At 34.9% G+C, this 72089-nt stretch overlaps 1 protein-coding gene and 2 pseudogenes across 1 annotated transcript in view; all 3 read left to right on the forward strand.

Annotated features, from left to right (window-relative positions):
• LOC110661436 (F-box/kelch-repeat protein At3g23880-like) overlaps positions 1 to 931 on the forward strand; it is a 1466-nt gene extending 535 nt beyond the window's left edge. Inside the window, exon 1 of the mRNA XM_058147562.1 lies at positions 1 to 931. This exon is cut by the window's left edge and continues 535 nt beyond it. Within this exon, the coding sequence (XP_058003545.1) occupies positions 1 to 736 (736 nt within the window). The 3' untranslated portion in view covers positions 737 to 931.
• A 13102-nt stretch (positions 932 to 14033) lies between these two features.
• LOC110646725 (cytochrome b-c1 complex subunit Rieske-4, mitochondrial-like) lies at positions 14034 to 48012 on the forward strand (annotated as a pseudogene).
• Positions 48013 to 51737: 3725 nt separating this feature from the next.
• Positions 51738 to 58982, forward strand: LOC110646724 (F-box/kelch-repeat protein At3g06240-like; annotated as a pseudogene).
• The last annotated feature ends 13107 nt before the right edge of the window (positions 58983 to 72089 follow it).

Here is a 72089-nt window from a genome sequence, read left to right on the forward strand (position 1 = left end):
TCCGCTTCCTCCTGACAGTTTTATTTCATTGGAAATAGTTGATTTTGGATTTGACGCAAGAACTAGTGATTGCAAAGTACTCAGGATTTTTGAATATGTATCTCTTGATTCCCAGTGGGGTTACCTGGTTGAGATATATAGCCTGAGGGATGATACATGGAGAAAAGTTGATGTCAATTTGAATTCTTGGCAATTGCCTTCCTATAAATATGATGATATTTATTATTATGGTAGAGGTCATACGGGTGCAAATGGTACATTTCATTGGTGGGCAAGAGAAGATAATTGGAAATATGTAATTGTGTCTTTTGAATTGAGCAAGGATGCTATCAAGACAACAGCTCTACCAGATACTATCAATCCTCGCAATTCTTGGCAGACAACTTTTTGCTTGAATGGCTATATTGCTCTGCCCTTCTGTGATAATAATCATGTTGAGTTGTGGGTATTGCTTGAATATGGTGTTAAAGAGTCTTGGACTAAATTATTCACCATAGCATGCCCTGAAAATGTGAGCCAGCCATTGGGATTTTCAAGTAATGGTAAGCTATTTCTTGCAACCTGGGAAGGACAGCTGCTTGTATGGAATCCTACTACAGAAGCAATTGTCCATATTCGAGTAAATGGAGTACCGGAAACCTTGCAAACCGTCACTTACATGGAGTCCTATATTCCATTGAAGATTGGAAACAAATTCAAAGATGAGCAAAATTCCAGAGAAGCAAATCAAAGTTGAAGGTCCTTTCATTAGAACTCTAGTGCTTGCTTTGATATCCCTTGTGCACCCTTTCTATTATGTACTTGATATGTCTCTAAATGAGTGCCTTTTATCCAAGTAGTAATCATATTTTCAATCCTCAACTATTTTCTTTTGTATTGGCTTTATAATACAGTCTTAATAGTTTGTTGCAATTAATTTTCTCTTCTTCCATCTTCTTCCATTAATTATCGTTGATAAGTTAATAAAAAGTTTTCTATAGTACTTTTAATTAATTTGAACTTCCTCAAGTTATTACCTCTCTCATTTATTTTTATTTTTTTTATTGGACATGACTAGACTGTGTATATGCACATAACAGTGTTACCTTGTTACCGTCAAAATCAGGTCCTTCGCAATTCTGAGGACTTCGGCCATGCTTGTTGACTGGCCATAGGCCATGCACCGTGAAATTATCATCTTTAATGGGCTTGGTATGTGAAGCAGATTTGCAACCAGATGGTGGTTACACCATGACCAGATAAAATGAATCGTAGTTATTCACACTTGCAGCAAACATAAAATCATGCACAGTAGGTAAGATGAAAACAATAGCCGGCACCATCTTCTTCACCTATATGGTTTTGAAGAATGAGCAGCGGTATATATAGGGAACAGAGGAGTGCAAAGAGTGAAATAAAAGTCTGTTCATGATCCTCAAGAGAAACCAAATCATAAATGAAAATGTGCATTTATAGATAGTTCTTGCTATAATGGTTTAATTTGTCTCCATGAAGTATATAAATATATATGACTTTGAGAGTTAGCATGGTTAGATGATGTTTATATTGTTGTATGAAATCCCACAACCACTAGGTTGTTGTATGATGATGTTTGTCACACCTTACCCCTCCGTAAGGCGTAACATGATCCCATAGTATACCTATTAGATTACCGAACTTCACCTATCGATAACTCATTAATACACTACAAGGGATTTTAAACCATTTCAATTCATTTCATATTAGAAAGTAATGTTAAAAAACTATTAAAAATCCATTAATTAGAGCTTATATCATGGTTAATTATTTGGTTGATTTGATTTTTTCGTAAATTCTATAAAAATTTCGGCAAAGTGCCGGCTATATTTTGAGAAAACAATTCTTCAAAAACCTAAAAAGAAAGCATTTTCAATATATTTTCCTCAACCACAACTTCATCAAGTCTCAACTCAACAAAATTTTTAACACAGTTTCAAATTAATCTCAATGTTCACCAATTCTCAATTCAACACATTTTCAAATAATATAAATTTCATTTCATTCAAAAATATATACATACAAAAGTCATAATTTTACAGAAAAGAAAACGAAATCAATAATATTACAACTTGACTGTACAACTGCTCAATCAATTCAAAAGATACATATGAATAAAAATATTTACATCAAACTAAATTACAAGGGTATAAATAATATACCTGTACAAAATCTCCAAGTATGCTCCCCTATCACTGTAGCAACTCACTCTGCTATTTTATTTTTTCCCTTATCTACGACAGCAAATAAAAGCTATCGCTGATTAACTTTTACTCAGTGGTACACAACTAATATTCATTGGAAATCATTATGAAATAAAATAAAACAATTCATAGCATATCAATATTTTCATACAAATGAAGCATATCCAATTTATCAAATCACTAAAATCCTTATTTCAACATAGTTCACAAATTTCAAAGAAAAAGTGTTGCCAAGTACACACAGTCCAGACCATGACACAAAATTTCACGATCAATGCCTTGTTATACACCGCGACAAAGTAAATCACCTCACTAACCATTACTAATGAGGGAAGGGCTAGCTAGCTAATGAATACTCATATAATCTTACCCCACTAACAGTTATTAATGGGAGACATAAGTAATTTTTAATTGCCAAATCCCAAATAGCCGTTACTACCGGGGATTTCTGAGCGGGACTGTCATGCTAACTGTGGTTTAAAAACTAGTTCATAAAATTCCATTCAAATAATTGCATTTCAATTCGCTTAACACAAATCATTTAAGAATTTACCCTTATAGGGTTGGCAATACACAATTCATAAAGTTCAAAGAGAAAATCACAATTGCCACCAAAACATTCAAACTCACAATTCATTCAAAATAATTTTCAATATTAAAATTAATTAAATAAATTTAGTTGTGTACAAACCTCTAGTGAGTCGGCTCTTTGCCTTAACTCACATTTTTCTTTCCCTCCTTTCCAGTCTCTTTTTCTATTAAAACACACAATTTACAGTATTTCAACACCATGTTCCCTAATTAATCCAATAAGTAAATTCATGCATGCTTGATTATATTTTTTAAATTCTCTTAAAATGGAGTTCTTTGTATTTGGCATATTGGGGTACTATTTATTTCATTATTCATGTCAAAATATTGACTTTTTCATACTTACTAGCTATGTTAATTCTAATTATCCTCACATACCACATTTTTAGTCACATTTTTTATGGTATTGATTGCCAAACTCAATTCAAGGTTTCCTAGGAGAATTGGCAAATTTTCAGTTTTGGGTCACTTACTTCTATTATTCCATTGGACCCTCTACAGTGGGAATTTGGCTGACTTCCCTTCATCAAAGTTGTTCCTTAGTGTCCTACATTTAATTCCATTTTTAAATCACTCCATTTGGAGTTTTGTGGCTCAAGTTATGGCTATTTAACAATAACTGGCCGGATTGACCAAAGTCCAAATTTCTGGGCAAGTTTTATATTCTGGCAGATTTGGTGACCCAACTTTGGGTGGTAAATTGACTAGGTTATGGTCAGAATTTGGGATTTTGTTCTTCATGAAAGTTGTTGTACTATGTCATAGCTTTCCAATGGTCTAAAAATCAGGTCATTTGGACCTTTCTACACCAAGTTATGACTATTTAAATAAGTACTGTTCATATGGTCAATTATGTATAGTGGCAGTGTGTGAAATCCGGATTTAACCTAATTTTACACCCACTTATGGTCAGTTTTAGGGCAAGATTTCTGCATGAAAATTGTAGTTTTGGGTCTTCATTTTCATCTCCAATTAACCTCACATCAATTGGAGCAACATAATTGCAATTATGGCCATTTGAGTGGACCATGGTCAAGCTGTCCAGATTGGGGCAACATCACATTCACATCTCAATTCATGTCTTGCATTCACTCACACTCCTACACACTCCAATTGACCAATTCAAATATCAATTAGGTCAAATGAGCATCAATTACTCAATTTCCCTAATTTTTCCCAAAACTCTAGGGTTCAAGAACCCTAATTCCACAATTGACTCAATTCATATCCAATTCACTACACTAATCACTTCTACATACTTAGTTAAGCCTAATTACACACTTAATTCCATTTAATTCACTTCAATCACACTTCCCCCATGGTTGGCAGAAATTCATGGAACTCCATACATGTGTGATTTCTTGATTTTCTATGTAAATTCCTACTTATTCAATTCCAGTTCTATACATATTACTCAATTTAAATGGGAAAGAAAGACTTACCTTATGGAGCTTTTCAAATCTTCTAAATTTCCACTTTTTTCTTGATTTTCTTTCTCTAATCCTTCTTACCAAGGTCTAGTTAAGGGCTTTTAGTGGAGAATTTATGAAATTTAAGGTTAAGTTTGGGAGTTTAGAAGCTTGATCTAGCTTGGCCATGGAGGAATTTTAAGAGAAATTCAAGAGAGAGAGGGACGACATAGATGTATGATGAAGAAGACAATATTTTTCTCATTTTAATTGTCATTATCTCTACTTGTTTTTATCTCCAATGCTATAATTAATTAATAATTCTTTTATTGCATCATGCTTACCTAAGGTGATGTCATAATCCTTTTAAATTTTTGAATTTTCCATTTCATTTCTCCTTTCCTTTTCTTCACCTCTTCTCTTTAAATTAAATTTTCAATATTTTAATTTCTTACATTTTATTGGACAATTATGTCAAATGTCACCTCTAAGGGTGAATTGACCAAATTACCCCTTATCGGTCTGATCAGTTTCTCCAATAGCATTTAATTGCTTCCGGAACTCTGGTTCAATTTTTTGAATTGGTTTTTTATTCATAATACTCTTAGCTTCGCAATAATTCTTAGGCTTGTAGTGTCACAATGTCTCATACGAAATTAGAGTTTTGACTGACCTCGCAGTCACTTCTCGGTATGGTCACCCATCGCTGTGGCCTTGTCTTATTTAACCTTTTATGTTTGTTTTACTTATTTGTATTTTACTTTCAGGTAATTACTATTAATTTTTATTCTGGACTTTTCTAGGTGGTACAAACATAGTTCTAGATATCTTAACTGTCCGGACAGATACTAATCACCGGAATAATAGAATGTATAGAACTATGGATGTAGGGGTATTACAATGTTTATTATAATTTCTAATTTAAAAATTTTATATTTTTAATAGAATTGGCAAAAATATCTATTATTGAATTTGACAATAATAAATTGTGCTCTATTTTAATTGGCTAAAAAAATAATATAAGCATTTATTATTATTTAAAAAATTGTTAATCTAATGGATTAGTTTGGTTTTTTTATTTAATTTCAAGTTTTATTCTATAAAATAAAATTTTAGTAATGTTATAAATATTATTTCAAAACTAAAATTATATATTAGACATTCAATTGCAACTTCATATTTCATTCACAGCATTTACTTTTTGATGAAGTAATTAATCCTATTTGATTTGGGATAAATTTTAACAACTGTCCCTGAACTTATCTAGTTGTAATATTACAGTCCCTCAATTTAAAAATGTAACATAAAACCTCATTAACTTTTAAATTTTATACAGTAAAATCCCTCTAACCTCTAATTACTGGTTTTTCAGTTAGATACTGACTTAGACAGTTCCAGTATGTAGCTTAGTCAGTATTTCTTTTTTCTTTTTCAAACCATGTGTAAATTGAATCTTTCTTTTCTATGTAGATAGAATAATTTTTCACCTGTAGAGAGAATAATTTTACACTTTGCATAAGAGAGGAGAGAGAAATATTGACAAAGCGGCATACGGGAGCTATTCACATCAATTTCTAATTGAAAAATTAGTAATTGAAAGTTAGAGGGCTTTTATTGTATAAAATTTGAAAGTTTAGGGGGTTTTATATTACACTTTAAAGTTGAAGGACTATAGTGTTACAACTATATAAGTTCAAGGATAATTGTTAAAATTTATCTATTTGACTTGTCATATAAAAAGACTTTAATTAATTAAACTGAATTATAATTGGTTAAATTCCCTTTTTATAGTCATTAGAAACCTGGTATAAGAGTTTCTATAACCAAGTTTAGTGCATATGATGTGAACCACTCCATAAAGAGTTTTTTTTTTTTTTTTTTTTTTTTTTTTTACATAAGTCTTTTTGTTTCACCTAGGATTGTTTATACATTAGTCTTTTTGCTTCATGATTGTTTATAATAATTTTCTTAATATATTAAAGAATATTAAAATTTTATTTGTATTATAATAGAATTATTGAAAATTAAAGGTTATGTTAATTTTTTTTTCTTATATGTTATAACATGGAATGGAAGTTGACTTATATAAGGAAATAGAGATCCATATACAAAATTAAAATATTTAATTTTTATTTAATTTATTATAAAATTATCATTAATTAAAATTATTAAAATATATTGACTTTTAATAACCAATTAAATTCAATCATTTACTATCATTACATAAAATAATCATATTATTTTTTATTCATCTCATTATTTATCTCAAAAATCTTATTTAAAGATTTTATCTAGCCATCATATCATGTGTTAATCAGCCAAAATCTACTATAATGTGTTTGCATTTATATACTTTTAAAATAAAATTATCTATTAGTGTAAAAATAATAAATTATATATATATTGAATTTTATTCATTTGATAACACTCTGCATTTTGTTGTGTTTTAATAACAATCTATGCATTTTATTCTTTTCTAGCTAAAAATTAATTATATTTTATAAAATTTTATTTTCAATTATAATAAAAACTTAATTAAACAGAATTTAAGTATAAACAGTATTAAAAATTTTAAATTTATATAAATTTAAAATTAATTTTGAATAATAAAAATTTAATAACCAATTAAATTTAATCCTTTATTTTTATAATACTAAATCATCATAAGTATTTTTAACAATCCCAATGTTGCCTCTATTTCCCACTTTTAAAGATAAACAAATATTTATACCAAATGTAATTGTAATATTATATTTAATTAACTATTTTTTTTTACAATTATGTTAACAATCATTGGCAATGAATCCAAACATTATAATGATTACATTTTAATATGATATAGATCATTAAAAAAAAATTGATAAAAATTTTTTGCGAGAGTTTCCTACGAATTTTTTTAATTAACTCTATTTTTTATAAAGTCTTATTTTAAATTAAAATAAGTTAAATAAAAGTATATTAAACTTATAATAAGTCTAAAATCAATTTAAATATAATTATAATTTTCAAAACAATAAATAGATTAATTAAAATAATATTTTTCATTAACGTAAGAATAACTATTAAAATTGATATAAAAATAAAAAGATTGGCTAATATTAATAATATAATAATTGAATTACTTTTGTCAATTAAGTAATCCAATTAGGTTAATTGCTTAAATTGAAACTAATATTAAAGTTTGAGATTAAATTGATAAAATTAAAAGGTTTGGCTAAATTTGAAAAAATTTATAAAGGTTTTGATTTTTTAATCATATAGCCATTAAATAATAATATAAAATTTATACGAATAGATAAATATTTGAAATGAATAAGCACTTAAAATTGATATTATGACTTTTATTATATTGTAATATAAAATTAAATTTTATTTTTATTTTAAATAATTACTTACCTAAATAAAGTCTAGATAATTTTTATGAATATTATTTTTTAATAAAAAAAATTATAAGCACTTTTATAATTTTATTTAAAATTTTAGTTGATTTTATTAAAATTGTAATTATTGTTAGTTTTTTTCTATTTGCCTAAATTGGTCAAAATTGAAATGCAATTATAATAATTTCATTAAAGTTTTTATTATATTGAATAATAATTTGAGAATATAAAATTGTTTTTATTCTTAATAAAAATGAAATAAATAAAATTTGTTTATATATAAAATTTATTTACATATAAAATCTTATTTAAAGATTTTATCAAGCCATCATATCATGTGTTAATGAGCCAAAATCTACTATAATCAGAGTTGTAGTGTGTTTGTATTATATACTTTTTAAATAAAATAAAATCATCTATTATTATAAAAAATAATAAATTATATATTACAAATCATAATTCTAATACAATAATGAATATAAATAATGTTCAATGCACATTCAAAGAAAAAATTAGTATAAATAAATGTATAAAGAGGGTAACATTGGCTTTGTTAAAAATGTTTTCATGATTTATATTATTTATGAAATTAAGTTTTATATATAAAGTAAAATTTTAATTCAAATAGATGTTTATAATAAAATTTAAAATGATTAGAAAATAAATTTTTTAATAACAGAAGTTAAATATAAAATTGTATTCAAATAGATTATACTTTTACAGTTAGCATTATATCATTGACAAATTTTAAATTTTTATTTATAAAATTTAATATTAAAATATAAAAATTATAATGTCAAACAAATCGTAACTTAAATGAAAGATTTTTAAAATAAATTAAGATTCTCAATGAAAAAATATTTTGCAAGAGATTCTTATTTTTATAAATTCTATAAAAAAAATTAACTTAATAAGTTAAATTAATTAAAATAATATAATAATTATTTAATAATAATAAATATGGATTTTTTAAACTATTTCATTTCAGAGGTATATGTTTTATTAAACTCTTACAATTTAAAATTATAACGAAATCTTGATTATTTTTAAATTTTTTTTCATAAATTTTCATATTAAAATTATAATGCCAAATTAATCGTAATTAGAATAATTTTTTAAAATGTACGAATATATATATATATATACATGCGCCGCGCACACCAATAAAAACGTATTAACTGTGATAATTATATATATTTGTCATTAATAATATAAATTAATGACAAGAATTCATCGCTAATTGCCTTTAGCGATAATGCATTCGACACTAATACTTTCAACAATGAGCAAATATTCTATACAAAGTTGTTGTAACTAATTTTTAACAATGACTCGTCCGTTACTAATACTTTTAGTTGTGCAAAACTATTCTACATAAATTCATCTCTAATAATTTTAAGTGACAAGTTATTCATTACTTATACTTTTATAATGAAAAACTATTTAGTACAAATTCGTTGATAATAATTTATGTCACGACCCAAATTATGGGCCGAACCGGTACTAGGATTTGGATTAACATATGTAACGCTCTCACTTTAGGTAGTCCATACATTCTACAGTTCCGGTGATTAACGTCTGTTCAGACAGTCAGAATGTCTGGAACCAGACTTAAACTAAAGTGAAGACCCATAAATAACCTAAATAATGACTAAGAAAAATTAAGGGGAAATTAAAGAAATGAAATGTAAAGAGGTTAAAGGAGCACAATGTCCCGGCGATGGGTAACTATAACGAGAAACAGCTGTAGGTTCAGTTACCAGCCCCAAACGCATGAGGAACCCTGTGAGATAATTATTTGAAACTTAATTGAAGGATTAATGAGGTTTAATGACAATTAAGGTGTCATGGGAATGCTAAAAAAATTATGCCAATCGGTAAAGTTAATTAGGATGTAATGAGCACTAAGAATGGCATTATGGTCATTTCACCATCAGAGATGAATTTTGACCTAAAAATCAATTAAAATGAGTGAGAATTTAAATATTTAAAATGAATAAAAATCAAGAATTTATGCAATAGAAATGGGAAAAGAAAGAAAAGAAAATAAAAGTCTAATTATGACATAAGCATGACTAAGGGGTGATGTCATTAAAAATTTAATTTAATAAAATGCAATGGGAAGAGACAAAATTGACTAAAAGCCATCTTCTTCCTCCCCTTTTTGCTTTGGCCGAACCACCCCAACTCTTTCTTCCTCCATTTTTATGCTCTTCAAGCTCATAAAATCTTAGTTTCTCACCATAATTTTCATAACTCCCAACACAAAACTTTGATCTTTAACCTTGCTTAGCAATTTGAGGATAAAAAGAAGAAGGGAAATTGAAGAATTGGGAAGTTTGGAATCTTGCTTCAAGAGGTTAGTGCCTAAACCTTGCCTTCTCTTTCTCTAAATCTTACAATTAGGTGGAAATAAGCTAAAATTGCATGAAAAATGAAGAAAATGTGCATGTTTGAATAAAAGGGAAATCTAGCCAACTTTTGTAGGAGTAGGATTGGAAGTGTTAATTGCAAATAGACTTGAAAATTTTTTTGAGTATGATGATAAGTATGATTAGTATGCTTAATTGGTATGGGTTATATGAATATTGAATTGGGAGCTAGGGTTTTGAGGAGAAAAATTGGGGATTTGTTAGGATGTTGTTGAATTGATGTTGTTAAAGTCAATTAATGACCATTTGATGTGGTTTGACCTTGAACTGGAGTTGGTTTTGGAGTTGAAATGTTAAAATGAGAAGTGCTCCTTTGTGTAGGAATTTTGGACTCTGAGTCCAGTAGGTTTAGGCTATCATAAGTAGAGTTATATAGCTCCAATTGGTATAACGCCAATTGGAGGTGAAACTTAGGACATAATGCTACATTTTTCATGAAGAGACCCTACCTAGAAACCAAATGCAAAATGACTTAAAATTGGCTTGAATTCGGGTTACTATATGCTGGTCCTGGAAAAATAACTATATGAACAGTAAATGTTCAAATAGGCATAACTAACTGTAGGAAGCTCCAATTGAGCTGATTCTTAAACCCATGAAAAGTTTAGACATAGTAGAACATTTTTTATGAAGATCAGGAACCATAATTCTGACCTTAAACAAATCAAATTACTAAACAAATTTAGCCCAATAAAACTATCAGAACCAAACTGACCAGAAAATTCTGGACATTGACCAATCTGACCAGTTGTGGAAAAAATACCATAACTTGAGCTACAAAACTCCAAACTGAGTGATTCAAAAAGAGAATTAAAGTTAATACATTAAGGAATAACTTTAATGAAGAAAGGTTTATCAAAATTTCACTATAGATTAGCCTAATGTAACAGTGAACTTAAACTCTAAATTTTGAAAATTTTGAAATGCTCTTAGGAAGACTTGAATTATGGGTGGCAATTAATGCCAACAACTTAGTAAACTAAAATGCAGGATGAACATGAATTTGGGACTTGTGTTCCCATTACATATGGCATAACTAAGATTTAGCATGAATAGTAACCATAATGACAAAATGTAAAGAACTAATACCTAAGATGTTAATGTGCCCATGCATACCTAGTTTTATGATTAGTTTGGATAGGTTGGCATGTCAATAGGGTTCTGACTTGCAGTACTGCTTATGGCTCTATGTCATTCTATGATTTATGGCTTTTATTGCCATTTTGTAACTTATGGCTTCTAGCCATTCCGTTACTCTTTGATACACATGGCTTTTATGCCTAATTTATGTTATGGCTCTTTAGCCATTTTGTTGCACGCCTGGTAGACCCTGTGTGACTGATGGTGTAATAGCCCAACTTGATACTTAGTGCTAGATTACTCATTTATCCAGTCCAGTCAATCTGTATAGGTTACTTGGGCATTAAATTAAGTTCTAAAAGTATACTAATAAATAATGAATAGAAAAACTAATAAATTAAATATATTACAAATGGTTATTAAAAATACATCTTGGGTGGTATATTGGTATAATTTCTTTATTTCTAATTATTTCGTTTATTTTTACATTATTATTTCACCACTAAGTGTTATGCTTAGCTCGTTGCTTTTTGCTATGCGTAGGTACGGGAGATAAGGAGAAAACCCAGTAGACAATCGACTGGGAGTATTGAGATCGGATCTGCACTTGTGTGTCATTGTGTCACCTCCTTATCCAGCAGTGCATTTGGTAGGATTCACCTAGCTGATGTATTTTGTTTCTTTTGGACCATTGTAATTAAATATTAAACATGTAATGTATATTAAAAGTTGTATTTGTTTGCACATTATTGTAAATTAATGAAGTTGTAATTTTATATATGAATTATATATGAATGGAAATGTGATGGAATTTCATATGGATTCATATGAGTGAAATTAATTGATGTTTTGAATGCGAAAATGAGATTGAAAATATACATGTATAATTGTTTTCACACAGGTGGTCATTCGTCAAAAAGTTAATAATTTAGGGGAGATTCTGTCAGTTTCTCCGTTTGAGTAATTGAATTCAAATTAACAAAATGGAATATAATTATCAAGAAATAAAGTAAGGTCAGATAAGGTGCTCCAGCACAGAGTGTGGCACGTCTTGCTCGGCTACACTGTAAACCGGGTAAGGGGTGTTACAGCATAAGGCTCTCAAAGCCCATAATAAGCATCACTATTCAAGCTTAATCTATAAGCCCAATTTCAAAATCCATTTCAAGAAAATAACCGGACAGAGTCCGGCCATATCTAGGACCATCCAACAGGGAGTTTTCAACTCACCCGACCTGTAATCACAATATATAATCATTTGGGAAGCTCAGCTCATCCACAATATCCTCAATCAACACAAAATGATCACTGGGAGCCCAGCTTCCTCATCCATACAAGCAAATAAAACCATAAGTCCACACATACATGTTTAATATGTTAACAAATTCAATAATTAATCTTTTACAGACCCAGGTAAATAAAATGTCCCTAGCACATGCGGAGTTCTAGAATTCAGATCAACAAAATAAATGTAAACAAGCACCAATGGACTTGCGAAGGAGGAGATAGGTCAATTATAAGAAAAAGCTCTTCTGAACCTGGGAAAAATGGGTGAACAGGAGTAAGCGTTTGACTCATAAAGTAAAATATTGATTTTAAAATAATTTCTATAACTATCTAATTTTAATGCATCCCTAAGGATATAATGCAACATCGATCAGCAAATTTTACCAAATTCATACAATACTCGCACAAAAAATAATTTGGAGCACTCACACGCTCATATATCACATCAAATAAAATACATATGGAAGTTGATCCCCTATACAGCTCTCTTAATCTAAGGCCTGCCAGCGAGATCAACTTGAGCCAAACTTTTGCTTAATAATCCAAATACGGGGGTCAACGAGATCAACTCAAAGCCATACTCACCCTGACTTTCTCAAAAAGGACCAGGCCCCAAGTGAGACTAGCTCAAGCCGATTTGCCCATCCTACCCATATCCATTACACCACACCACACATACACCGACATATGCATACAACTCTAAATTACCTTAAGGGGACACAGAGCGTGTCTAATATTTAACTACATACATATATTTATATGTGATGCATGAGCATGCCTTTAATATGTAATAATATTGAAATTACAAATAAAATCAATATCTACTCACAAATTAACCGTTGATTACTGTGGCAGCTGGGTGGAGGAGGAAGGCTGACCCGGCTCACCTAAACATTATATCAAAAATTTTATTAATATTTATTCAAACAACACTTCAAAGAGTCAAAGGACAAATCCTAAGTTTTACTGAAAATCCGGCAGAGTTTCCTCTATACCTAGCACCTACCCAACCTGCAAAATGATCCAAATAACACTTCTAATATACAAATTCTACAACCACATCTCATCATCATCATATGGACCCTCCAAAACAGTCAATATTCACAATTTTGAAAAATTATATTTTAGTCCCTATAACTATTATTTTATAAAATTTTATTCTAAACCCGGCTCCATGAAATTGAAGAAACTCGGAGTTCGGGTTCACCTACACCAATTTTGACACTGGAACGCATCCGAAGCATCTGGAAATGGTGGAGTGGATTATTACTTTGAACCCAATTGAGAGTTGCTCAGGCAATCTGTCTATCCGGCCAAAAAATGCAGACTCGAGCAATAGTCGAATCTCTCGAAAAAAAAGTATCTACACAAAACCCATAACACTAGGGGTTAGAATAAAATTGTTAGAAAATTAAATAAGCTCATTTAGAGCTCGAAAAAATACTGCAAAGTTTGTGGGACCTACCAAATTTTCGATGTTGAAAAATTTTGAAATTTATATGGTTGGGTGGCTCTCTTCAAGTAGAGTACGCAGGTACTCTCAAAATTTTTGTAGGGTTCTCGATTTGGGAGAAATTTAGCTAAAAAGTCAAAATAGGCTAAAACTTTCCAGAAAAAAATTAGACAACCCGCTCAATGAAATTGGATATTCTTGGTGTCTATAGAAAAATCTTGAGGAATAGAAGAGGTTTGGGAGAAGACTCGATCCGATTGGTGGCCGAATCGGTCGAATTTTGGCCGAGAAGTTTAAGTGACGCGCCTGCGAAGGAGTGGAATTTGGCTCATTTTTCCGGTGCCCTGGGGCGGCGGCTGGCGATGAGGAGGGATGGGGGAGGTGCGCCAGCGACTGAAGAAGGGAGGGGAGGTGGTCGACCGGCCAGAGGTGGAGGGAGGGGAGGTGGTCGACCGGCCAGAGGTGGAGGGAGGAGAGAGAATCGAGGGAGAGAAGTGAGGGTGTCGGGAGAGGGAGGAGAGAGGAAGAAAAAGGAAAGAAGGCCGATCTGATTTGATCGATTCAATCAGATCCATTTCGATTCAGCCGATCCGATTCAGAATACTTGAAATTGAATTTTTACTCTGCCCTGGGACAAAAAAGGAGACCCAAAAATTTCAAAAAAATTTCAGAAAACTCAAAAAATATTTTAAAGTCCAAATATATTTTTGGTTTTACCACATGGTCTTTAAATTAATTTATAAAAGTCAATGATATTTATAGTCTTAAGAAAATCAAACCCCATTTTGAAAATTCAGAAAATTTTCAAATAAATTTTCATAATATTTAATATAATAAAATAATAATATTAGCATATAAAATATTTATTTAAAAATTAGGTGTGTTACAATTTCTAAAGGTGACTTATCTATCACAAAATCTATAAATAATTTCAAATTTTAACATTACTATTATTAATATAAATTAAGATTTTAATATTATTTAAATAGTAATTATACTTATTCTAAAAACCTTGATATAATTCTATATTATTAATTTTCTAAGTATTATTAATTCATTAAAAATTATTTAATTTATTACAATTAAATTAATTAACAATATTAAACACCGAATTTCACTTATATTAATTTAGTGAATTATTCTAAATATTTACAAACTTATAATATTAAATTATAATATTAATATTAAAAAATAATTATTTAATTAACATAATTATAAAATTATTATTAAAAATTAACTTTTTAATTAAATAAAAAATTTACATTTATATCAATAAAAATAAAATTCTAATCCTATTAAATGACAAACATTTTATTTATGATAAGTTTATATCTATTTTTCTAAATATTAGTGACGGATAAATTTTACATTTACACACTCTATTTTCCTGCAATAAGATTTAAGCATAATTAATTTTGATCTTTAATTTTTTTGAGTTTTTCTATGTTACAGGTATTATTCTTATGAGAACAGTTGTATGTGAATGTGATTACTAGGATTTTATTATTATTGCTAATATCAAACAAAACTAATATTATTGCAAATTACATGATAGTTATATAGGCTAAGACAGGTTAATTTTCCTTTTTTTATATATATTTAATATTGATGCATCTTATAACATTTGGGATAATTAATATCATTTTTATATATAAAAAGTGCATTTTACATGTGATTGTATGAAACTTTGATTTTCTTAGGTCTATTTGGCTTAAATAGAGATTAATTATAATTTATTAATATCTTTATATATATGAATATATTTTTTATTTTTAATTTATTAGTCAATCTTAATTGTGTTATTGATTTTGACTATAAAGTTTAAAAAAATCTAATTATATTTTTTGTACATATTTATATGAAAAGTTATGCTCTTTCAATATTGATTTTAAATTATTATGTTTTAGATTTTTAAAATAATAAAAATGAAAGGAAAATACGAAAAGGAAATTAGAAGAAAAATTTTTTTTGACTAATTGATAGTATTAATTATATAATTAATATGAATTATTTTAAAAATGCATGATTAAATTTATATTTATATTTATATTTTAATCTATAAGGCTTTCATAACATATCTAATATAATCTATAATTTAAAAAAAAAACTTATTCAATATGTTAAATAGGTTTCAAATTAATTTACATTAAACAATATGAAAATATTAAATTTGAAAATCAAAATTTTATAACGGCGGTACACTAAATTACAAAACATATTTTTAAAATTATATTTTTAATTTTATAAATAATTTAACTATGCAACTTCTTATACAAATTAATATTATTTTAAATTATTAAAAAATATAATATAGGCAAATCAAACTTATTTTTTTAATAAAAAGTAAAATTAACAAAGTTTTAATAAATTTAATTAAATGAACTAACTTGTATTTATTAATTTATTTTAATTTTTAAATTTTTTCACCTGCTTATAATTTTAAAACTTAATATTATATTTTTTGTTATGTTAAACTTAAGTTTATAATTATGTTATTATTATATATAACACATAACTTTCATAAAATTATGGTTGAATTAAAAGATATATAATTTTATTTATATAATTAATTAAAATAACATAAAAATTAATTTAAATAATTAAATATAATTTTACTATAACAATATTATATCATATATAAAAAAATTTAACAGAAAATTATATATAAAAAAAAATTAAATCACGAGTATTTATGATGAGAATAATAACGTGCAACACATATTGTAGAAAAAATAATTTATATTATCTATATTATACATAAATGTATAAAGGAGAGGGAACATTAGTGTCGACACCATATTTTGGCCGATCCACAGAATCAATAAATTTCGAAACTGATCCTAAGTCTCCTTTTGCCAGCCAATTACATTTCCGATCTCTCTTTACCGAACAATCACATTTCCGACCTCTCCACAAAAGGAATCAAACCAATACTAAGTCTCCATGTCACTTAAAGCCTTGCCGATCTCTCAAACCAATTGTCAAATCTCCTGAATAGTCAATTACATTCACGATCTCTCTCGTCGATTTAAATCGAACCAAAGACTAGATCTTCATTTTAAAAGTTTAGGAATAATCAAGTTAAGGTTCCAATCCGGTTTAATGGCGATCCCGATCTTAAGTACTCAAGCCAAATTTCCAATTTTAAATTAAGTCCTGTTTAGCGTTGGTTCCCTGCCGATCTCATGCTTATGGTGTTTTCCGACCTCATACACTTAGATTAATAATCAACTTTAGTTGTTTAATATGCTCAGACAATCAAGTGCTTAAGTGATTTAGAGATTTTCCGATCACATCCATTCACTGAACAAAAAGCGAGTTTCATTTCATATTAAAGGTTGTACAAGTCATTCGGCTGGAGGATCACCCCCAGCCTGATCTACATTTTGCTCATTTTCTCTCTCGCCCTCAGCCTCCTCCTCGCTATCCTCACCCTCGTCCCGGGGAGCCAGATCTACCATCTAAGAGAAGTCCTCTTCAGGGTACCGATTTTTGAGCTCGGCCAGGAGATCCCTGTGAGCATTCACATAAGCGCCGGCTTCCCTTGTCACCGCCTCTTCCTCTTTCGCTTTGAGCTCCTCAGTGAGTTGAGCAACTTCACCAGCCCGGAGTGCCTGAATCTCTTCAAGAACACGATCTCGCTCGGCTAGAACACGAGCTTGCTCGGCCAGCTTGTCCTCGTAGAACTTCATCCGCCCCTCAATTTTAGATATGTAGTTCTGAGCGGATGAGAGTTGGGATCGGAGGGAAGCCACTTCATGACCCATCTTCTCGACCTCCTTACCCAGGCGGTGAGCCTTCTCCCGGACGATGTGCTGATTCACCAAGCACTCCACGTTTAGGCTCCTGGATCGGGTCAGGATATCATCAAGGTTGTCCTATTGTTCGGAAGCCCTCAAAGCTGTTCGGAATTTTGCTCCTCAGGATAAAGAAGCGGTTCTTCCAATTCTTCAGGGAGGAAGGCAGGTCAATAAAAAGTCCACAATGAGGTTTTGCCTGGAAGAACCAATACTCGTCATCCTTTCGACGAGTTAATCTATATAGTTCAGCGAATACCTTAGCTGTGGGTCGGAGTCCCTTAGCTCGGCATAGGCCTCGGAAGGCTACTAAGATCCGCCACGAGTTTGGGTGAACTTGAGCGATGCACACTTGGTAATATTTTAAAACTTCCTTGAAGAAGTCATCCAAAGGGAACCGTAGACCGGCTTTTAATAGCTCTTCGTATACTATAATCATGTCGTTCCCTTCGAATAAGTGATCGGCTCGGATATCTCCGTGACACCGGATGAGTTCGAATGAATCAGGATGAATGTTGTATTCTTGGCTGAACAATTGTAGGTCGGTTTCTTGAAGAACTGATGGTAGCTCGTCCATGGGAAGATTTTCCCTCCCTAAAGAAGGTACAGGCCTTGATGGTGCTGCTTGCCCTCGAGCTGGAACAGGGACCCTAGAAGGTTCAGGTCGCACGCTTGGTCCGACCACCTCCACTTCATCAGATGACCACGAGATCTGAACGGAAGGGGGGCTTGCTGCTCTCTGACCCTCGGCACCGCTCATTTTCAAAGGAAACAAGAAATTTAAACTAAAAGAAGGATCAAAACCCTTACCGGAGTCTGATCGGTGTTGGAAGAACTTGAGGAAACGAGAGAATTTTGAAGTTGTTCGCGAGAGACTGAAAATGACATAAGGGAGTAACTGGCTAACCCCCACCCCTATTTATACCGATGTTCCAGGCAGTGCATCGGTTAGTGGGACTCGCCAGCTGTTCTGACACGTCTCATGAATATTCCAAAATTCCATAAGGAAAGACCGGCTAGTTAGAGATCGGCTAATTAAGGCAAATGTTTGGAAGTGCGGATCGGATAAGGGCTGTTCAGTTGGAAACCAGATCGGATAAACACACCGGAGATCGGAGAATAATCAATAATAATAAAGTGATAATTGGCAAAATAAATTTTATTTCCAAAAGGTCAAATTACATCAGTTGGGCGATCTCTGGAGATCGGATTACATTAAAGGTCTAATTACATCATTTGGGCGATCTCTAAAGATCGGATTACATTAAAGGTCTGATTACATCATAAAGGCGATCTTTAGAGATCGGTGGAACATCCTATCTAAAAGGCCTATGTCAAAGCCTAGTCTCGTGGCTGAGTCAAAAGATGTGTTTGACTAGGAGACCGGCTAGGGGGACTATGACTCTCATGAGAATGAGAGAGGTCGTCATCAAAGTTACCGCTCAAAACCGAGTCGCTGTCGGAACACCCAGTGTGGAGAGGAGCCAGATGAACGCCAAAGAGCAGTCACCGGTGTTGAGGGGAATATTAGCAGTCTTCTCGCTCGAAATCAGTTCGCCGATTATATCGGGCGAACGATTCGAGATCGGCACGATCGAGGTCCTCGATCCAGATCGATTAATTAGTCCAGTTCTCTCACTGTCATCAGATAAGGTCATCATGATTTTTCGATCATCGGGATCGTAAATTTTCAGGCAAGGAACAAAGAGGGCAACCAGAAAAAGATTAAAAGCGGTCATCTTGTCCGGGATTGTTGCCGGAAGCAGCTAGAACAGGAAAAATGAGGAGAATAGGGGAGAAAGTCAAATGAGGTAGGGCTTCCCGGTTGAAGGTATATATAGGAAAATTTGAGCATTTACTGCAAGCAGAAAATGAAGCGGACGCCTCGAGAATTGAGGGAAATAAATACTTTGACTGGACCAAACCCGATAAAAGGAAGACCGGTGTGGTAAAGATCAGTAGAAGGGAGACCGGCATGAAAGATCGGAAAAGAGCGTGTTAGGAAGATCGGAAAAGAAAGGAGGTCGGATAGCAAAAAGAATAAGACAGCTTCTGCTGATTATCGTCATAATCAGGGCCGAGGTAGTTAAAGCGTCGCAAACGAAATCTCCACCGCACACCCTAGAATCGCCCGCATTACTGACATGTGCCAGAATACGTCAGGACAGCGCTGTACATCCTAATCTCCACCGTTGATCTTACTTGTAAGGACGAGCTCGGAGCCCTCGGATCGAAGAAGAAAATGACAAGATCAGCGCCTTTCACTCCTAGCCCTCGGATCGCTCTTGACGAGAAATTTTGGGCCGTCAGATTAGAAGAGAGAAAAGGACAAATACTCCGGAAGGGATCTCAGTCGTCCGTTCTGGTTCTCTCTAATTCTCGAGCCCTTAGATCATGTCCTTCAAAATCTTAACCCTCCATCTCCCTCAAAACAGATCCTGACCCTCCATGGGGAGCACCCGGTTCCTATAAATACCTGCATGAAAAACTGTTCAAGGGAGGACAAATAGTGAATATAGCGGAAGGACTCTCAAACTTAATTCAGCTAGTTACTCTGCTATTTTTGAAGCTTTCATAAGAAAAACTTTTGAAACCAGTTTTCTGGAGTAGTTTCTTGAAAAGGATTTCTGAATACTGAAACTCTCCATTTTCAGTTCGTTCATTATCCTATGACACTCTCACTTTCTGTCTTTGTTATCTTTATTCCCACTTCCGTTGTCCAAGTTCAACTTCATTCATACTTGGTTATAATATTGATTGGACTGCATTTTAACAAGGTATTCTTCATTTCAAGGCAAACCTTAGTCTTCAGGTTACCAGCCTGCGGCCCCCATTACGTTCTGTGATCCCATTGTTAGTTCAATAGATCCGACTCCCCACAGGTGAGTGCTCATATTGCTTTTTTTATTAAGTGCTCGTTCTTATTTTACGTATTTCCTTTATTCTTTATATATATATAATTTTCTCCAAGTTTATATTGCGCTAAAGAACACGAAGAAGGTCATTCTCGAGTTTGCTTTCGTGTTGACCAGTCCATTCTTTTTATTAATCTTTGTTATTCCTGAACGTAAGTCTTCTAGTCCCGAGTAGCATATAAGTGGTCGGATAAAATGTAGGTAACTGTATCTTAAGGGTCTCTTTAAAATAATGAAAGGTCTAAACAATAAGTCGGGAAAATAGTAAGGCCGAATCACTAGAATAATGCAAAAGACAATTGAGTAAGACGACACAAGGCAGAGTAAAACCGAACCTTAAGATAGATAAATGGGATAGATCGAGTATCAAAAGGTACTGGTAAGGCGACCACATAGGAAGGTCGGAAAATTCGGTTTGGTATCTCCTGACTAGTTACAAGATACCAATGAGTTAAAAGAAGCCTTATTCCGAGCCCCTGCATCTTTAAATGCCAAAACCCTTAGTTCTAGGATTTCGTGACGGGTAGCTGTAATCAAGTTTCGAGAGATCAGAAAAGTCCTTATCCGATCCCTATTAAAATAAAAGAGATCGGAGGAGAGTTCTTATCCGATTCTCAATCTAAAATTTTAACAAGTATTTAAAATTGATCGGAGGAGAGTTCTTATCCGATTCTCACTTAAAATTTTAATAAATATTTAAAAAGGAGATCGGAGGAGAGTTCTTATCCGATTCTCAATCTAAAATTTTAACAAATATTTAAAGGAGATCGGAGGAGAGTTCTTATCCGGTTCTCACTTAAAAAATTTTAATAAATATTTAAAAGGAGATCGGAGGAGAGTTCTTATCCGGTTCTCACTTAAAAATTTTAATAAATATTTAAAAAGAGATCGGAGGAGAGTTCTTATCCGATTCTCAATCTAAAATTTTAACAAATATTTAAAGGAGATCGGAGGAGAGTTCTTATCCAGTTCTCACTTAAAAATTTTAATAAACATTTAAGAGGAGATCGGAGGAGAGTTCTTATTCGGTTCTCACTTAAAAATTTTATCAAATATTTAAAAAGAGATCGGAAGAGAGTTCTTATCCGATTCTCAAGCTTAAAAATTTTAATAAATATTTAAAGGAGATCGGAGGAGAGTTCTTATCCGATTCCCAAATTAAATTTTAACAAATACGTAAGATGATTCCCCCTGAAGTAAAATTAATACGCAACAGCAACTCACTAAGGTTGTCTCATTTACTTATGTATCTGGGTAATCCGGATTAGTGAAAAATCAAACATTCCTTTCGGTCAAAAGGATTAACATTTCCATTCAAACCCTCCTAACTACGAAGAACGTGAAGTTAAATCTGCTTACCCTCGTTGAGGGACGAGGTGGGGTGCCTAACACCTTCCCCACCCGTTTACGGACCCCGAACCTAGAATCTCTGTTTTTGAAGTTGTTTTATTTTAACTTACTTTCACAAAAGGTTTTCTTTAATTTCCCTCAAAATTAAAGTGGCGACTCCTCACTTTTCCCACTTCGGTGAGTGTTCGTCCAGGCGACCGCAAAACACCTTGCGACAGCTTGGCGACTCCACTGGGGAGCTTGAAAACTTAACCCCGGTCTAGAGGTCCAAAAGTAGATTTAATTTTGCGATCAAATCATAGTTAGGTGGGCTCACTCTGCAAAATTCTGTACGTTAATTATTGTTATTCCTGCTAACCATTTTGCTTATCTTGCTTGTTTTACTTTCCACAGCGCTCTTCATTTAAAAGAAAAAAGGGAAAAATGAAAATCCCCCTGAATTGGGAAGAGGTAAAGGTGTACCTTCACACACTGAACACTCACACGACGTCCTCACACACTTCAGCCCTATACCCGGGCTTTCTTACCCTTTTAGGAAAGTAGGAGGGAGTCATGTAGCGGTACCTGTGGGTTTTACCCTGTTAGTATCCGTGAAGGCTTCTGCTCAAATTGAAACTCGTCCTATTCACTGTGATACCCGTGGAATTTTCCCGACAGTATCATGGGGAATAGAATGGGGCTCTACTGTTTACAGTAGGGGCAATTTTGGAACCTGTGGCTTTTAGAAAATTAGACTTTGAGCTAAACTATCACGATAGCTGGAAGTCGTAGCAAGCTACCTTGTAAGATAGAACTGTCCGATTAGGTAGCACCCAGCCGGTATTAGGACTTTCCTTTACTTTAGGATAAAAGGGGCATACTTACTCTTACCCTATTTTGTTTATTTTATTTTGTTCTTATTTTTAAGTGTAATCTTGAATCATACTGTTAAGAAAACCTACACATTTTCCTACTTTGATAAATGTGCAGGTGTCACTCTGCCAATAGTATAATTCAAGATTACCTAAATTTATCCTGCTAACAAGTTTTTCCCACAGGCATCACCGAAATAAGGTCTGTAAAAGGATAAGCATCATTTGTGACATGGCATCCTCGAGTCAGTCGGCAGAAGAAGTTCTTAAATCAGAACAAAATGCTAAACCATGGCCCGAATCGTCTCATAGCTCAGTGCCCCTACAAAGGGATACTAGCTCATTACCCCCATTGGACCTGAGCAAGATTGAAGTCAGGATGAACAGTCTCGAGGGTCTGGCCAATGGTTGGAAGTCGTTTCCCGATCAGGTCAAAGCACAATTTGAGAAGAAATACGGGAGGATTGCAACCTTAATGCGAGTTAGGGTCCAGGTCCCGGCACTAAAGGCCATGTTGCCAGTTTGGAACCCTAAGTTTGGAGTGTTCTCTTTCAACGACATCGATACTACTCCCACTATGGAAGAATATCAAGCATTGCTAGAAATCCCTTATGCGGCGCAGAATCGGATTTACCTATACCTCAAACATAGGCAGACCTGGAAACGGCTCGCACATATGCTGGGGATCCCACCAGAAGAAGCAAAGGCGAGAGAAACCGTCAAAGGAAACACGCATGGATGGTATTGGACTTACCTCAAGAAAGGGTTGGATCAATGCATCCAAGATCAACAGTGGAATCAAGCTTCATTGATGTTCGCTTTAGCAATTTACGGATTGATCTTGTTCCCTGGACCTTCCGAAATCATAACCTGCGATGTTGTGGAAATGTTTTGGGCAGTAGAGAAACAGAAAGTCAATCCAGTACCGGCAATACTTACCTACACTTTCTTAACCCTCACTTACTACAAATAGCAAGGCAAGGGGTCCATTTAGTATTGTTCTCAGTTGTTGCACCTCTGGATCATTAGTCATATGTGTCCTGTGGAGATGAAGGGATTAACTTGGTATCTTAACCAGCCTCTCATCGAGAAAATGACCCGATTGGTAATTAGCCCAAAGGATGAGCCGCAGTGGCAAGAACTGATTTTGAGCTTCAATAGCCATAACTATTGTTGGAAGAAATTGTGGACGTCAAGTCAATCCATTCTGATCAGCACGGGGAATAATCAATCAGTATCCCTAATCGGAGTGACTGGATACACAAGTTACACTCCGGCCTTAGTAGTAAGACAATTCGGCTCAACAAAGTTCAGAATCAATACGGAAGAATACCACCAAGGTTATTTCTACCATGAGCTCAAGGAAGAGGAGGGGTTGAAAATAGCTCGCAAATCTTGGGAAAACATCACTCTGATGGACAGGTCGCCTAAAGGTCCGAGTGCCACGGGCGATTATCTTAAATGGAGGGCTGATAGGGACCAAGAACACTTAACTACAGAATTCGAAGGCAGAAACCCTCGCCAAAACATCCTATCAGAATAAGCTAATAATCATTTGACTGACTCACTACAGAAGGCAAACACCGAAAACTCGCAACTGCAAGAACAAATAAAGCAGTTAGAAGACCAACAGCAGAACCTTAAAAGAAAAGTGAGAAGACTCAGGGAAGAGGCAAGGGCCGAAAAGATGGGCTTCGAAGAGCAAGAGGCACGGTGGGAAGAGGAAAAAGGCTCTCTTCAAGCTCTGGTAAAAGAAGTAGAAGTGCAGAATAGTAAGCTTCAGGAAAAAATGAAATACCAAGAGATACTCATAGAAGAGTATAAACAACAGAACAAAAAGAAGAAGCTCGAATTGAAGGAACAGACATTACTCATCAACGATATTCTGAAAAAATGTGCTAAGGAAAGGAAGGAGAAAGAAAGACAAGTTGCTCTCTATCAAGAGCTGAAAGAGAATGTTGACCAGCTGGAGAGAACGATAGCACAGGGAAAACAAGAACTCCTTCCTGAATCCAAGTATGCTCTGAAAGCATTTGACCCTGCCAAACAAGAAGAAAGGTTATACGAGTATCTCAGAAAATGTCATCTCATTATAAAGAGCCTCCCTGAGCCTAGGCCGATGTAAAGAATGCTGTGTATAAATATTCAGTTAATGGAAAACTTTTTGGGCCATTGTTTAGCAAAATTGTGAATGAATAGTATAACTCCCGTAGGAACCCCCTCGCTAGGGTTATGCGAAAAATTGGATATGCCATATGAACAGGTATCATAAACGATCATTCAATCCAGTCATTCACAGTCAGACTATCGAATGATGCCATGATAAAATTGATGCAACTATCCTTCTGCAGATTTCATTTTGGCTCCCAAATGCCACTGTATCATTTGTCCGAACCAGAACCTTTAGTTTTTTTTACGAAATTCAAAATTCACTAAAAGTTTTTATTTATCTCCCCACAGAAAATCAACAATGCTTCAAACAAGGCAAGTCTGACTAGACACATGGTTCAACCCAAGCGAGTGTACTTAACGAGATCCCGAACAAAGAAGATAATGGAAGATCAGGAACAAGTACAGAACTTACAAGGGCAAGTATCCGAGCTGAAAGACCAGGTCTCAGAACTCATGAGGCTAATGAGGGAGATGTCCCAAAATAAATCGGCTTCAGAACCTAACCTACCACTACCTCCCCCACCACCCACAACAAATGATCCGCATCAAGCTTCAACTTCTTTCACCTTTCAGTCACCTATCCCGGATCCGATAATCACTGTCAATCCGGCTACTATAAATAATGACCCACCTTTCTCCCATTACCTGGCTATCTCAAATGCCGACCCATACCCTTCAATACTGATCCCTCCGGTTCACTCCACCTCTCATTTCCCAGCTGGGGGAGTATCTTTTGCAGTAGGAGGAGAAAATAAGACCAGGGAAAATGAAAAATTGTCTGCTCTAGAGGAAAGACTGAGAGCAATAGAGGGACTGAACATGTATGGTTCAGTCGATGTGGCGTCACTTAGATTGGTGCCAGACGTGGTGGTGCCACCCAAATTCAAAGTCCCGGACTTCGACAAGTACACTGGGAACTCAGACCCCCGCATTCACCTGGCAACCTACATCACCAAAATGTCTACCTTGACAGAAAATAACAGACTTCTCGTCCACTTCTTTCATGAGAGCCTCTCTGGAGCAGCCCTGAGATGGTGCATACAATTGGATAGGAGCAAACTACACTCCTGGAAGAATTTAGCTGATGCATTCTTGAAACATTACAAATTTAACTGTGATGTGGCCCCTACAAGGAGGGACCTTCAAAACCTGGTGCAGAGAGACAGGGAAAGCTTCAAGGAATATGCCCAAAGATGGAGGGAGAAGGCTTCAGAAGTATATCCTCCAGTAACTGATAACGAACTATGTTCCCTGTTCATCGAAACATTGAAGGCTCCCTACTTCAATTTGATGATTGGAAACACTTCCAACAGCTTCTCTGACATCATCCAAGCCGGTGAGAGGATAGAAGCTAATTTAAGGATGGGACGCAGCAGAGTTGACCGAGAGAATCTGCGAAGAAAATCGCGATTTGGCAAAAAGAAGGAGGGTGATGTGCATTCCGTCACCCGGCAAAATAATTACTCCCCACTTCCTCAAAATAACTACCGGCCATATCCTCCCCCTCATGGCCAAAAAGTTGCAAACATTCCACCTCCTTTCCCAAATTATCCACACACACGCCCACAATACCCACCACTTACAAATTACCAGCCTAGACCTCCTCCTCCACCTACCCAACCCAAACCATCTCAAAATAACCCCAGACCACCAAGAAATCCTGATCCACCCCTTCCCCTCCCACTCAGTGAAATATACCGATATCTCGTCGGTATAAACCAGATAGTATCAGTTCCCCTAGACCCAATTTAGCCACCATACCCCAGGTGGTATGATGCCACTGCCCGTTGTGAATATCATGGAGGGGCACAAGGGCATTCGACTGACAACTGCGGAGCACTCAGAGGGAGAGTGCACGCTTTAATCCGGAATGGGTGGTTGAAGATTGAGGGAAACGGTCCCCTCCCCAATGTTATCTCAAACCCGCTGCCTAATCATAATACAGGCAATGGTGTAAACATGATAGAATCAGACGGGGAGAGGTTGACACCAAAGGTAGACGAGCTGATTCCCCACTTTGAGGAAATTTTTGCCATGGCGATGAGGGAAGGTTACCTTTGCCCTCAGGTATCAGGATCAGAAAAGGGTACGGGATGTCCTTACCATGGAGGGGCAGCTGATCATGAGCTGCGAGACTGTGAGGGATTCCGGCAAGAGGTTTAGAACTTGCTGTCCCTCAAAATTTTAAGATGTCGAAGGAGATCGAAAGTGGAGGGCGAAGTAAATACCGCCAAGTTTGGCCAGAATACCTCTACCCCCAATCGTAGATTAACCTTCTTTGCCCCTAATGCCCCAATGCCCTCACCACCAGTAACTATTATCCGAGCCCCGCCCCAGCTTCCTATCACCAATACTCATGCCATACCTTGGAATTATAACTTCCAAGTTTTCACCCAAGGAGCATCAAGCAGTACGTCGGCTCCTAATATTGCTTCACCTCTTACATCTCCAAAACCGTGCTTCACTCCCCATGAACACTTCAGAATGACTTACGCCAAACCTACCAGCAATACTACTCCCCAACCTAATCCTCAGCCCGTCGCTGCCATAAAATCCTCCCCACCTGAGCAAGAAGACGAGTTTATAACTCGAAGTGGGAGATGTTACGGGAAATGGGAGAATTACAGAAAAGTACAGAATAGGAGATTGAGAAAATGGGGGAAGTAGAGCCCGCCGAGCCTAAAGAAGAGGAGGAGTTGTTGCTCCAAATAATGAAGCAGAGTGAGTATGATGTGGTGGAACAGTTGAGAAAGACACCTGCCCGAATTTCACTGTTATCGCTGATTTTGGGCTCTGAGGTGCACCGTCATGCCTTGCAGAAAATCCTGGATCAGGCCTTTGTGAACCCCGACATCACACCGGGGCAGTTTGAGAAGATAGTAGGATAAATCCAGGCATCCAGTTTTGTTACCTTTTCTGAAGAAGAGATAGATCCTGCAGGCTTGGCACACACTAAAGCCCTCCATGTGACAGTGAAATGCAAAGGTTGTATAGTGGCCAAGGTCCTTATTGATAATGGATCAGCACTCAACGTACTGCCTAGTGCTACCTTGGCTAGACTACCAGTTGACCAATCAAATATACGTCAGAGTGCTATGGTGGTAAGAGCCTTTGACGATACAAGAAGAGAAGTGTTGGGAGACATCGACTTGCCACTCCAAATTGGCGCATGCACCTTCAACGTCACATTCCAAGTGATGAACATTGAACCGGCCTACACTATGTTGCTAGGGAGGCCGTGGATCCATTCAGCGAATGCCGTTCCTTCAACTTTACATCAGAAGATAAAGTACATCATGGACGGCAAAATCATCACGGTGAGAGGGGAAGAAGCCATATTGGTCACTAAGCCACAATCACTTCCTTATGTGGAAGCTACTGAGGAGTTATTGGAAAGCTCTTTCCAGGCCCTCGAATTACAAGAAATCAGAAATGAAGGGGCTATGGCTATGGTAGCCAAGATAATGTCAAGGAATGGATATAAAGAAGGCAAAGGCCTAGGCGCCACATTACAAGGAATTGTTGAACCTATACCGGCTATCCAGAAGATGGGCCATTGCGGTTTGGGATATGAGGAAGATGCCCTCATAGATGGACGATTCTGGATGAGGAATAGACTTCGGGATCAGAGATTTGACCAGAAAATCGGGAGAATGAAAGTAGTCCCGAGAATCACAGAGGTCTTCACTAAACCGGTCATCGAAAATCCGGCAGAGGTTGAAGAATCACTCGATGAACCATCTATTGATGTCATCCACTTGGATTCCTTGTATGAGGCTCTGGTCTCGCCAATAGCTGAGGGGCAAGAGTTGGACAACTAGACAGCAGAGGACATCCCTGTACTTAATTTAGAGACTATTCATCAATTAACACCTAATAATTCAATAGACTCATAAATTCCTCTGGTTAATTTTGAAATCCCCATAACTGCCATTACTTCAAGTGATTCTGAGGTAGAGCTCACAGAAGAAAGGGATGAAAGGGATGAACCTTCCCTAGTGCCTTGTGGAGACAAAACGCGCACCATAAACTTAGGCACGGAAGAAGTGAAAAGGGAACTTAAGGTTGTGGATAGTGAAGAATTGGGAGATATGATTAGTTTGCTCAAAGAATTCCTGGACGTGTTTTCCTGGAGCTATGACGACATGATTGGTTTGGACCCCCAGATAGTGACACACAAAATTCCTCTAATTCCGGGGACAATCCCGGTAAAGCAGAAGCTAAGAAGAATGAACCCTAACACACTGCTCAAAGTTAGAGATGAGGTCAAGAAACAGTATGATGCTGGGTTCCTAGAAGTATTCAAATATCCCCAATGGATAGCTAACGTTGTCCCGGTAATGAAGAAGGACGGGAGAGTTAGGGTGTGCGTTGACTACAGGGATCTTAATAAGGCGAACTTAAAAGATGATTTCCCTCTCCCTCACATTGATGTGTTAGTAGACAATGCTGCGGGATTGGGCAGGTGTTCGTGTATAGATGGGGCATCAGGGTATAATCAAATCCCAATGGATGACGGAGACAAGGAAAAAACTGCTTTTATCACTCAATGGGGGGTATTTTGCTATCGGGTCATGCCTTTCGGGTTAAAGAATGCTGGAGCCACCTACCAACGCGCCATGGTCACATTATTCCACGATATGATACATAAGGAAGTGGAGGTGTACGTGGATGATATGATCATCAAATCCCGGGGAGAGGAGAGCCATGTGCAGGTGATGAGGAAAGTATTCGAGAGACTCAGGAAATATCAGCTGAAACTGAACCCTGCCAAGTGCATATTTGGAGCTAGATCTGGGAAATTGTTGGGATTCATAGTGAGCGAGAAGGGAATAGAAGTTGATCCGGACAAAGTCCGAGCCATTCAAGAGATGCCATCCCCAAAAACAGAAAGGGAGGTGCGCAGTTTCTTGGGAAAATTGAACTACATATCAAGGTTTATTTCCAATCTCACCGCTAAGGCTGAGCCTATTTTTAGACTACTCCGAAAGAACAACACCACTCAATGGGATTCAGTTTGCCAAGAGGCTTTCGAGAAAATCAAGCATTACCTGTCAAACCGGCCAGTGTTGGTTCCACCAGTGGCCGGAAGGCCTCTGATTCTGTATATGGCAGTCCAACAAAGCTCAATGGGATGTGTTTTGGGGCAACATGATGATACCGGCCGGAAGGAAAGAGCTATTTATTACCTAAGCAAAAAGTTCAATGATTGTGAGTCAAGGTATTCTTTCCTAGAGAAAACTTGCTGCGCGCTAGCTTGGACAGCGAATCGTTGAATCACAAGACATGGCTCATTTCCAGAATGGATCCTATCAAGTATGTATTTGAAAGCCCATTCGTGCCGGGAAGGATAGCCAAATGGTAGGTCATACTATCTCAATATGACATTGTCTATATGACTCGAAAAGCGGTAAAGGGTAGCGTGATCGCTGATCTCTTAGCAGAAAACCCTATCCAGGATTATGAAGCTCTGGATTTTGAGTTCCCTGATGAGCATATTAATGAAGTAGATTGCGAAGAAGAAGAGCCAGCTGATGTTTGGGAAACGTATTTCGACGGAGCTGTTAATTTGTCCGGTAATGGAATGGGAGCTGTACTGATATCTCCGGATGGGAGACACTTTCCGATAGCTATCAAGTTGAGATTTGACTGCACCAACAACATCGCAGAATATGAAGCTTGTGTAATGGGTCTACAAGCTGCTATCAAAATGAAGGTCAGAAAGTTGGAGATGTATAGAGACTCAGCTCTGATCATTTATCAAGTCAAGGGAGAATGGAAAACTAAGGATTCGAAGCTAATCCCATATCAGAAGTACTTACTGGAGCTGATTAAGAAATTCGAAGAAATCTCTTTCACTCACCTTAGTCAAGACAAAAATCAATTTGCAGATGCCTTAGCCACCCTGGCTGTTATGGCTCAAATGGAAGAAGGGCAAATGACTCAGGTATTGAAGATTAAAGCAAGAAGTGAGTCGGCTTACTGCTTCATGATCGAAGAAGAACCTGATAGTAAACCTTGGTACCATGACATCTTGCTCTACATCAGAACCAGAGAATTCCCTCCAGGGGCGAGCAAAAACGAAAAGAGGATAATTCGGATACTAGCATTGGGATACTTCCCCAGTGGAGAAACCTTATACAAAAGGAGCTCTAACGGCGAATTGCTGAGATGTGTGGATACAAAAGAGGCAAAGAGAATCCTTTTCGAGAGTCATGAGGGAAACTGTGCAACCCATGCCAATGGACACATGATGGCTAAACAAATCATGAGACGAGGATATTTTTGGACTACCATGGAAAAGGATTGCGTCGAGTATTTCTGAAAGTGCCATAAGTGTCAAATATACGCGGATCCGATAAATGTTCCTCCTCACCAATTGTTCAGCCTCGTTTCACCATGGCCTTTCGCAATGTGGGGCATTGATGTGATTGGTCCCATCAACCCTAAGGCATCCAATGGGCACAGGTTTATCTTAGTAGCAATCGACTATTTTTCTAAATGGGTCGAAGTGACATCATATGCTCACATTACACAGAACACATTTCTCAAATTCCTCAGAAATAATATCATCTGCCGGCACGGCCTCCCCAATGAAATCATCACTGACAACGCCAAGAACTTGAATGGCCCAAAGATCCAGAAGTTATGTGATCAATACAAGATTCGACATCTCAATTCCTCCCCATACCGTCCCCAGATGAATGGAGCGGTGAAAGCCGCAAACAAAAATCTCAAAAGAATAATTCGGAAAATGACGATCACGTATAGAGATTGGCATGATATGCTCCCTTACGCTCTTCATGCATACCGGACCTTCGTAAGAACATCAACTGGGGCAACTCCGTACTCACTGGTCTACGGGATGGAAGCTGTATTGCCTATCGAAGTTAAAATTCCTTCCTTAAGGATTCTGAAGGAATCAGGGATTGATGAGTCAGAATGGATCCAGTCAAGGTTGGATCAATTAAACTTGCTGGATGAGAAGAGGCTAGAAACAGCATGTCATGGGCAGTTGTACCAGAGAAGAATGGCCAGGGCGTTTGACAAAAGTGTTCGCCCTCACTAATTTCAACCCGGGGACCTAGTTCTAAAGAAAGTTCTCCCGAATCAAAATGATCCCTGGGGTAAATAGTCACCAACCAACGAGGGACCCTATGTGGTTAAAAGGGCATTTTCTGGTGGGGCCCTGATCTTAACCCACATGGACGGCGAAGAATTTTCAAGACCTGTGAATACTGACGCCGTTAAGAGATACTATGCCTAAAAAAAAAAAGGGTAGGGATGAAAACACGAAAGGGCGCTCCTAGCAAAATGTGTGAAAAAAGGCGAAAACCCTCGAAGGGCGCTTTCTGTAAAATGAGTGAAGGATGAAAACCCGAAAAGGCGTCCTGAAAGAACAAGCAAAAAATAAATAAATAAATAAATAAATAAAGAGAAAAGAAAAATCTAGGGGTGAAAACCCGAAAGGGCATCCCAAGAACCAAAAGGGGAGAAATAAGGAGCGAGGCATGAAACCGAGAAGGGAAATAAACCGTCATGGCATAAGGCTTCAGAGTACTTGAAATAATGGCAATTAAGGGACTTTAAAGCTAACTACAAGAAACATGTGAGATCTATCCTTGTACCCTTTTCCTTTAAAACTGTATCTTTGTTTCTTAAAGCCTTAATAAAGTCATTCTTCTTCTCCAATCTATCTTCTTCCCGTTTCAATTCGTCTTTTTGCTTTATCTTTATACTCACACTATTTTCTCTGCGCTATTAATCATTTAAAATTTTGCCATAAGGTTAGGATTTGAAAATTGATAACCTCACGTACTTTACTATGAGATTTGCAGGAAATGGCCGGAAAAAAAAAAAAAAAAAAAAAAAAAAAAAAAACTAGAGGTAAAAACCTGGAAGGGCGCTTCTAGTCAAATGGACGAAGGGAAAGTGAAAACCTGCAAGGGCACTTTTTGCAAAATAAGAAGAAAGTCAAGGGGCATCCGAAGAAATGAGGTAGTAGGCCAAGTCTTGTAACTCGTCCTCCATTAATCATCGGCTTTCGGGATCCTGTTAAGTACACTTCATCGGGGAAGAACTTCTTGTGTCGAGATTAGACTTGCTTTGTAAGTTGATTTTAATTTTTAGCATCTTAAATTTCTTGTCAATCAACCTCTGGTTCCTTGATCTAAGTTGATTTTAATTTTCTGCATTTAAATTTCCCGTCATCAACCTCTGGTTCCTTGATCTAAGTTGAATTTAATTTTCAGCACCTTAAATTTCTTGTCAATCAACCTCTGGTTCCTTGATCTAAGTTGATTTTAATTTTCCAGCATTTTAAATTTCCTATCAATCAACCTCTGGTTCCTTGATCTAAGTTGATTTTAATTTTCAGCATTTTAAATTTCCTGTCAATCAACCTCTGGTTCCTTGATCTAAGTTGATTTTAGTTTTCAGCATTTTAAATTTCTTGTTATCAACCTCTGGTTCCTTGATCTAAGTTGATTTTAATTTTCAGCATCTTAAATTTCCTGTCAATCAACCTCTGGTTCCTTGATCTAAGTTGATTTTAATTTCCTGCATTTAAATTTCCCGTCATCAACCTCTGGTTCCTTGATCTAAGTTGATTTTAATTTTCAGCATTTTAAATTTCCTGTCAATCAACCTCTGGTTCCTTGATCTAAGTTGATTTTAATTTCCTGCATTTAAATTTCCCGTCATTAACCTCTGGTTCCTTGATCTAAGTTGATTTTAATTTTCTGCATTTAAATTTCCCGTCATCAACCTCTGGTTCCTTGATCTAAGTTGATTTTAATTTTCAGCATTTTAAATTTCCTGTTAATCAATCTCTGGTTCCTTGATCTAAGTTGATTTTAATTTTCTGTATTTAAATTTCCTATTATCAACCTCTGGTTCCTTGATCTAAGTTGATTTTAATTTTCCAGCATTTTAAATTTTCTATCAATCAACCTCTGGTTCCTTGATCTAAGTTAATTTTAATTTCCTATATTTAAATTTCCTATTATCAACCTCTGGTTCCTTGATCCAAGTTGATTTCAAATTTTTAGCATTTTAACTCCTGTTGCCAATCTCTAGGTCACTAACTTAAGTAGGCTTTAGCTTCCTAACCTTGAACTCCTAATCGCCCAAAATATGGGTCTGAATCTTTACATAATTCCTACACGGGAAAATTTTTCCCTTTAATAGAAATTATGTAAAGAGGGGCAGCTGTCGACACCATATTTTAGCCGATCCCCAGAATCAATAAATTTTGAAACTGATCCTAAGTCTCCTTTTGCCATCCAATTACATTTCCGATCTCTCTTTACCAAACAATCACATTTCTGACCTCTCTACAAAAGGAATCAAATCAATACTAAGTCCCCATGTCACTTAAAGCCTTGCCGATCTCTCAAACCAATTGTCAAATCTCCTGAATAGTCAATTACATTCCCGATCTCTCTCGTCGAATGGCCGAACCAGCACTAGATCTTCATTTTAAAAGTTTAGGAATAATCAAGTTAAGGTTCCAATCCGGTTTAATGGCGATCCTAATCTTAAGTACTCAAGCCAAATTTCCAATTTTAAATTAAGTCCTGTTTAGCGTTGGTTCCCTGTCGATCTCATGCTTATGGTGTTTTCCGACCTCATACACTTAGATTAATAATCAACTTTAGTTGTTTTAATATGCTCAGACAATCAAGTGCTTAAGTGATTTAGAGATTTTCCGATCACATCCATTCACTGAACAAAAAGCGAGTTTCATTTCATATTAAAGTTTGTACAAGTCATTTGGCTGGAGGATCACCCCCAGCCTGATCTACATTTTGCTCATTTTCTCTCTCGCCCTCAGCCTCCTCCTCGCTATCCTCACCCTCGTTCCGGGGAGCCAGATCTACCATCCAAGAGAAGTCCTCTTCAGGGTACCGATTTTTGAGCTCGGCCAGGAGATCCCTGTGAGCATTCACATAAGCGCCGGCTTCCCTTGTCACCACCTCTTCCTCTTTTGTTTTGAGCTCCTCAGTGAGCTGAGCAACTTCACCAGCCCGGAGCGCCTGAATCTCTTCAAGAACACGATCTCGCTCGGCTAGAACACGAGCTTGCTCGGCCAGCTTGTCCTCGTAGAACTTCATCCGCCCCTCAATTTCAGATATGTAGTTCTGAGCGGATGAGAGTTGGGATCGGAGGGAAGCCACTTCATGACCCATCTTCTCGACCTCCTTACCCAGGCGGTGAGCCTTCTCCCGGACGATGTGCTGATTCACCAAGCACTCCACGTTTAGGCTCCTGGATCGGGTCAGGATATCATCAAGGTTGTCCGGAGACAGCCTGTCCCGATCCTCCCGAAGGTAAATAGAAGCACCCAGGACTTTAGCCAAACCCGGATTCTCCCGAACAGTTTGGTTCTTCTCCAAGGAATGGATCAGCACTTGAGCACCGCGGGAGAGGGTTCATGTGGTAGGTTGAGAAGGACCCCCTTCCGCACCTAAAGCAACTGGAGGAGCTAGAGGCGGCTCTTCTTGACGAGGAGGAGATCGGATCACTTCTGCCTTGGGGATCGGCTGCCCCGAAGGTTGAGATGAGCCCCCTTGCATCTCTTCAGTCTCATGCCTGGGCGTCTGGAGTAGTTCGGATCACTTCATCTCCCGCACCTTGCGAGAGACTTCTCTCTTTCGCTTTCGGCTCTCCTTGGAGGCTTCGCCGCTTGCCATACCTGCACAAAGAAGAGGTCAGTGAGATCGCTAAGGTCCAAAGGTCTGAGATATAGAAAATACCGATGCCGAGGTCATAGAGCTGAAACCCGCGATCTTCGCCGGTGATCAATTCCATTGTCCAGTGATGCAGTTCGGTAGTAACTGCATCCAAACAAGAGAACTTCTCTTTGCCCTCCTGATCTTTCAGCTCCATCACCATCAGGCCCTCTTCTCTATTTAAGGTAATGCGCTTCGGAAGTACAGGGCCCTGGTGCAGCCAGCTACGAGGGAAGCCCTCAAAGCTGTTCGGAATTTTGCTCCTCAGGATAAAGAAGCGGTTCTTCCAATTCTTCAGGGAGGAAGGCAGGTCGGTAAAAAGTCCACAATGAGGTTTCACCTGGAAGAACCAATACTCGTCGTCCTTTCGACGAGTTAATCTATGTAGTTCGGCGAATACCTTAGCTGTGGGTCGGAGTCCTTTAGCTCGGCATAGGCCTCGAAAGGCTACTAAGATCCGCTACGAGTTCGGGTGAACTTGAGCGATGCACACTTGGTGATATTTTAAAACTTCCTTGAAGAAGTCGTCCAAAGGGAACCGTAGATCGGCTTTTAATTGCTCTTCGTATACTATAATCATGTCGTTCCCTTCGAAGAAGTGATCGGCTCGGATATCTCCGTGACACCGGATGAGTTTGAATGAATCAGGATGAATGTTGTATTCTTGGCTGAACGATTGTAGGTCGGTTTCTTGAAGAACTGATGGTAGCTCGTCCATGGGAAGATTTTCCCTCCCTGAAGATGGTACAGGCCTTGATGGTGCTGCTTGCCCTCGAGCTGGAACAGGGACCCTAAAAGGTTCAGGTCGCACGCTTGGTCCGACCACCTCCACTTCATCAGATGACCACGAGATCTGAACGGAAGGGTTTGCCGCTCTCTGACCCTCGGCGCCTCTCATTTTCAAAGGAAACAAGAAATTTAAACTAAAAGAAGGATCAAAACCCTTACCAGAGTCTGATCAGTGTCGGAAGAACTTGAGGAAACGAGAGAATTTTAAAGTTGTTCACGAGAGACTGAAAATGACATAAGGGAGAACTGGCTAACCCCCACCCCTATTTATACTCGTCCGACCATTTAATGCTCACGATGTTCCAGGTAGTGCATCGGTTAGCGGGACTCGCCAGCTGTTCTGACACGTCTCATGAATATTCCAAAATTCCATAAGGAGAGACTGGCTAGTTAGAGATCGGCTAATTAAGGCAAATGTTTGGAAGTGCGGATCGGATAAGGGCTGTTCAGTTGGAAACCAGATCGGATAAACACACCGGAGATCGGAGAATAATCAATAATAATAAAGTGATAATTGGCAAAATAAATTTATTTCCAAAAGATCAAATTACATCATTTGGGCGATCTCTGGAGATCGGATTACATTAAAGGTCTAATTACATCATTTGGGCGATCTCTAAAGATCGGATTACATTAAAGGTCTGATTACATCATAAGGGCGATCTTTAGAGATCGATGGAACATCCTATCTAAAAGGCCTATGTCAAAGCCTAGTCTCGTGGCTGAGTCAAAAGATGTGTTTGACCAAGAGACCGACTGGGGGGACTATGACTCTCATGAGAATGAAAGAGGTCATCATCAAAGTTACCGCTCGAAACCGAGCTGCTGTCGGAACACCCAGTGTGGAGAGGAGCCAGATGAACGCCAAAGAGCAGTCACCGGTGTTGAGGGGAATATTAGCAGTCTTCTCGCCCAAAATCAGTTCGCCGATTATATTGGGCGAACGATTCGAGATCGGCACGATCGAGGTCCTCGATCCAGATCGGTTAATTAGTCCAGTTCTCTCACTGTCATCAGATAAGGTCATCATGATTTTTCGATCACCGGGATCGTAAATTTTCGGGCAAGGAACAAAGAGGGCAACCGGAAAAAGATTAAAAGCGGTCATCTTGTCCGGGATTGTTGCCGGAAGCAGCTAGAACAGGAAAAATGAGGAGAATAGGGGAGAAAGTCAAATGAGGTAGGGCTTCCCGGTTGAAGGTATATATAGGAAAATTTGAGCATTTACTGCAAGCAGAAAATGAAGCGGACGCCTCGAGAATTGAGGGAAATAAATACTTTGACTGGACCAAACCCGATAAAAGGAAGACCGGTGTGGTAAAGATCAATAGAAGGGAGACCGGCATGAAAGATCAGAAAAGAGCGTGCTAGGAAGATCGGAAAAGAAAGGAGGTCGGATAGCAAAAAGAATAAGGCGACTCTGCGATTATCGTCATAATCGGTAGAGGTAGTTAAAGCGTCGTCATGAAATCTCCACATACGCCCTAGAATCGCTCGCATTCTTGACATGTGCGAATACGTCGGGGACAGTACATCCTAATCTCCACCGTTGATCTTACTTGTAAGGACGAGCTCGGAGCCCTCGGATCGAAGAAGAAAATGACAAGATCAGCGCCTTTCACTCCTAGCCCTCGGATCGCTCTTGACGAGAAATTTTGGGCCGTCAGATTAGAAGAGAGAAAAGGACAAATACTCCGGAAGGGATCTCAGTCGTTCGTTCTGGTTCTCTCTAATTCTCGAGCCCTTAGATCATGTCCTTCAAAATCTTAACCCTCCATCTCCCTCAAAACAGATCCTGACCCTCCATGGGGAGCACCCGGTTCCTATAAATACCTGCATGAAAAACTGTTCAAGGGAGGACAAATAGTGAATATAGCGGAAGGACTCTAAAACTTAATTCAGCTAGTTACTCTGCTATTTTTGAAGCTTTCATAAGAAAACTTTTGAAACTTTCATAAGAAAACTTTTGAAACCAGTTTTCTGGAGTAGTTTCTTGAAAAGGATTTCTGAATACTGAAACTCTCCATTTTCAGTTCGTTCATTATCCTGTGACACTCTCACTTTCTGTCTTTGTTATCTTTATTCCCACTTCCGTTGTCCAAGTTCAACTTCATTCATACTTGGTTATAATATTGATTGGACTGCATTTTAACAAGGTATTCTTCATTTCAAGGCAAACCTTAGTCTTCAGGTTACTAGCCAGCGGCCCCCATTACGTTCTGTGATCCCATAGTTAGTTCAATAGATCCGACTCCCCACAGGTGAGTGCTCATATTGCTTTTTTATTAAGTGCTCGTTCTTATTTTATGTATTTCCTTTATTCTTTATATATATATAATTTTCTCCAAGTTTATATTGCGCTAAAGAACACGAAGAAGGTCATTCTCGAGTTTGCTTCCGTGTTGACCAGTCCATTCTTTTTATTAATCTTTGTTATTCCTGAACGTAAGTCTTCTAGTCCCGAGTAGCATATAAGTGGTCGGATAAAATGTAGGTAACTGTATCTTAAGGGTCTCTTTAAAATAATGAAAGGTCTAAACAATAAGTCGGGAAAATAGTAAGGCCGAATCACTAGAATAATGCAAAAGACAATTGAGTAAGACGACACAAGGCAGAGTAAAACCGAACCTTAAGATAGATAAATGGGATAGATCGGGTATCAAAAGGTACTGGTAAGGCGACCACATAGGAAGGTCGAAAAATTCGGTTTGGTATCTCCTGACTAGTTACAAGATACCAATGAGTTAAAAGAAGCCTTATTCCGAGCCCCTGCATCTTTAAATGCCAAAACCCTTAGTTCTAGGATTTCGTGACGGGTAGCTGTAATCAAGTTTCGAGAGATCAGAAAAGTCCTTATCCGATCCCTATTAAAATAAAAGAGATCGGAGGAGAGTTCTTATCCGATTCTCAATCTAAAATTTTAACAAGTATTTAAAAGAGATCGGAGGAGAGTTCTTATCCGATTCTCACTTAAAATTTTAATAAATATTTAAAAAGGAGATCGGAGGAGAGTTCTTATCCGATTCTCAATCTAAAATTTTAACAAATATTTAAAGGAGATCGGAGGAGAGTTCTTATCCGGTTCTCACTTAAAAAATTTTAATAAATATTTAAAAGGAGATCGGAGGAGAGTTCTTATCCGGTTCTCACTTAAAAATTTTAATAAATATTTAAAAAGAGATTGGAGGAGAGTTCTTATCCGATTCTCAATCTAAAATTTTAACAAATATTTAAAGGAGATCGGAGGAGAGTTCTTATCCGGTTCTCACTTAAAAATTTTAATAAACATTTAAGAGGAGATCGGAGGAGAGTTCTTATTCGGTTCTCACTTAAAAATTTTATCAAATATTTAAAAAGAGATCGGAAGAGAGTTCTTATCCAATTCTCAAGCTTAAAAATTTTAATAAATATTTAAAGGAGATCGGAGGAGAGTTCTTATCCGATTCCCAAATTAAATTTTAACAAATACGTAAGATGATTCCCCCTGAAGTAAAATTAATACATATGACAACTCACTAAGGTTGTCTCATTTACTTATGTATCTGGGTAATCCGGATTAGTGAAAAATCAAACATTCCTTTCGGTCAAAAGGATTAACATTTCCATTCAAACCCTCCTAACTACGAAGAACGTGAAGTTAAATCTGCTTACCCTCGTTGAGGGACGAGGTGGGGTGCCTAACACCTTCCCCACCCGTTTACGGACCCCGAACCTAGAATCTCTATTTTTGAAGTGGTTTTATTTTAACTTACTTTCACAAATGGTTTTCTTTAATTTCCCTCAAAATTAAAGTGGCGACTCCTCACTTTTCCCACTTCAGTGAGTGTTCGTCCAGGCGACCGCAAAACACCTTGCGACAATTAGCTTTACCCGATTTATCTTTCATTTTTAAAATTAATCACAATTATATTTTTATTATTGAAATTAATTTTAAAATTTATATAAATTTTAAATTATTAATTTTAGAGTTAATATAAATTTAAAATTCTTAATCTTATTTATACTTAATTTCAATTAAATATAAAATTTTAAAATAAATAATTGATTAAAATAAGAAGGTAATAAAAAATACAAAACTAATTTGAATGCATTATAATATTAAGTAAAATACTGTATTAATATCTAATTTTTCAAATTTATATTTATAATTAATTATTTGTTAAATATATTTAAAAATATTTTGTTAGTTACATATTATTTTTAAAATTAAATTCCACCTAAGATTTTTTTATTGCAATGAATCAATATATTAATATTTATAAAATTATGAATATTAATTAAAATTAAATATTTTAATGACTATAATTTATAAAAATGAAAATAAAAAAAATATAAATCATCTAAGGATTATTATCAATGTTAAAATTCGTTAAATGAACAATTTAAACTTAATCTTATTTAATTTTAATTAAAGATTATTAATAAAAATCACTAAAGAAAATTAAATTTAAACATAATTAATTTATTTTATGTATATCTTTATTATTATGAGTATTATTTCTTAAAAATTGTTATTATAGAGTTATCATTATACTACTTATAAAATATTATCTCTTGTATTAATAATAAAAAAAGGAGTAATATTAATAATAATTAATAAATTAAATCTATATTTTTATTATTACGTTATTAATATTTTTACATTTTTATTCTTTTTAGCATTAAAAATAGTAGTGTTTATAGTTTTTTCTTTTTTGAATGAAACAAAAAAAAATGATAAGAATTAAAATAAAAAAGATATTGTAAGAATCAAATAGTATTAGATTAAATTTATTTTATTATATTAATATAATTCAAATTTTTTATTACTCTGAATCGGGAATCATATTATATCTAATCATAATAAACACTATATAAAGAAATAATTAAAGTTGGAATCAATTTTTAAAAAATATTTTTTATGATTTTTTTAAAAATATAATATAATTTTAATATAATTAAAATTTAAATATATAAGACATATGGTGTAGTATAATATATATATATATATATATAAAAGTACGAATGAGGAATCAACTTTTTTAACTAATAAAAATATTTTTATAAATATTAATAATATAAATTTATATTTTTCTTTTGTAAGTTTTATTTTTTTAAAATTTATTATAATTTTTAATTTAGAATTAGAAACCTAATTAATATATATATATATATATATATATATATATATATATATATATATATATATATATATATATATATAATTTTAAGATATTAATATAATAAAAATGAAAATTTTATGATTATAATACAATAAACTAATAAAAATTTATTTCTGAAATTATTTTATTTTCTTTTACATTAATTTAGATATGCAATTTTATTATACAAGTTAACATTGTTTTAAATATAAAAAATTAAAATAAATTATATGCAAATAAAAATTATTTTAAAAAATAAAATAATAGATTTTAAATCAATTAAATTCAATGAACTAATTTACGTTTATTATTAGTTTATTTTAATTTTTAAACATTTTTGCCTATTTATGTTTTTCAAATTAATTATTATTTTTTTAATATTACATTTAAGTTTATAACTTAACTAATATTATATGTTAATAATATAACACATAACTTTCCTAAAAATAAGATCAATTAAAAAAATAATTTTAAATTGATAAATATTTTTGCTTATATAATTAATTAAAATGACATTAAAATTAATATTTTAATTTAAATAATTAAAAATAATATTTATAATACTAGAATAATATTATATAATACATAAAAAATAGTAGAAAATTTTATAAAAAATAATTATTTGTGAATTTTTATAATAAGCATAATAATGCGCAACACACGTCTTACAAAAAAACGAGTATGTAGAAAAATATAAATGAGAAGGGCCAACTTTTAAAGGGACAAAAATGCCTTATATATTTAATATAATTACTTAATTTAATTATTAGAAAATATTAATTTATTAATTAATATCTAAGCTTAATTGAATAAAATTTAATTTGCTAATATTAAGAATTTTTCTATTTATAATTACAAAATACAATTATATTACAAATTAAAAACCAAAAAAGAAAAAAAAAAAGCTAATGGATCTTCCATAAAAAAAAATTGTAATAAAAAAATTCCATTCAAAACCAAAAGCTTTTTTCTAATATTTAATAGATAAATTATAATAAATAAATATGTTATAATGAGAGTTAACTTATTTAATTATATTAAATAAATACGATTGAAAGATATATTAGGTATAAAAAAATTTCTTCCTCTTGATATGTAAAAAATTCATTATTTAATAAAAAAATTTGAACGAAAAGATCAACTAATAAACGAAATCAGAGCGAAAGACTATAAAATATTTCTAAAAATATAAAATTAAATTATAAATATATTATAACTTATGAATTAAATAGTAATTTATCCTTAAAAAAAATCCTATGAATCATGGTAATTAGGATGAGATGGCTAATGATGAACTCATTAAATTATCATTTTACTTAAAAATTCAAGCGTAAATTATAATTTAGTCCTGAAATTTAATAGAACTTACAACTTAGTCCTTATATTTCAAAATTAAGCAATTAAGCCAAGAGATTTGACAAGACCTCTAACTTAGTCCCTGCTATTAGAATTTCATTTATGTCATGACTCGATTCCACGGGCCAGACAGACACTAGGACCTGGGCTGTATAAAGCCCCCAAGGCCTGTAGTAAGCCTCATAATTTCTAAATCCATAACTAGAGCCAAAATTAAGGCCCAATATGTGAATAAAATAAAATACAATATTATATTTTTATTTGAGTCAGTCCAACCCAATAACCATTAGAAACAAAACTAGGAAAGCCTAGCTTAACTCTGATACCTATCATGTACAAACTATTTAATATCATAAAAATTTTTCATTAATTAATACCATAAATATATAACCTAATGTCACAGCAAAGTTTTAATTATTAAACAAATAAATTAGTAAATAAATAAATAAATAGATACTAGAAACTATTAAACTAAATAGCATAACTTGCGGAAGGAAAATACAGGTTAGACTCGAAGAAATAAACTCGTTCCTCCTGCAACCTGAAAAAAATATTTAAACAAGAATGAGCGTTCGACTCAAAGAGTTTAGATATTGATTATAGGTGCAATTTCTATAACTATCTAAAACTAGTGCAATCCTACAATAAAATGCAAATCAATTATATATAACAAATAATACACCCAATATTCGTACGAGAAGTTAATTTGGAGCTACTCACACACCTAGTTTATCACATCAATATATATATATATATATATATATATATATATATATATATATATATGAGAGTTGATCTTCTATACAACTCTCTTAATTTAATATATGCCAGCAAGGTCAACTCAAGCTGGACTTTAGCTTAATAATCCAAGTGCGAGGGCCAGCGAGATCAACTCAAAGCCGTACTTACTCGGATTTATCTATATATAAGGATTGGGTCCCAGCGAGTTAAGTTCTAGTAGCGACTACCCGTCCTACCCATATCCATATCCACGCCATACTCATGCCAACACACCCACACAACTCCAAATTATCATCAAGGCGGCAATTACAAATAAATAATGATAATTAAATATGCAGCAATCAAAACGCTCCTAATATATTAACTATAAATGTGCATAATTATATATTTATAAATTATATAAATACGCCAGATATATAATTAATATTAAAATTGTAAAAAAAATCAATATCTAACTCATAGGCTGATCGACCCGATTGCAGCTGGTCTGATTGGAAGGAGAAGAAAGGCCAGTTGGCACTGATTACCTAAATAGACACATTGACCTCTATCAAATTTACTGACAAAATTAATTAATTAATCTAATCAAAGAAGTAAGAATAATTTTCTAAGATCTTGCCGAAATTTTGGAAGAGTTTTCCCTACAACGGGACCTATCCTCCTACAAGAAAACTCAGCAACAATAATACACAAGGTCTCAGGCCCACCACGATAATTATAATGCCTATCCGAGGCCTACAAGAATTCTAATATAGGTTCAATCTTCTACACTTCAGCTTGGGTCCTTAATAACTCCTCTACAGTACAAATAATTATTTTTAGCACTTCAAAAATTATAAAAATATTCATAGAGGTCCTCTACATCGTCCTTATATTGATAAAAGTCATTTTATTTAATTTTACTAAGTCAGAAATATTTTATAGATTTATCAGCTAGCTTAAATAAGGAATAAACTACACAATTTGAGTTAGGGACTACCTTTGCAAATTCTGCTGACTAAAATACGTTCGGAACGTCTAAAAATGCTAGAAATGGTTGTAAACATGATTCCTTTCTGGGATAGCCCGCCAGACATCCACACCAGGTTAAAAACTCAATCTCGGGTACCAGCATTACCGATCCGATCGTACCTAAATGAAGCCCAAAAATTATTATTAATTATCAAATAATTATATTTAACTTATAGGCATCGAAAAAAGTAAAAAATCTTATCAAGCAATTTAAACTGTTCTATGATTGTCTTTTTCAAATAGTGTCCGATCAGAGCAGGGTTAGTCCTGTCTCGAAGGTTTCACTACATTGAGTTCATCGGTGGTCTCGGATCGTCGATCTAATGATCGGATCGTCCTAAATCTGATCGGAAAGCTTGAAAAACTCAAAATTTCTCTCCTCCATAACATTTTCCTCCAACCATCATTTGCTGCAAAATTGGTATTAAAAGAAAGCTCTCGGAATAAGATTTCTAACGCCACCAAAAACACCTTGATCGGACTTTGGATGAAGCCAGAATCGTGCCTGGAAGTCGCTGCCCCTGTGCTCTAGTTAAAGGAGGAAATTGCTCAATTCGCACCGCTGCTAGTGGCCAGAGTCTCGCCGGCATTTGCAAAAAAAAAGGAGGAGGAGGGGGGGGGGGGCCGGCGTGCGAAGAGAGTGACGAGAGGGAGAGGGAGATGTCTAGGAGAGAGAGAGAGAGAGAGAGAGAGAGAGAGAGAGAAAGGCAGTTGCAAATTTTTTTTTCTATTTCCTGCACACACACACTTCCCAAGGTCCTCACTTGTCACTATCACTACTTTTTCATTTCATTCATTTATCTCTTTTACTTATATATATAGAAACATACTAATAAATGTAAAAATATCTCAATTAAATTTATCAGGAAAATATATTTTCAATAATAATAATAATAATAATAATAATAATAATAATAATAATAATAATACAAATAACAAATAAAATAAGAATACATGTAAAAATAATATTCATTTATCAAAAATACCATTGTAAAAATATTAATTTAAAACAATAAATAAAATATCAATAAATTATTAGCTTAATAAAAGAAAATATTTATTAAAAAAAATTTAGGTTGTTACAATTTAATTTACTGTTAATTCCAACAAAAATGACCACAATGAGCTTAACTCTATTTTCAATCTAAAAACAATTTAGTCCTTGAGATTTTATTTTATTTTATTAGCAATTTAGTATCTAAAATTTTATTAAACCTACAAAATAGTCCTTGTTGTTTTAGAACCAAGTAATTTAGTTCTTAATATTTTAATAAACCTATAAGTTAGTTCGGGTAAATTTCAATAACTATCCCTGAACTTATATGGCTGTAACACTATAATCCTTAAACTTTAAAACGTAACATAAAACCCCCTAAATTTTCAAATTTTGCATAGTAAAATCCCTCTAACTTTCAATTACTGATTTTTCAGTTGAAAACTAATGTGAACAGCTCCCGCAAGGCTCTTAGTCAATATTTCTCTCTCCTCTCTTATTCAAATTGTAAAATTATTCTTTCTGCACCTGAAAAATCATTATGTTTACAGTGAGAAAAAGGATTCAATTTACACATAACTTGAGAGAGAAAAGAGAAATATTGATTAAGCTTCACGCTAGAACTGTTCAGGTCAGCATCTAACTGAAAAACCGACAATTAGAGGTTAGAGGAATTTTACTGTGCAAAATTTAAAAGTCGAAGAGGTTTTATGTTACATTTTTAAGTTGAAGGACTATAATGTTATATTAGAGAAGTTCAGGGCGGTTATCAAAATTTATCCAAGTTAGTCCCTATATATATATATATATATATATATATATATATATGCCATCAATAGAATTTTCAAAATTATAAGGGCTTATTTATATATAGTTACAATATTTTAGAATCAATTTATAAAATATATATATAATTTTGTAATTAACAAAAGTTTTTAAGGACCTTAAAGCATTTAATTCATATCTTAATAATTTAAATTTAAAACTTTTTAATTTAATAGGACCCATATTTTAAAAATATATGTACTAAATTATTAATAAAACAAAGTATTAAGGACTAAATTATGGATAAAATAAAATCTCATAGACTAAATTGATTGATTTTGAAAATACACGAATTAAGTTCTAGGTGTTGTGAAATTTTAAAGACTAAATTATTATTTATCCAAAATTTAAATATCCAGCTTAACAATTATTGTAACACATCTGGTTTATAGTCTAACAAATTAAATTGAATTTGGGAGGTCCTATAAAATATAAATAGTGGTGATGACAACCGTGACTTTCATTGAAGAAATAATTAAGGTTTATCAATTATATTGTTTTATCAAATTTTATAATAATAATAATAATAATAATAATAATAATAATAATAATAATAATAATAATAATAATAATAATAATAATATATTTCCTTATCATTGACCTTCTTATATAATATTTTTTAAAAATTTAGTTTATTTATAATATTATAAATTTTAATAAAAATAAAATGTTATTATAAAATAATAATGAAAAATAAAAATAATAAGATAAAAAAGTTAAAAAAAGTGTTATAAATAATTACAATAAAAGGAAAAAAAAGTTATGTTCCAATTGTAAAAGAAAAAAAAAAGATTAAAAAAAGAAATGACTATATTTGGTTTCAGGCTTCACTTCTAAATCACACTCTAAAAAATGAAGACAACATTTATTCAGATTTTCCAACGATAGTGGCAACTCTTAAGAACCCCACTTCAAAGATAGTTTATAATGAGTACAACCATGAGCTTTTTCCCCCTGGTGACCCAGGCCAGCAAGCTAGCATTTGCATATTTTGTCCTCACTTAGTGGCAAGTTTGTATATGCTTCATTGATCCGTCTCCTTATCCTCAAGTTTGTGCTGAGCACATCTGCTAGTAAGGATGTTCTTCCACTTGCCTCCCCTGAGGTTGATATCTCAGGCATTGAGCCAAGCAAGCCTGCTTTCATCAGGCACCACTGTGATTGTTAAGCGGCGTGGAAAGCTTGTTTTCATCAAGCATCGAATAGAAGAAGATGCGAAACTGGCAAATAGTATTGAGTTGGCATCTCTTCGTGATCCGCAGCCGGATGCAATGAGGGTCAAGAACACCGAATGGCTCATTGTCATGGGGGTCTGCACGCATTTGGGTTGCATTCCTTTGCCAAATGCTGGAGATTTTGGAGGCTGGTTTTGCCCATGCCATGGTTCACATTACGATATCTTCGGTTGATTCGCAAGGGACCTGCACCATGCAATCTGAGGTGCTTACGTACCTTTTTGGATGAGAACAAGTTACTGATTAGCTGAGATTTGTACTTATGAACAATGGTTTGTTGGCATAATATTTTTTGTTTGACTAAATTATTACTTAGTCCATGTATTTTAATGAAATTAATTACTTGGTCCCTGTACTTTGAAAAATATACTATTTAGTCCCTATATTTTACATCTATTAGACTATTAGTCCTTCGGTCAATTCTTCCATTAGTTAATACTGATCAAACTACTATTTAGTTCCTCTATTTTAGTGAAACTAATTAGTTAGCCTTTATATTTTGGAAAATATACATTAGTTAGTCATTGTAATTTGCTCCGATAACTATTAAGTACAAATTTTATTTTTTATGCCTAAACTATTTTAATACTCTTCCATTTATTTCTCTCTTATCTTTCCTTATTACTCTCTCTCCATGTTTCTTCTCCTCAACAGCCGCACCCTTCTCCCTCTCATTCTCTCTTTTTTTTCATCTATTGATAAAAAACGGTACAAGCTGTCTATATAAAAATGTTAATCAATTTTTTTAAATTTATAAGCAATCAAGGAAAATTATTTTCTAACAGAGAAAACACAAAAATGATGTCAAAAGAATTAAAAATTAAAAAAAATGTAAATTCAAATTTACCCTTCACATAGTAAAACTTCTATTTTTATCTAATAATATATTTTTCAAAATATATGGACCAACTATTTAGTTTCACTAAAATAGAAAAACTAAATAGTAGTGTTTTTCAAAACATAAAAATCGACTAATTAGTTTCCTTAAAACAGAGGTACTAGATAGTAATTTGAATAGCTTGAATAACGAAAAATTTGACGAAGGGACTAAATAGTTTAACAGAAGGAAAATACAATTACTAAATAGTATTTTTTTTCAAAATAAAGGAACCAAATAATTAATTTTCTTAAAACATAGGGACTAAATAATAATTTTTCTTTTTTTTTTTTTCTTAAAATTCAATCAGATAATGCCGATTGAATAGCTTTACGCCCCCAGGTTATTTGGGACATGTTTATTGTTTAGGGATGTTATGCAACTTGGCTAGTGTAAGTGTTATGGTCCGGGTTGCTTTACATCGTGAATAAGTTGCTTTTGTTAAGCATGAATGCTCAGAGAAACCTGATGGTTATGAGATAGTGCTGTTAAATTATTTTTATTCAGGCATGCTTTGGCGTGCGCACCAGACAATCCTGGGTTTTTTTTTTTTTTTTTTCTTTTTCTTTTTCTTTGCTCGGCTTTTAATTTTACATATGGAGATGTTAGCAATGACGGGAAGCAATACTCCTGAAGATCAGAGTCATATGCACATTGAAAATTTCAATTTATTTTTGGTTTATTGGAAGCCTATTTAATGAAATTACACTACCAACTCGAAATAATATGATTGATTACGTTTGAATTGTTGCTTGTTATGAATTGACTGTATGCCTCCAAAATTGTCTCGCCTGAGAACCATTGTTTCTTAATTGCTAGTTCATCCACTTCACTGACTTGGATGTGAAGCTCCAACTTGGGAAACAAAGTTGAGTATTGTCATCTCTCAAAGATACCCCCAACATAGACTCCATGCCTTTTTCACTAAGACTCTATTCGACAGTAGCTTTTAATGTAACATTTAATATTTTGACTTTAGTCAAAATACTATCTCTCTTAGTTATACTATTTGATGGAATAATATTTATAGGTTGAAGGAGTGGTTCATGAAATACTACCCCTCCTATATTTCAGAGGTTGAGATAGTATTTTGACTAGGATAAAAAAGATAATACCACTATTTTTATATCTAGCAGTTAATCCAATAATTATTTATATAAATACTTTTATTTTAAATCACTATATAAATAACTAACGATTAATGGTTAATATTTAACAATTACTAGAACAACTAATATTATTGAACATCATTTTAATCTTGATCTGCTCTATTATTTACGCCCATTTGTAGAATTTAAAACCACTAATTTTAATTAAAGTTATAAAATTTTACACAATAAAATATTTAAGATTTTACAAAAAAATTTAATGATTTAATATAATATTATAACTCATGTGATCATATTTTCATAAACTAATATTTTTCTGCATAATTTATGAGTATATGTAATTTTAATATTTCTTTAATTATTTTAATATTTTTATATCTAATAAATAATCTATTATAGCTATACCTGTTGTTTCTATGAATGCCGAGATTGACTAGAGTTATCCTCCTCTACCTTTCTTACATGATATATTGCATTTTGATTCTCTTAATATGTGAATCTTGTTCTGTTTGTTTAAAAAAAAAATCAATTATATTTAGTGAATAATTTGAACAGCTGAAAGAAAATAGAAAATATTACTTTAACCCTTTTTTTGGATTCTTGTTAGAGCCTGTTTAGGTAGGGTGTGGAAAGAGTAAGTAATTGAAAGATAAGAAATGGTAAGAAATGAGAAGAGTAAGAAGGATTAAAATAAAAAAATTTCATATTTGGGAAGAATTAAATTAATGGAAAGGTAATTAGGTAATTTACTATTTGGTTCTTGGGTTTTGATAGATATTACAATTTTGTCCTTATATTTTGAAAATTGAACGATTTAGTTCCTCAGTTATGCTTCTATCAAAATCAGGGGTTCTTCCATCTAATATTGCTATTACTTTAAGTAAAAAGACAAATATACTCGTTATTCAATTAAGAAAAATTTACTATTTGATTCCTAAATTTTGATTAATATTACAACTTGGTCCCTAGATTTTAAAAATTAGACCTTTCAGTCCCTGTATTTGATAATTGTTGAAATTATTCGAATTTGTTTTTTTTTTCTTATTAACTTTGTCCTTATTAAATTTTTTTCTTCAATTCTTTTTATAGAAAAGAAAGATTAATTTTTTTTTATATAATAGTTAATTTTAATTGAAGGGAAACATAGGTGAAAGACTAAATCATTCAGTTTCTAAAATATAGAGACTAAATCGTAATATCGATGAAAAAGTCAAAGGTCAAATAATAAATTTTCTTTAATGAATAAAATGGGATAAATTTTGATAACTATCCATGAACTTATCTAGTTGTAACATTACAGTCCATCAACTTAAAAATGTAACATAAAACCCCATCAACTTAAAAATGTAACATAAAACCCCATCAACTTTTAAATTTTGTACAGTAAAATCCCTCTAACATCCAATTATCAGTTTTTCAGTTAGACGCTGATCTAGACAGTTCCATCATGGACCTTGGTCAGTATTTCTCTTTTCTCTCTCAAGCTATATGTAAATTAAATTATTTTCCTCTCTATAGACAGAATAATTTTTCATGCCTAAAGAGAATAATTTTACACTTTGTATAAAGAGAGGAGAGAGAAATATTGACTAAGTGCCATGCGGGAGCTATTTACATCAGTTTTTAATTGAAAAATCAGTAATTGAAAGTCAGAGGGATTTTACTGTGTAAAATTTAAAAGTTTAGGAGATTTTATATTACATTTTAAAGTTAAAGGACTGTAATGTTAAAACTATATAAGTTCAGGGACAGTTGTTGAAATTTATCCGAATAAAATTTATATTTATCTTTTCATTTAAACTAATGACAATATTGAATAGAAGAACCTCTGATTTTGACGGAAGCATAAATAAGAGACTAAATTATTTAATTTTCAAGATATAGAGATTAAATTGTAATATCAGTCACAAGTCAAATAGTAAATTTTCTTTATCTTTTATTTTTGGAAAAGGAGGAAAAAAGGATAAATTAAAAGGATATAGAAATAAAAATAGTTTTCTCGTTACCTTACAACCCAGTTTCTTTTCTTTTCTTTCCCTTCGTCTCCCTCAATCCTAACATTTCCTTCAACCCAAACAAAGGTAACGGTGCGTTTTGGCAGATTTCACCTAAATTATTTTCCACTTTTGCAGAACATGTTCTAAATTCCGGTCACTAGCATAAGCCTGCAGCTTTCAATCTGTGATTGCAATCTGTCTGCATCATGAAATTGCTTCCCAGTCTCATCTCTGTGCTTCAACCAATTCCGCGGATATTCTCTCCTTCTCTTTCAAAACCTCCTCCTTCTCCGCTACAGCTTCCTCTAGCTTCTTCATGTGCGAGATTTGGACGTCTCAGCTACTTCACAAGCAGCTCTCTTGCGATATCTATAATGTACGGTACACATTCCAGACTCTTGCTTCTAGTCACGACGATCTGCACCCAATCCTCCCTCCACATCGCTCAGATCAGATCAGCACTGGAATCGAAAAACGATGCGTTTTGGCTCGAGCTAATTTAGATATTTGATTGATTTTTGTTTTTCTTTGGATGCCACGTATGCTTTTCTTTCAGGCGGACGAATATGGCAGCCTGATAGAATTGGTAAAAAAAACAATTCGTATACAACTGGAAGTTTCCACATAGGATGTCTTAGTGGCTAAGAGTTCACGCGTCTCAATTTATATATCTAGTGAGAAGTGGGAATTCTTCTAAAATTCTCTCTTCTTCTAGCTATCTACCATGGTTCTGCCTAAAGATTTGGTACTTAACATCTTATTCAGATTACCTGTCATTTGTCTCTTCAGATTCAGGAGCGTTTGTAAATCTTGGTGTGCTCTCTTTTCTGATCCAAATTTTATATATAAAAATCTACTCTCTGATTCTGCTTCTGAAGATTTGAATGCCAATCTCCCTGTCATTGTTCAACGTCAGGATTTTGACGCCCAGGATTTTGTTTTTTCCTTCCTTCCCTGTGATACATTTGACATGTCTGCTCCTCAGGAGATACCATATCCAAAAGATATAATTGAAAAATGTTCATTTATTGACATTGTGGGTTCTTGCTGCAATGGCTTAATTTGTCTTCGTGATGTATATTACTTCGAGCATTTGCTATATGAATGGGATGACATTTATAAATATGAGAGTAATATTGTTCTTTGAACCCTACAACCACCGAAACTAAGATCCTACCTCAATCCAATATTCCGCATCCTCCTGACCCTTCTATTTCATTGGAAATAATAGAATTTGGGTTTGAAGCAAGAACTAGTTGCAGAAACTGAGGAAGAATTGCAAAGTAAAACATAGCTAGAAATGAGAGGAAATGGGAAGAGACATTTTTCATATCTGTCAAGAATGATGTTTATATACAAAAAAGTAAAAGAAATATCTACACACGCTAACAGCACGCAAGCTGACGTATTGGGCAGAAAAAAAAATCTCCTAACAGACTCACAGCTCATTCCAGCTTACACAAAAAACATTTCTCTATTTACAATTGATTCCCACAACTACACTACAAAAGTTACATACTTACATCCCCCCCTCAAGATGGAGTTGGAGAGAAATCAACCAACCCCATCTTGGACAATAAGAAACTAAATGCTTGATTACAAAGAGGCTTGGTAAACAAATCAGCTAACTGGTGTTTAGAATTAATATGTGCACTGGAAATGAACCCAGTAGCTAATTTATTTCGAATAATATGGCAATCAATATCAAGATGCTTAGTGCGCTCGTGAAAAACAGGATTTGCGGCTATGTGAAGGGCTGCCTGATTATCACAGCGCAAAGGAATGGGCAAAGCAATAGGAACCTGCAAGTCTTTTAAAATATAAGTAATCCACTGGAGTTCACAAACTATAGTAGCCATGCTGCGATATTCTGCTTCTGCTGAAGAGCAGCTCACAGTGGTTTGCTTTTTAGATTTCCAGGATATGAGGGAGGACCCCAGAAATATACAATAACCTGAAATTGATTTACAGGTAGTAGGGAATGTTGCCCAATCAGCATCACAGAATGCAGATAACTGGAGAGAGTTGGACTGTGGCTAAAATATGCCTTTGCTTGGACACCCTTTAAGATATTTAAGAACATGTAACGCTGCATCAAAATGAGGTTGACAAGGCAATTGCATATACTGACTCAATTGTTGAACAGAGTATGTAATATCAGGTCTTGTTAACCCTAAGTAAAGTAATCGCCCCACAAGTCTGCGATAAGAATCTGGATTAGGTAAAGGATTTCCCATATCTGGTGTTAGCTTGCATCCTTGAACCATTAGCGAAGGGGCTGGTTTAGCATCTTGAAGACCAGCATCATGAATAATATCAACAATATATTTTCTTTGATTCAAATACATCCCTGAAGATGATCTTGCAATTTCAAGCCCAAGGAAGAACTTGGCATAACCCAAGTCTTTAATAGTAAATTGATCATGAAGAAACTGTTTGACTTGTAAGATAAGAGATTCAGCAGCTCTAGTAATCAGAACATCATCAACATAAACTAATAGAGCAACAAAAGACAATCCAGTGCCTTTGAGAAAGAGACAACAATCATAGGATGATTGAACAAAACCAAAACCTTGAAGCTTAGTAGTAAATTCTTTGTTCCATTGCCTTCTTGCCTATTTTAACCCATACAAAGACTTAGTAAGCTTGCATACTTGACCTGGTAAAGCCTTATTATAACCTTCTGGAGGAATCATGTATAACTCTTCTTCAATAAAGCCATGCAGAAAAGCATTATTAATGTCAAGCTGGTGTAAGGGCCAATCTTTAGCTGCTGCTAGAGCTAGAAAAATCCTCACAGTAACAAGTTTAGCAACTGGCGAGAAACTTTCAGTATAGTCCAACCCCAACAATTGATTATATCCCTTAGCTACAAGTCTTGCCTTGTATCTATCAACTTGTCCATTAGCCAAGTATTTCACTTTGTATACCCATTTGCATCCGATAGGCTTCTTTCCAGGTGGCAAGGTAGTTAGCTGCCAGGTATTATTAGCTTCCAGTGCATCCAACTCCTTTTGCATAGCTAATATCCAATTTTTGTCATGTTTAGCATGATTATAAGAACTAGGTTCTGGGATTTTAGATACATTAGCAACAAATTCAAGGTAAGAAGGATTGAATTTAATAAAGAAGGATGGCATACCTGGTGTTTCTGCTGGAATGCAGTCAGTGTCAATGCTATGAGACACAAAAGAAGGCTGCTGGACATGAGCTACAAAATCTTGAAGCCAAGCAGGTTTAGAAATGGTCCTAGTACTACGTCTGAGTTGAACATGAGGTGATGTGGGGCTAGAAATAGGTGAAACATGTGAAGAAGGACAGAAAGACTCTTTTAAGGTTAATTCTGGGGATATGGTTGGTGACTGTGTTAGGGGAAGATTAGAACCTGAGAGTGAAGAATTAAAAGGACTGGCTTGTGAATTAGAAGAAGTGTTGACTAGAGGAAAATGTAAGTCTTGTGTAGAAAATATGGGAAGTGGAAGAGAAAAAGAAGAAACTGAATGCTTAGTATTTCTAAAAGGAAAGATGGATTCATCGAAAACAACATCCCTTGAAATATAAAGATGGTTTGAATTAAGATCATAGAGTTTATACCCTTTGTGCTGTGGAGCATAGCCAATAAGAACTGAAGGTATAGCTTTTGGAGCAAACTTGTGTTTATGAGGAGTGAGGTTGGTGGCATAACAAAGACATCCTATTACTCTGAAGTAGTTGTAATTTGGTTGAGTGTTGAAAAGAACTTCAAAAGGGGACTTCCATTTTAAAATTTTGGTAGGTAGTCTGTTAATTATGTGCGTTGCTGCAAGTATAGATTCAGACCAGAATTTGATTGGAAAATTAGCTTGAAACATGATGGATCTAGCTACTTGCAAGAGGTGTTTATGCTTCCTTTCAACAACACCATTCTGCTGTGGACTATAAACACAAGACCTCTGATGTAATATTCCTTTGGAATTGAAAATTTCAGTACTCTTTTGGCTAATGAACTCAGTCCCATTATCAGTTCTTACTCTCTTTACTAACTTGTTATAATCGATGCGAACCATATGCAAAAAATTAAGAATGACAGATGGTACTTGAGTCTTAGCTGCAATCATGTAAGTCCATGTATATCTGCTGAAATCATCTACTATAGTCACCATAAAAATTACTCCAGTCAAAGAAGGTACCCTATAGGGATCCCAAACATCAAGATGAGTGAGCTCAAAAACAGCAGAAGTACTGATATTACTAATGGGAAAAGGTTTTCGTTGCTGTTTGGACAAAGGACGAACAGTACAAATAGGTATTTTGTTGGAACTCATATTTAATACCGTAATGTGGCTCAACTTGGAACAAGAGACATGACCTAGTCTAGAGTGCCAAAGCATGACAAATGACTCAATAGCAGAAGATTTATTACAAGTAGTAGCATAAACTTGACCAGAGTTGGAATTGACATCAAGGTAATATAGTCCAGCTCTAGCTTGCCCCATAGCAATGACTTCATCACTCTGCATATCCTGCAATAGGCACTTATCATGGAGAAAGGTTACTGAGATATTTGATGTTCTAGCAAGTGTACTGACAGATAAAAGATTACATTTAAAATTTGGTAAAAATAAAACATTAATGAGTATCAACTTTGGAGTTAAGGTAATAGTGCCAATGTATGTGACATATTGGGATGAACCATCAGGTAGGTTAACAGTTTTTAGGTGTGACAATAAGGTCGTATAGTCAAAAGAGTGAATAGTGGAACACATATGGTTAGTTGCACCTGTATCTATAATCCAAGTACTATTGTGCTTAGAATTCATACCAACATGACAACTATTAAATATTTCACCTGCAAAATCAGCTGTGTTGACACTGATTGGCTCATTTTCCACAGTCTTTCCCTTAATCAGTTTCATGACTTCACTTGCCAGTGTAGAGATATTAACATCAGCATTCCAGTCCTCATATGCATTCTGAGAGGTATCACTCATGGGGGTATCAACCATATTAGCTGTGATACTGAATTGCTGCCTACCCTTCCTCTGCTTAAAATCCTTGTACCATTCTGGATAGCCAAATAATCTGAAACATGATTCTTTAACATGACCCCCAACATTACAATGAGTACAGAATCTATCATCTTTCTTTCCATAATCCTTTTTTTTGAATGAAGGTTTATATCCACCACTTGGTCCACCATCCTTAGAAAAAACCTTCTTATAGTTCTGCATTTTAGCTAACATAATAGCAGTATTCTCACTGGATTCAACTGTAGTATTCTGCACCTCTCTATTTTTCTCAACCTTTTGTATCATAGAGTAATCCTTTTGAACATTAGGAAGTGGATCCATCAATAGTATTTGATTCTTTACATGTTCATAATTTTCATTAAGTCCCATCAAGAATTGTATAAGTCTATCTTCATTGTCTATATCTGCAATAGCTTTTGTTGAACCACATTTACAAACACCACATGTGCATGTAGGAAAAGGACGTAAACAGGTTAGTTCATCCCACATTTTCTTCAGCTTAGTAAAATAGACACTCACAAGTAAATTGTTTTGAGTAAATCCACATATATCTCTTTTGATTTGAAACAACAATGGACCATTACTTTGCCCAAAACGCTGTTGTAATTCTTCCCAAAGTTCTTGAGCAGAATTAGTATACAAAAAAGCTTCAACAATTTCTTTTGATATAGCATTCAAAATCCAAGAAACAACCATACTATCTACCCTTAACCATCTCTCAAAGGAAGGTGAGTCAGCAGCAGGCTTAACACATTTCCCATTAATAAAACTCAACTTATCTTTAGCTCTAAGAGCTATCACCATAGATCTACTCCATGAAAGGTAATTATGACCAGTCAATAGTGTGCTTACCAGAATGAGACTAGGATGATCTGAGTTTTGCAAATACAACGGATCGCTGGTAAGGCTATTTTGACCTTCAACTCCTATCTCACTTTTCACCCCTGATGTCTCATCTATCAAACTCATATTGCAGAGTATACAAAGGAATTTGCAGAAAAACAGGCAAAGTAACAAGAACAAAGAATCACAGCCTTCAGGCAGAAAAATAGGCAAAGTAACAAGAACAAAGAATCACAGCCTTCAGGCTCTGATACCATGCAGAAACTGAGGAAGAATTGCAAAGTAAAACATAGCTAGAAATGAGAGGAAATGGGAAGAGACATTTTTCATATCTGTCAAGAATGACGTTTATATACAAAAAAGTAAAAGAAATATCTACACACGCTAACAGCACGCAAGCTGACGTGTTGGGCAGAAAAAAAAAATCTCCTAACAGACTCACAGCTCATTCCAGCTTACACCAAAAACATTTCTCTATTTACAATTGATTCCCACAACTACACTACAAAAGTTACATACTTACACTAGTGATTGCAAAGTACTCAGGATTTTTGAATATGTATCTCTTGATTCCCAGTGGGGTTACTTGGTCGAGATATATAACCTGAAGGATGACACATGGAGAAAAGTTGATGTCAATTTGAATTCTTGGCGCTTGCCTTCCTATAAATATGATGATATTTATTATTATGGTAGAGGTCATACGGGTGCAAATGGTACATTTCATTGGTGGGCACAAGGCGATAATTGGCAGTATGAAATTGTTTCTTTTGAATTGAGCAATGAGGCTATCAAAACAACAGCTCTACCAGATGCTATCAATTCTCGCATTTCTTGGCAGACAACTTTTTCCAAAAATGAGTGTTTTGCTCTGCCCCTTTGTGATGATAGTCATGTTGAGTTGTGGGTATTGCTTGAATATGGTGTTAAAGAGTCTTGGACTAAATTATTCACCATAGCATGCCCGGAAAATGGGAACCAGCCATAGGGATTTTCAAGTAACGGTGAGCTATTTCTTGCAACTTGGAAAGGGCAGCTGGTCGTATGGAATCCTACTACTGAAGCAATTGGCCATATTCGAGCAAATGGAGTACCAGAAACCTTGCAAACCGTCACTTACATGGAGGCCCATATTCCATTGAAGGCTGGAAACAAATTCAAAGATCAGCAAAATTTCTGAGAAGCAAAACAAAGTAGAAGGTCCTTTCATCAGAACTCTAGTGCTTGCTTCGGTGTCCCTTGTGCACCCTTTCTACTATGTACTTGATGTATGTCTCTAATTGAGTGTCTTAATAGTTTGTTGTAATTAATTTTCTCTTCTTACATCTTCTTCCATTAATTATCGTTGATAAGCTAATACAAAGTTTTAATAGTATTTTTAATTAATTTGAAATTCTTCAAGTTATTATCTCCATATATTTGGCAAGAAATCATAAACTACCCATCTAATGAAATCTTTTAGCTAACTTTGGTCAGTTGGATGCAAGGAACCTTCACAAATGCAGTGCTCTGATTTCATAAGGTTAAGGTTCTCAATGTAGTGTAACCCATATAAGAGGAATATACACACCCACTTTCACCCGAAGTGCAAGAACCCCTCTGAAATTTGGGTTGTTATGTAGCAATTTCTCTGCAGTCCAGCCACAAAACATAGCAATTAGTGGGAGTCGAATAGCAGGAATCGTGAATTTTGAACTATACCACTCTAATGTTAACACCAACAGAGAAACAGATTGCTTAGAACCTACACATTGACAAGAATACAATCGTAGAACCATTTCTCTAGCATAGTTCACTTTTTTTTTATGACTTCCACATGGATGAATGATGTGCCCCAATTTGATGATGTGAGTCAAAGCAACTCCAAAGACTTCCAATTTGTTGAGAATATACATGTGGTTGTAGATCACCTACACGGCTAGCATTTGTATTAAACAGAAAATTGAGAATCCCGTTAAAAAGCCCAAATCATGGAATGTGATTGCAGGTCAAATGTGGCTAAATTCGCATTGTAACTCTGCAATGCACAGTCTATAGGCCAATAGTAACAGCACAGTCCACAGCTGATTTGTGTTATTAATTAATGGTTAAATTTCAAACCAAAAATTTTAATAATTGATTTTTAAATGAATTATGCACATTTCAAATTTAAGAAATTAAAATACTTAATTAAATATATATTTAAAGGTTTTGGATGTCTACCCTTGAAGATCACTATAAGATAAATATAGAAATCAAGACAATTGACAATAGAACACGATACACTATCACCATCGGGGCAATCAAAAAGAAAAAGCAAGGCTACAATAATTTAAAAAGGCATAATTTTATTTAGTTATAATAAACTTCTTAGGCTACAATAATATAAAGCTATGCTGGACATGCCGATGCAGTAGGAAATACGATTTCTTCAACTTTTTCACCGCAGTCGTATCCTAATCCCTTTGGTGGTTTCTGTTGGCAGCTTTCAAAATGGTCTCCAGACTTGTTCACACATATGATCGGTGTCTTGTCGAAAGCTTTCATGACATCATTAGTGTAAGGGTCCGCCATACAACTGGTTTAATAAACAGTTTGGTGAAGCTGCTATAATGGAGAGAATTGATAGGGCTTTAGCCTCAGTAAGCTGGCGAGAATTATTTCCAAAGGCAGTGGTAATCCATGAAGCTCTTAAAGGGTCTGACCATCGACCCATTGTTCCTAGTTTGGAACCACAGCGGTCTAAAGCAAGGTACTTCTTTTGTTTTGAAGCTAAATGGTTGTTACACTCTGACTATAATGGTATCATTTCTAATGCTTGGTCCATGTAGATTAGAGGTTCTCCTATGTTTTCACTTATCCAGAAATTGAAGAATTGTAGGAGAGCACTGAGCAAGTGGAATCAGAATGTTTTCAAAGGAGAAAAAAATCTTATTAATTCCCTGTAGCAGAAATTGGAAAGTTTGTATGATAATCCTTTGAATGAAGAAAATAGGGTTAAAGAGCTGGTCATCCTTAGCCAACTCCAACATCTTTGGGGTACGGATGAAGTCCATTGGCATCAGCGTTCTCGCTAGAAATGGATAGTGGAAGAGGACAGAAATACTCGATTCTTCCATCTCTTCACGATGCAGAGGAGACAGAGAAATAGCATTGTGAAATTAAGGAAGCAGAATGGGACTTGGGCAGAATCGAATGGGGAGATTCAACAGGAGTTCCTAACTTTCTTTCAGAAGAGTTACTCTTCCAAAAATCCAACTAGAGTTGAAGAAGTTGTTAATTTGTTGCCTCAAAATGTTACCCCAGAAATGAATGAAGCTCTTATGGCTCCCATCACTGATGTTGAGATTAAGAAGGCGGTGTTCCAAACAGGAGGAGACAAAGCCCCAGGACCTGACTGATTTTCTGGCCATTTCTATCATATATAGTAGTTGGAATGTTATTGGTCCATATGTATGTTTAGCTATTTGCAGTTTTTTTGAAAGGGGTTTTTTGTCAAAAGAGCTAAACCAGACCAATGTTGTGTTGATTCCGAAATGTAAGAATCCAACTCTTATAAACCACTTCAGACCAATTAGTTTATGCAATTTCTTTACAAGGTGGTCTATAAATGCATTGTTAATAGATTAAAACCATGGATGAATGCTATTATTTCAAAGGATCAGTCAGCTTTCATACCTGCTAGAGCTATTCAAGATGACATTGTAATAGCTCATGAGGTTTTCCACCATTTAACAAGATCCAAAAGCAAAAAACATTCTATGACTTTAAAACTTGATATGCACAAAGCATATGACCAGGTTGAGTGGTCCTTTTTGCAAAATGCTCTTCTTCAATTTGGTTTTAATTCTCAGTGGGTACACAGGGTGATGCAACGTGTATCTTCAGTGAGCTATTCAGTCATCATTAATGGACATCCTTCCCCATTTTTCAAACCTTCTAGAGGGCTTCGACAAGGGGATCCAGTCTCTCCATACCTCTTTCTCATGGTGTCCCAAGCGATGGGTGACCGCACCGGGAAGTGACTGCGAGATCAGTCAAAACCCTAATTTTGTACAGGGCATTGTGACACCGCAGGCCTAAGAAAAATTGCGAAGCTAGAGAAAGTGTGAAAATCACAGAAAAGAGTTGATAAGTAGGTATAATAATTAGGTTAGGGTTCCGAAAGAAATACAGTGTTATTGAAAAATCGGATCAGACCGGCAAAAGATAAATTGGTCAATTTACCCCTAGAGATGACTCACGACCTAACTATCCAATAATATCTGAGAAATGAAAATTTTGAAATATAGAATTCAATTAATGAAGGATGGAAAAAGAAAAGAAAATGAAAAAGAAAAGAAATTCAAAAATAAAATGCTTTATGACATCACTCCCATGACATCACGTATGATCACACAAATAATTTCCATTTAATTACCATTTTGACCAAGTCAATTTTATGATAAATACACATAAAAACAAATTAAAAGAAAAAGCAATTTTGGGTCTTCTTCTTGTGTTTGTCGTCCCCATCTCTCTTCCCTTTCTCATCTCTTTCATTTCCACCATGGGAGCTCACCTCAAGCTCTCATAAACCCTAAGTTTAGCCACAAATTCCCTAACCCTCTTAAGTAAACCTTGCAAATGGACCTTGATATGAAGCTTGGATGTCATTAAAACCAAGGAAGTGAGGAGAATTGAAGGATAGAAATTCTGCTCCATAAGGTAAGGTTTCTTTCTATCTTGAATTATTAAGTTATCTTTGAATTAAGGTTGTTAGTGAGAAATTTAACTTATGAAGTGAAAGAAATATAGGTGTATGGAGAGTTGAAATTCCATCCAGCCCTAGTCCCTTAGGGTTTTGATGATGTTTATGTGAATTAAACATGTAATTGGGCTTGATTAAGTAGGTAGAAGTAATTGATAAGCTTTAATTTGAATGTGTTGCACAAATTGTAAAATTAGGGTTCTTGACCCTTAGGGTTTTGAGGAAAAAATTTGAGAATTTGATAAATTAATGTACTTTGACCTAAGTGAGGTTTAAAATGATCAATTGGGACCAATTGAGATGTGTTGGAGTGATTAGAATTGCAATGAAATTCGGATTGGTGAGGGGTCATTACTAGACAACCTAACCTAGGTCCCTTTCAGGGACCAAAACTATAATTTTGCCAACCCAATTGGTATGAGGCCAATTGAATATGAAATTAGATACATAATGACACAATTTTCATGTAGTATGCCCAGAAAATGACATTAGGTTAGTGAACAATTAGGTCAAATCCGGGTAATATGCACTGCCACTGTACCAAAATGACCAAATGAACAGTATTTATTCATTTGGCCATAACTTGGTGTAGGATGGTCCAAATAACCTGAATTTTATACCGATGGAAAGCTGAGACATAGCACTACAACTTTTATGAAGAATACAAACCTAAATTCTGACTATAACCTATCCAAAAAGTGAGCTGCAATCAGCACACCAAAACTGCCAAAACCAAAAAAGTGTCCAGAATTTTGGGTTAAGATAAATCCGGCCAGCCTTAGAAAAATGGCCATATCTTGGGCTACACAACTCCAAATGGAGTGATTCAAAAAGGGAATTAAAGCTAAGACAATAAGAAATAACTTTGATGAAGGACACTTAGCTAAATTCTGACAGTAATTAGACCAATGGAATAGTACAATACAGTGAACCAAAACTGAAATTTTGGATTTGCACCTAAAGAAATTAGAAATTGAAATGGCAACCAATGCCAACAAAATTGACACCAATGTGGTATATGAGTGCAATTAGAATTAATAAACCTATTTAGTAGGAAAAGGTCAACATTTTGACTTGAATAGTGCGATAAATAGTAACCCCAAAATATAAAATTCAAAGGATACTAATTTAAGCAAAATTAAGGCTACAACTAAGTAGGCATGAAATAAATTAATAGATTTACTATGAGATATGGTACTGAAACACTGTAAATAGTGTGTTTCAGTTGAAAAAGAGACTGGAAAGGGATCTTCAAGGAAAAACCAAAAGGTGGAGTAAATTAGTCAATAAAGAGGTTTGTACACAATTAGTATTTTTATTGATTATGTTTCTTCATATGTCTTTTGACTAAATGATTTTATTTCTTATTGTATTATGTTTATCAAATATTGAATTCATCTCAACAATTATTGAAATGTGTTATGGTATGAATGAGTTTAGTTCTGGAAAATTAAATTAGTTATGATTTCATTTTGTCATGAATTGAATAAAGTTAGCTTTAGAAAAATTTTGATTGAAATATACTTGACATGGGAAATGGATAAAATTTGTTTTGAATTGTAATGAGCATAAAATTATGGGATATTGAAATTGACATTGAATTGAATTATGTTATGATTTATGCTCACAAAAAGGACAAAGAGATTTATGATTTTGTTTTATATCTCACTATAGATGGTTGACTAGGTTATTACCCATCTCTCTCATTTGTTGAGGAGACAGAGGAGTTAGCTTTATTTTATTTTGAATACCATGGTATGTGCACAGGTTTAGATTCTCCTCTTTTTAGAGGTTAAATCTAAGTTTTTCGTTGGCCTTTTCGAAAGTTTCATTATTGTGTTGTGTACTGTGCACGATGATTCGACCTCCTAGACCAGAGGGAGTTAGAATCCCGATTCGACCTCCCCGACCATAAGAAGTTAGAATCATCTCGAAGATTGCCCTTTTGGATTAGTCTTGCAGAGTTAGTGAGATAAAGAATGGTTTTTGAATAGTAAAGAATTGTAATTTCAATTAGGATTTATGTATATTTGATTTTATTGAAATTAATATTTATTTCCATAAATTACTGGAATTACTTTAAATGTTCAGTTGTGATTGATAAATTGAATTTCTTGATCAAGGTCACTTTAACAAATGATTTATAGTATTGGCAACGAAGATTTTGACTTTTGAAATTTTGTTGAATTTCAAGACTTCCAAATTAATTGTTATAATTTTGTCAATGTATATTGTATTACATTTTAAATTATAGTTGTGCACCACTGAGTTCACCACTCAGCGATAGCTTTGCATGCTGTCGCAGGTGAAAAGAGCATAAAGCAGTTGAGTAAGTTTCCTTAAAGACACATTGGATTTAGCTCCGGGTATATCATAGTTATACCCTTGTACTTAAATTTTGATGTATGAATGTAATTATATGTATGTAAATTATTTGAGCAGTTGTACAAGAACTTTTGTAATGTTATTTTAGTGTATAATTGAAATGAAAATTATTTGTAATATTAATTTTAGTACTTTAATGAATGTACTATTTAATTTCTTCTTGAGTTTGAATTTATGTATGGTTTCATTTATGATGACTTTGGGTTGAAAATGAATTGAGATAGTTGATGCAAATGATTTATACATTTTTTAGATTGAATTGTGTTGAGAAATGATTTGAAATGGAGTTATGGTTGAGCAAAAATATTGGAAGTGTGTTTCTTTGCGGGTTTTGAAGAACTGTTTTCTCAAAATACAGCCGATACTCTGCCGGAATTTTTGTAAAAATTGCAGAAATTTTAATTACCGAAAAATTTGATTTTTAATTTAGTGCCAATTAAAGTTTTTTAATATTTATGAAAAATTTACCACCAGAAAAAAAAATGAATGAACAAAAATTATTTTAAAATCCCTTGTAGTACATTTAATGGGTTACCGGTAGGCGAAGTACGGTAATTCATTAGGTGTACTACGGGATCATGTTATGCCTTACAGAAGAGTAGGGTGTGACACCTGAGCCCAAAGCCCACCATTGATCTCTTTGGGGGTGTGGGGGCAACGCTCTCACAGTATGGACCAGTATAAATATTGTAATATTCTATCCTTTGTGGTAGAGTTGTGAGATTCGAAAAACACACTAGGGTTACGGTTTGAGAGTTCTGATTGATTGTATCTTGCTCTTTTCATCATAGTGGAACTTTTTCTCTTGTCTTGCCCATGGCGTAGACCTTACGGTTGAATCACGTTAAATCCTGTGTTATTCTTATTCTATTTTCAATACTGTGTGATTGTGCGATTTGCATGTGTGCCTTAGATTTGCATGCTTATTATAACAAACTGGTATCAAAGCTTTGTGTGCAAAACTTAGGGTTTACAGATGGCATTGTCTTCAACAAAGTATAAGATGGAGAAGTTTGATGGTGGATCGAGTTTCAACCTATGGAAGATTAAAATTAAATCTTCCTTGATCCTACAAGGTCTATGGAAGGCAATCGAGGATAACTTTCCAGAAGGTATGAAAGAAGTAGAGAAGGTTGATCTAAAGGAGAGAGCCTTAAGTGCGATTTTCATGAGTGTAACTGAAAATGTCCTACGCGAGATTGCTGGTGAAAGCTTAGCATCTGCGGCATGGAAGAAATTAGAGGAGTTATACTCTGCCAAATCGCTGACCAACCGCCTGTATCTAAAGAAAAGACTTTACAATCTGAGAATGAGCGAAGGTATACCCATTAAAGAACATTTGGATGAATTCAATTCAATCATTATGGACCTTAAGAATATTGATATTGAGATTGATAGTGAGGATCAGGCCCTTATTGTGTTATATTCTTTACCACCCTCCTATGAAACTTTTGTTGATACTCTGTTGTATGGGAAAGACAATATTTTACTTGACGATGTTAGTAATTCTCTAAAATCGAAGGAGTTGAAAAAAAAATTTCCAGATAATAGAGAAAGATTTGAGGGGGAAGGTTTGGTGAGTAAGGGAAAAACACATTCAAGGGAGGGTTCTTCCAGCAGGAAGAAATCTAAGGCCAGATCTAAGTCAAGAATGAAAAAGGCCAACTGTTTTGAGTGCAGGGATCAAGGTCACTACAGAAGAGACTGTCCCAAGTTGAAAAATAAAAAGGGAAAGAAACCAGAAAGTTCTGCGAATGTGGTTGATAGTTTTATTGATTCTGATCGTGATGACAGTGCTAAAGAAGTTTATCCGTGAGTTTAGATCATGGACAAAATTCCTGGATTCTTGATACTGGTGCTACTTATAACATGTGTCCACACAGAAACTGATTTGTCACTTACAAACAGATGAGTGGTAAGGTGTTTCTAGGCAATGATCGTGCATTATCTGTTGAAGGAATTGGTAACATCAGATTGAGGATGTTTGATGACGTTGTCAGAACTATAGAGTGTTGGCATGTTTTAGGACTAAAGAGGAACTTGATTTCTCTTGGGACACTTGACTCTCATGGATTCAGATACCATGCAGAGATTAGAGTTCTCAAAGTGTGCAAGGGCTCTATAGTACTCATGAAGAGCAGTTTGGTTTCAGGATTTTATTTTCTTCAGGGTAGTACAATTTTCAGGGGAAGCTGCAGTAGCATCCGGAAGCAATAATCAAAATTAGACTCAATTGTGGCATATGCGTCTCGGTCATATGAGTGAAAGAGGATTATCTATGCTAAGCAAGCGAGATTTGTTGGTCGGACAGAAAATAGAATCTATGGACTTTTGTGAACACTGTGTGTTTGGCAAATAGACTAGGGTGAAGTTTGATAAAAAAGCAGTGCGCAAGACCAGAGGAATGGTGGATTATATTCACTCAGATCTATGGGGTCCTAATAGAATCCCTTCTAAGAGCGGTGCTAGGTACTTCATGACTTTGATTGATGATTACTCTCGGATGGTGTAGGTGTATTTTCTGAAAATAAGCCTTTGCAAAGTGGAAGACGATGATTGAGAAGCAAATAGAAAAGAAGGTCAAGCGTCTTAGAACTGATAACGAGTTGGAATTTTGCAATCGTGAGTTCGATGCATTCTTCATAAATGAAGGTATAGTGAGACATCGCACTTGTACAAGGACACCACAACATAATGCTATTGTAGAATGCATGAACAGAACACTTTGTAACAAAGCACAAAGCATGCTCTCACATTCAGGATTGGGAAAGGATTTCTGGGCTGAAGCAATTAATATAGCCTGTTTCTTGGTTAATAGATCTCCATCTACAGCTATTTGAGTATAAAATTCCTTTTGAGATCTTGCCTGGTTCACCTGCTAATTACTCTCAGCTGAGAGTATTTGGTTGCCCTACTTATACTCATTTGAGAGATGGTAAGCTTGAGCCAAGGGCAAGAAAATGCATATTTCTAGGGTATGCATCTGGAGTCAAAGGCTACAAGTTGTAGTGCAATGATCCAAAGTCTCCAAGATTAATTATCAGCAGGGATGTGACATTTAATGAGTCTGCTTCATTGGATAGTCAGAGGGAGAAGTCAATAGCAGAATCAGATCACGGTGTCAGAGAACAGGTGGAGCTTGATATTGATACTTCAGCAGTTCAGTCCAGTGATTCAGAAGATGAGGTGCAAGATCCTTATCGACAAGAGGATGCACCTAAACAACAGCAACAGGAACCATATAGCATTGCAACTGGTAGAGAGAGAAGACAGATTAGACCACCGTAGAGATATGCATATGCAGATTTAGTTGCGTTTGCCTTGTCAGTTGCTAAGACAGTTGATGCGTATGAACCTAGCAATTATAGAGAAACTATTTCTTGTTCAGATGTAGATCAGTGGGTCGGTGCTATGAGTGAAGAAATTGAATCTCTTCACAAGAATCAGACTTGGGAGCTTGTAACATTGCCTAAGGGACAAAAAGCGGTAGGTTGTAAATGGGTGTTCAAGAAAAAGGAAGGCACTCCAAGGGTTGAAACACCTCGATATAAGGCACAGTTAGTAGCAAAAGACTTTACTCAGAGGGAGGGGATTGACTTAATGAAGGGTTTTCTCCAGTTGTGAAGCATAATTCTATCAGAGTCTAACTTGCTATGGTTGCTCTTCATGATCTAGGGCTTAAGCAACTAGATGTGAAGATAGCATTTTTGCATGGTGAGTTGGAGGAGCAAATTTATAAGAGTCAGCCTGAGGGATTTCTCATTCCAGATATGGAAAACCGTGTTTGCTTGCTTAAGAAATCTTTATATAGTCTAAAACAGTCTCCTAGGTAGTGGTACAAAAGATTTGATACATTCATGATTCGTAATGGTTTTAATCATAGTTCATATGACAGTTGTGTGTATCATAAAAAGCTTTCAGATGATTCCTTTGTTTATTTACTGTTGTACGTGGATGACATGCTTATTGCTGCTAAAAGCATGTCACAAATTAACATTCTGAAAAAGCAGTTGAGTGATGAGTTTGAAATGAAAGATTTAGGTGCTGCAAAAAAGATATTAGGAATGGAAATTACCAGAGATAGAAGTGTTGGGAAGCTTTCCTTATCTCAATAGGCCTATGTTGAGAAAGTGCTTAAGTGTTTCAACATGAATAATGCTAAGCCTGTGACTGTTCCGTTGTTACCCATTTCAAGTTATCTGCAGACATGTCACCCAAAATAGATGAGGAGATGGAGCACATGTCCAATGTTCCCTATTCGAGTGCTGTTTGTAGCCTCATGTATGCTATGGTATGCACCTGACCTGACATTTCACATGCAATTAGTGTTGTGAGTAGATACATGGCTTGTCCTAGAAAAGAGCATTAGCAAGCATTAAAATGGATTTTGAGGTATTTGAAGGGTACTACAGATGTTGGTCTAACATTTGACAGGGTCAAGATGAGTGATTCAGTTGTTGGCTATGTGGATTCAGATTTTGCAGGAGACTTAGACAAGAGGAGATCTTTGACAGGCTATTTGTTTACTCTTTCTGGAAGTGCTATCAGTTGGAAAGTAACATTGCAAGCTATAGTTGCTTTGTCTACCACAGAGGCTGAATATATGGCCTTAGCAGAGGCAGTAAAGGAAGTTTTATGATTACAAAGTTTGATGGGTGATCTTGGGTTGATACAGAACAAGGCAACAGTATTTTGTGACAACCAGAGTGCAATACATCTCACAAAGAATCAAATGTACCATGAGCGAACTAAGCACCTTAATGTCAGATATCACTTCATTCGGGACATTGTATCTCAGGGGGACTGTATTTGTGCAGAAAGTCTCTACACATGATAATCCAGCAGATATGATGATAAAAGGAGTCCCAGTCAGCAAGTTTAGGCATTGCCTAGACTTGGTTGGTGTTTGTAGTGCTCAGTAATGCCCTTGCGAGGGCATATGGCAAGACAGATAGTTTTGTGGTTATTTTGTTGATGATAAAGGGAATTCAAGCCAAGGGGAAGAATTGTTATTTTTGTGGCTTGAATTTTGGATATATTTTTCATGGACTCGAATTGTGACCGGACCCAAAAGTTTCATGTTGTAACCCGATTAAGATAAAAAGTGAGATCTGTGGTGGTAGCAGAGAGCATGGGCCGATAGGCCTAGGCCCGAAGGCCACCACAGATCTCTTTGAGGGTGTGGGTATGGACCAGTATAAATATTGTAATACTTTATCCTTTGCGATAGAGTTGTGAGATATTCAGAAAACATACTAAAGTTAGGGTTTGAGAGTTCTGATTGATTATATCTTGCTCTTTTCATCATAGTAGAACTTTTTCTCTTATTTTGCCCATAGACATAGACCTTACGGATGAATCATATTTAATCCTGTGTTATTTTTCTACTATTTTCAATACTGTGTGATTATGCAATTTATATGTATGCCTTAGATTTGTATGCTTGTTATAACAATTTTTGGTAGAGCATCTCAGGTAGAAGCTGAAGTCATTCGAACCATTATAACAAAATATTCCCTCGCAACGAGGCGAAGTGTGAATGTTAGTAAATCCTCCATTCGCTTCAGCAAATTAACCCCTTCTAATCTCAGACATGATATCGTTAGTGTATTAAATATGAAAGAGATGTAGATGTCTGATAATTATTTGGGTCCTCCTTCCTTTTGGGAAAAATCAAAGTCATGCACTCCAATTCATTAAGGACAAGATTCAAGCTAAAATGCAGCTTGGAAACAAAACGCTCTGTCACAAGCAGGGAGGGAGATCCTCGTTAAAGCAGTGATTAGTGCTACTCCGGCTTATGCTATGGCCGTCTTTAAGTTCCTAAAAAGCTTCTGTTCTCAATTAAATTCTTCTGTTCTAGTTTTTGGTGGGGAAGGAAGGACAAAGAAAGGAAAATTTGCTGGGTTATTTGGTAGAAAGCTGCATCTTCTAAATTTGAGGGAGGTATGGGTTTCAGGGATTTTCAAAAATTAACTTAGCTTGCCTGGCCAAGCAAACCTAGCGCTTGGTTTCTTATCCCAATGCTTCATGGGCAAAAGTTCTTAAGGGGCTCTATCATCCTAATTCATTGCTGTGGCAAGCAACAGCCTCTAAAAGAAGTTCTTGTATTTTAAAGAATTTATTGGAAGGAAGAGAGGTTTTAAAGGAGGGTATTCGAGCTAACATTAGAGATGGGTGTAGCACTCTTCTTTGGGACGATCCATGGATTTCAAATATCTCTAACTTCAGAGTGAGTAGACCAGGCAATTGCTCGCTAAATGTTAACTTGGTGGCTGACCTTATTGATCATGAAGGGCTACGATGGAAATCTAATGTGGTTAGGGATTTATTTTTGCAAGAGGAAGCAAAGGCCATTCTTTCGATTCCTATTGCTCCAAAGGGATGTGAGGACTCTTTAATATGGCATTATGAAAAATCAGGCCAGTACGCTGTTAAGTCAGGCTATAGATTCTTGATGAACAAATTCCCTCCTCACCAACTGGGAATGCCGAGGCAATCGCACAATATTCCTTCACATATTTGGAGGAGATCTTGGCATCTTCCAGATCAGCCTAAACTTAAAACTTTTCTGTGGCGAGGCCTTCTTAATGCTCTTAGGGGCAAGGAGAATTTAGTGAAAAGAGGGATTAAGCTGGACCTGATGTGCCCAATATGCTCCAAGGAACCAGAAACTCTGGAACATTTACTGTTTTGGTGTGAGCATGCAAGAGCAAGTTGGTTTATAAGTCCATGTGCCTACAAGCCAAATGCAGTGGGGTTTACTTCCTTCACCAGATGGTGGATCGCTCTTATGCTAACCTTCCCTGACTCACAGGAGGGTCAACAGTTTTTATCAACAATTTTAGTAACTTGCTGGTGCATCTGGAAAGAGCGAAATGCAGCAAATATTTTTTAATTTAATTGTGATGCAGATTGGAAAAAGGATAATTCTTCAGCAGCTATTGCCGTCATTGTCAGGAACTACAAAGTGAACTTTGTTGATGGTGCTGCAAAAAAAGTTCAGTGTTCTTCTCCCCTTCAAAGTGAAGCGAGGGCAATGTTGGAAGCTATGAAGTTAGCAGAAGATGTAGGAGCTTCTTCTATAATTGTGGAATCTGATTCAGCTTTGATCATTTCTGCTCTAAATGATCCTCATCAATGCCAAGCTTGGGAGATTCATGCAACAATCAGATCAATTCTCTCGTATGCTCATTTATTCCATAACGTTGTTTTTGCTAAAGTGAATAGGATAGCCAACAAAGCTGCAGACTGTATAGCAAAGCTGTGTCTTCATAACCAGCTCTTTAGTAATTGGCCTTTTTCTCCCCCTCATCAATTGAGGGTTTTTTGTAACGTTGATGCCTCTGGGGCTGTTTAATGCAATGATTTTGTGTGTC

The sequence above is a fragment of the Hevea brasiliensis genome, chromosome 1 (genome assembly GCF_030052815.1).
Source record: "Hevea brasiliensis isolate MT/VB/25A 57/8 chromosome 1, ASM3005281v1, whole genome shotgun sequence".
Lineage (NCBI taxonomy): Eukaryota > Viridiplantae > Streptophyta > Magnoliopsida > Malpighiales > Euphorbiaceae > Hevea > Hevea brasiliensis.